Below are 61,781 nucleotides of genomic sequence, written 5' to 3'. Positions count from 1 at the left end.
TGAAGCAGAAGATCAGAGGAAGTACATTAATAGTTTTATAGATAACATTTTTTTGTACTCGTACGTTTTCAACAATTTCTCTTATTTTTATGTATGTCTGCAAAAAGAAGAAGAAAAAAACTTATAAAACAATATACGAAAACAAGTGAGAGAGGAAATGCATAATATTTTTAAAAAATATTATGCGAATATTTAAATATAATAAGTTACAGAGTATTTGATAAGCAATTTATATACAAATATAATAGGAGTTCCGTAAGAATAAAATAATAAGGATAAAATTTTACAATCATCGTCAATTATACATCATATTCATTCTCACATAACATATATGATTTAAATAGTCATATTTAATACATGAAATTGAGAGTGATATTCTTTATAGGATATATTATATTGATGAATATATAGTTGTTGGTGTTATTTGTTATTGAAATGCATGACTATATGTAATAGTCATATTTATAATTTACAGGAATGAGATTAATTCAATTGAGTGTGAATTATCTAATATTCAAAATAGAATATTAATTTTAACTAAAAATATATTGCTATTTTAACTATAAAAAAATTAATAACATATTTTTTTTTCTTTAATTAGAAATAGAATTTTTAATTTCAGATTAAGTTCAAAATTAAATTATCGATTATACGTATGTGGGTTTGATTTCTAATTTGATTAATATACAGTTTTGTGGTAGAAGAATTTGCCTTTTTAGATTTTTGTTATTTTTGTGCATTTATAACTTATATTTTTTATATTCACTTTGACACTCAAAAGTTTCTTGTTCAAGTGGTGTCACATTGCATATACCAAACAATTTTTATGGTATGATTACGAGGGGCCCCATTATTTTAGTTGGTCTGAAGCACAAAAAATTCCAGAGTTGATATATTCTTATTATATTAATAAATAAATTGAATGAAATATCATATGAACGAGTGAGTGATTGAACGATAAAAATAAATGTTTCAATTTATATAATTATGAGGAGTGCTAGCAACACACTCTTTAACAAACACACTCTAACACACTTTTTTTCTATTGGTTAAAATTTATATGGGTCCCATAAAAGTTATATGGGTCCACATTTTTTATGGGACCCATGTGAATTTCAACCAATAAAAGAGAGTGTGTTGGAGTGTGTTTGTTAAAGAGTGTGTTGCTAGCATTATTCTATAATTATAGTGTGGGTGTGTTACTGGTTGATAATTGGCCACTATTAAAAACATATTTTGATCACTTGGACAGCTGTGACATATCATCGGCCAATGACATGCATGTAGAATTGTATAAATTAATTTTTTATTTTTATTTTTCAACCACTCACTCATAATAAATTCTATTAAAAATAATTTTATGAGTGAAAGAATTATTCACATTTTAACTTGTGAACATTATTTCATTCAAAATATATTCATGAGGTTGAGGGAAGAATGAAGGGATAAAATTGAAAAAACATAGGGCACAAGACAAGGACAAAGACAAGATGCGCAAAAAGTAATTCCCTTTTGTGGCACGCTGACAACTAATTATGAGCCCTTTTATTTTCGTTGGGGTAGATAAAGCCTCGTTTTCATGCTTTAAGATTATCCCCTCACCTCCTCTCCATCTATCTCGAATTAATCAGGCCCTAATAGAGTAAAATTACAATGAAGATGTAAATTTTGAAATATTATAAGAACATATAATGGCAGATTAGTAAATTTGGTGATAGTCAATTTTATTACATTAGTAGATTTGACAACTTTTTGTTAAAGAAAATTTTTGGTATTCTTTTCTGATAAAAAATTCAAATTTATTTATTTTGGAACTATTTTTCTGAAAAAAATATCCAAATATTTTTGGTATTTTTTTTGTTGGGAATTATTTTTTATGAAGAAAAGTTTGGAAATTTTGAGAACTTTTTTCTCTATAAAAAATTGGAAAATATAATTTGATAAATTTTGGGACTTGGTGCCAACAATTCTACGTGAAAGTGAACTCATTTAACTTGAAGCAACTTCAGCCCTCTTCATCTAGGGATGATGTCAAATAACTTGAACCATTGAAGTTGACACATTTTTTTCGTGTTAGAGTTCATGATAAAAAATATATTAGGCTAAAAAACACTTACAAAGTAGTATTCACATTTATCCCCTTTCAAAGATATTAACGTGATTCAAATCCATAACCTTTCAGATTGTAAGGTGAGAATTGTCTTCACTCTATAAACACATAGGACTCCTTAACATTGTGCACTTTTTAACATTTCTTCCAAATAAATTTTTAAAAAAATTAATTTTGTTGCAACTTGCGGATGAACTTAATACAGCCAAAGTAATTATCATAAATTGATGATTGGAGTGATGCAAATCATAGACAATATGGTATATCCAGTTTTCGGTTTGTGTCCTTGATTTGATTCTTTAACTTTTATTTTAAAAACACACAAGTTAAACAAATAAAACTAATCAAGCGTGTTTTTAATATGGTCGTCCAATTTGCACGACAAACTTGTCGTACCATATAGCATCGCATATTACAATGTTAAGGAGTCCTATGTGTTTATAGAGTGAAGACAATTCTCACCTTACAAATCGATTTTGTAAGGTGAGAATTGTCTTTATTTTATAAACATATATTTAGACTATCTCGCCACCAATGTAAGACTTGTTAACATTGATGTGTAACTCTTAACACTTAGGACAATTGTTAAAAAAAACTAATAGTATAAAAATAAGTTAAATATAATTTTAGGATTTATAATATTATAAGAACATCTCCGATAAAAATTCAGATTTTTTTAACATTAGATGAATTATTTATAAATTTTTATGTGTAAAAAATTTAAAAATCATATTTAATTCTTTTTCTTTTTTGATGAAATATTTAATTCATCTCCTGTAAAAAAAATTAATTTTTTGCAAGAGAGATTCATATAATGTACTAAATATGACTGCAATTTTTTTTAAAATTTTGAATGATATGCACAAATTGAATAAAAAATAACGCCAAAAAGCATGACAGAAAATACTTCAAGAAAAAAAAATGCAATAAAATAAAATAAAAATTTGGAAAACTATAGTGACAGTTAACTTATTTAATCCAATAAAATATTAATAAAATTCATATTGGCATCATAATCGTGGCAAAATGACAAAACAAGTATGAACAATGTTTGCTTCAAAAAAAAAAAACGTATGAACAATGTTAGTATTAAAGTTACTGTAAAAAAAATGTTAGTATTAAAGTGATGGGGCACTATGTATTAGTAAATTTGGTGAAATGAAATTTATAAAGGATAGAAAATATGTAGAGTAATTGACAAATTCTCTATTTCAACTTGTCGTGCGTTTAAGACGACCGAATTGTGTCGTACATACTAGCATTTTCCTATATATTATTTTACTATTAAACAAAACTTTTGGAATTGTCTTAAGTGCTATACTTAATTTCTTTTCTTTTTTATCAATTTTTTTCTCTACTTAAATTTTTGTTATTTAACTATTTTTTTAAGCAATTTAACTATTTTTTTAAAATCTCATTATTGTGGTAAAAAAACAATGAATTATTTATATAACAATAAATCTTTGAGACTTGACTTGAATATTAAAAAGACTGTATACAAATTATAGTTTAGCCGACAAAAATGTCTAAGTCGGACACTATGACTGATCATTTATTTTACATGTGTGATTTTTTAATGATTCATCATATCGTTTATTAACAACAAAAAAAAAAACCTTAAATATTTAGTTAAAATAAAAAATATTAAAAACTCAAAGATATAAAAAAAAAAAAATCAGAAAAAATATACGATCCATCCACTATAAATTATTGGGCCCAAATGGGCTTTCTCGCGTGTTACATAAAACAATCGATCTTCTCCACTCTCTCTCTTTAACTCTTCCTTGCTTTTCTTCTTCTTCAATTTTATTCAGAGATCTATCGCGCAACCTCACTCACAAAACCAACCAACCATGGTATTCATCGAATCCAATCCAGATCTCTATTTCGTTCCGCTTATGGTTTCTACTTTTTGATTTTTCACTTCGATGTTAATCTAAAGCTATAATCGCTTTTCAATTTGTTTTTGTAGGCTTCGGAGAATTTAGATGCGAAGATAGAGCAATTGCTGAACGTGGAGAAGCAGATGAGACTCGCCGGAGAAATCGCCGGCACCAGAAAAGCCGCAATTGATATTTTCCAACTCTGCTTTGAAGCGAAAGCCTGGAAAACCCTCAATGATCAGATTGTTGTGTTGTCTAAACGACGCGGTCAGCTTAAGCAGGTATTTGATGCAAATAGATGCGTTTTGTGTTAGGTTTTAGGAGGTTTAGGGTTTTGGTTTGTTTAGAATGTTAATTGTTCATTGTTGTTTACAATTTCAGATTGATTAGTAACTTAGGGTTTGAGTTGTTTTAGTCTTGGATGTTTCCGGTTTCACTATATCCTATCAGTATTTAAGGAACTTAAGCATATCAATTCACTATTGTTACAGTTTATGTGTATAATTTCACTGTTAGGAATTAGGATTCAGTCTAGACATCTTGTAGTTGTTGTATAATTGGTACAAATAAGCGAGAAGAGCGATGTTTTATGGTACTAATGAGGCTATTATATATGCACCCAGGCTGTAGTTGCTATGGTCCAGCAGGCTATGGAATATATTGATAAGACACCGGATATTGAAACTCGTGTTGAACTCATCAAAACACTGAACAGTGTATCTGCAAGGAAGGTTAGTTAGTTATGTTTGAATTCTTCGTTATATTTTATTATCTTTTTGCATAGAATTATTTATAAGATATATGTTTTGGTGATTTGTATGTTGTATTGTGTTTTTCTTAGATATACGTTGAGATTGAGAGAGCACGATTGGTCAAGAAACTTGCCAAGATTAAGGAAGAAGAGGGGCTTATTGCTGAGGCTGCTGATTTGATGCAAGAAATTGCGGTTGGTGCAAACTTGTTATGTTTTCATTACTTTTTTATATCTTTGGTTTTTGGATGATACTGATTAGTACATATTATTGTTTGGTTTACTTATGTAATTGGTAATCTTAACAGGTGGAAACTTTTGGTGCTATGGCAAAAACTGAGAAAATTGCATTTATTCTCGAACAAGTATGAGTCTTTTTTGTTTTGTTTGGCTATTAATTTTTTATGTTGCTTATAAGTTACTAATTTGGGCATAAACTGTTTAGGTTCGATTGTGCCTAGACCGTCAGGATTATGTTCGTGCACAAATACTCTCAAGAAAGATAAGTCCAAGAGTATTCGACATAGATGCATCTAAGGAAAAGAAAAAGCCCAAAGAAGGCGATAACATGGTTGAAGAAGCTCCTGCAGATATTCCCTCTCTACTGGAGTTGAAAAGGATTTATTACGAACTCATGATTAGGTAATTGATTTCCGACTTCCTGATTCCTTGTGGTGTTTCTTGATCTTTCATGTTTCTTTTAGTTTATCTAGGGATGTACAAAAAAAAAAACATAAACCTGAACAGAACTACCGTAAAAGACCAAACCATTGTGTACGGTTAACACACTGAACTGATAGTTTAAATATAATTCACACTGAACTGAATCGTGTTTAACATTTTTACAAACTGAACTCAGTTAGTATAAATTTTCAGAACTCAAATTTCGGTCACTTTCACATATTGTTATGAACCATCCAAAGTTTATATTATAAATAAAAAATCTTATATTGTTGAGACTTGAGAGAGTTACAGAGATGCTATGACGGCTATTTATGGTTCTTGCCATTTGCAAACTCTAACATTCACCTGAAACTTAGTTACATAGATGCTGCTGCTGTGCTTAAATACGGCGGAAAATGTGAAACTCAATAAAGATAATTTCCCTTGCTAGAGTTTACTTAAGTATAATTTCTAATATGATTGCATCTAAAGAAAGTGGGTATAAAGCACCTAACGATCTAAGTTTCTAAGGTAACTAGTACTGTATTAATGCATTGCTAGAGTTGGAGGAGGTTTCACATTAGGACAAGTGTAATTTCTTCTTTCTTTTCATACATCATGTACCGTGTTAAACATTTAAATGGCCACAACTGGACCTTTTGGTTTGGATCAAATTTACAATTCCAAATTTATCCTTTTCATCCCTGCTTTCTATTCTTGTTTGCCACATCCCAGTTCTTAATCATTTTGACATAAAGCACAATGTCTGACATCATCATTGACTGTTCTATGTTAAAATTTTGACATAATGCAAAGTTTATCCGCCATTTAAAATTTTATGAAATAGGATTATTAAAACGACGTGAAGTGGATGTATAAAATGAATTTGAACTTTAAAGTTGATAAAAACATGCTGGTTATAGTTATCCTTCCTAACATGTGGATCATTGTCTTTTACCATTGATACTGTTCAAAAAATAGTGAACATGTCGCTGTAAATTTGATCTTCAGAATGTCAATTCTTTTATTTTCATTGTAAATATTGCAATTTCTATCGATTGTCGTTTATATTTATATTTATGCTGCCTGGTTGTTGAGCCATGATCATTTGAATTATGTGTAAAGGGAGACCTTGTGCTACAAAGCTCCTGCCACGATGTGGTTTAAGGAAGGCTCAAAACCATTGTTTTGGGTCTACAGTAGGCAGCCTTCTCAATTACAAGATGTTTTCTCCCACAGTTTAAATAATTTTCAAATGCATAGTCCATTTGAATTTTGTTTCAAAATTATTGTGCGTTTGCGAAATGACTTGTAACACAGCAATAAAGTGTGTAGGGAATTGGTTGCAGTGCAGTATATGCACAGTAAATTTCACATAGCTTTCTAAATTTGGTGCCATGCTTCTATACCTTTTCACTAAATGTGGAATTGATATAGACGATTTATCTTTATGCTACATTATTAAGTACCTGGTCCATAATATTTCTTGCTGCTGATCCTGAAATCTTTTTTTTTTTTCCTTATGCTGCTTTTCTGTCTGTGATTTTAGGTATTATTCCCACAACAATGATTATCTTGAAATCTGCCGTTGCTATAAGGCAATATATGAGATTCCATCTCTTTCTTTATTTGCTATCGCTGTTACTGTGAGATTCTATTGCTAAACGATATTATATTATGATACAACTTATTTCCAAATACAATCTTTATATGCAGATCCTGAGGAAAATATCTTGGTGCTTGGTTCTTGCTCCTCATGATCCGCTTCAATCAAGTCTTCTGAATTCAACCATAGAGGATAAGAATCTATTTGAGATTCCAAACTTCAAGTATGTTATTTTATTTTGTATCTCACATACATTCTGGTCATGTTCAAATATTTTGTTTAGGATTCCTTGTCATTGGGTGTACCTGTTATATATTGTGTCCAGGCTTCTCTTAAAGCAACTGGTCACCATGGAAGTCATCCAATGGACGGCTCTTTGGGAGACATACAACGTCGAGTTTCTGAACGAGATTGTCTCTGGAAAGTTTTTGAGTGAAAAAGCTGGAGAAGATCTTAAAACAGAGAATTATTGAACATGTGATTGACTGATGCCCTTGCACTTCTTCTTTATGTTTAACATTTATTTATGTGAGTATTAACATGGAGTAATTTTGTTCATGTTTCTTTCAGAATATTCTCGTTGTATCAAAATACTATGCAAGAATTACTTTGAAGAGACTTGCCCAGCTTTTGTGTCTCAGCCAAGAGGTGTGTAAACTTAATTAATTTCAGAAAGAAATTTGTTTTTCAAAGGGATTTTCCTAATTAATTATCCTTGAAGAAATTTGTGTAAACTTAAACTTAAATAATTGTAAACTTGCAACTACCTATTTCCCTCCTATCTTAATTAATTTGTTTTTCAAAGGGATTTTCCTAATTAATTAATGCATTTTACCCATTTAATTTCTATTGTTCTTCGTGTTTATCGTTTCGTTTTGCTTCTCAAACTGTAATGTATTACTTCAGGATTGTGTTTGACCTACAAATTTTTCATACGAGCTACTAAATTTGTATTTATAAGTTGAATCTTGAGTTAGGAATAGAGTTAGGATTTAGTTTATGTCAAGCTATGTGTAGTATGTTGTTGAGGTGTCATAGGTGAATAAGAGGTGCTGTTGTGTTATATTGTGGAGTGTTTTTTGATGTTCGTATCGAGTATATTTGGGTATGGGCATCATGGATTGATTTGTCAGGTATATTGAATGGGGTATTGAGCCAATGGCCTTTCTGGTGTTTTGTATGTGAAGGAACTTGACTTCTTGACTTGTTACCAATTTGTGTTTTCCCCTCTTTTGAACCCTATTTGTTACCAATTTGGGGGTTTTCCCACTTGTTACCAATCTCTATTTTCAGAACAGTGTCCAATTTGTCTTTGGTTATCATTTGTCTTTGGTTATGTGAAATTGTGGATTTTTTAGAGAAATCTAGAAATAACTTAGAAATATGACTTTTGGTGTTATATTCTCTTGCTAATGATAGTGGCTTTAGTTTTGAATCCTGTTATATATAATGTTTCATGGTTTTTAGTTACAGATTTAGGTAAGTAGGGTATGGAAGTAATGTGTGTATTCTATGTCACTATCATATTGTTTTGATACTTGGTGTTAGTGTATGACTTTTGTACTACTATTTGTGAGGCTAACTTGGTATTGGTGTGTGACTTGCAAGTAAGTATAATAGTGTTCAATTTCTAAGAGGGTTGTTTTTGAAACACAAGATAATTAACTAGTACTAATAACAAAGTCCAATTTGATCGAGACCTTCTTTATGGGAAACACTATTCTACTAATTACTTGTCTGCTTCCCATTTTTTACTAATAACTTGTCATAATCTCTGCATAATTGTGTAGATATTTAAGTTAACTTTGTTTCCCAATAAATGAGATTGGAATAACCAGTTCCGCATAATTGAGTTATAGATTGGAATAACCTTTCTGGTATTGAGCCAATGGCCTTATGCCTTCATCATTGTTAATATAATTATCTTGGCTTTTTTCAAAAAAAAAAAAGTTGAATCTTTGATACGTTTGCATTTTGTTTACATTGACACTGTTTTGTAATTATTTCATGATTGAATTTAACCTAGAATTTTTCAATGGAAGTTTGTTATTTATTTATTTCCCATGATTTTATAAGGTGTTTTTTATTTCTAATGATTTCCTGTTCCTAAAGGCAATGACGCTTCCCGATTTGGATACAAAAATAATTTTGGAGATATTGCATAAGAAGCTTCCAAACCTGTTTCGTGTTCCGCCCTCCCTATTAGAACTGCAACCCGATCTCACCGTTGTACAGGTTCAAAAGGTAGTTGATTCCCATGCATTGATAAAGAAGGGGAAGGAAATATTAGATCATGCAAACAAGTTCAATGTTTTCCGGACAGTAGTAAACACAGCTACGGTACAAATATATGACCCTAAACTCGACCGTTTTGTGCTCAAGTATAAAAAATTAAAGATAGAAGGGGGAGAAGGGCCATGCCGTTTCAATTGGATTCAGCATAATCTTAGGTTGATTATAGGTTATTGACCAACAACCTTTTCCTCCCAAAAAGAGGATTCTACTACACAGATAAGAAGTTATTTAATGACGATCAGGTAATATTTTAATTTTATTTATACTAAAATTTAGGAGATAAGCATATCGCTAACCGCATCACTAAAATTTAGGAGTAATTTGTTTTTATATTGAACCGTGTGTAATTTGTTTTTACAGAGAAATTCAGATGGAGCAATTGAAGATATAGTCGTTATTGCTGAATTGTACTCGTGACTCCTTACCCGTGTATGCCAAACCGCGTGGTTCAGTAGTTGACGATTTACAATTCAATTACAATGGTAAGACTATAGACTACAGACATGCAGATAAACTTGGAGATCCAATTCCAATTCTTGTTGACAACATAACAGATATGGAGTCTACTACGACACTATTTATTTTGGTGGTAGAGAGCAACGTCACTCTCTCAGCCCTACACTCGGCCAAAGTTCAGGAGACATATCGGTGCATTATAGTAAGTGGATCCGGGGTACCCGACACGTCGACGAGGAAATTTTTAAGAAGAGTTAGTCTAACTTTAAAGCTGCCGGTTCTTGCTCTTACGGATGGCGACACCTACGGTTTTCTTATTCTACTCAACTATAACAAAGGGTCCAAACAGATGGCATATGATAGTGAGAACTTGACAACTCCCAACATGTATTGGTTGGGAGTTAGACCAGAGAATATAATACCAAATAACTCCCAACCAATACATATTTGGTATTATATTCTCTGGCCTAACTCCCAACCAATACATGTTGGGAGTTGCCAAGTTCTCACTGTCATATGCCATCTGTTTGGACCCTTTGTTATAGTTGAGTAGAATAAGAAAACCGTAGGTGTCGCCATCCGTAAGAGCAAGAACCGGCAGCTTTAAAGTTAGACTAACCCTTCTTAAAAATTTTCTCGTCGACGTGTCGGGTACCCCGGATCCACTTACTATAATGCACCGGTATGTCTCCTGAACTTTGGCCGAGTGTAGGGCTGAGAGAGTGACGTTGCTCTCTACCACCAAAATAAATAGTGCCGTAGTAGACTCCATATCTGTTATGTTGTCAACAAGAATTGGAATTGGATCTCCAAGTTTATCTGCATGTCTGTAGTCTATAGCCTTACCATTGTAATTGAATTGTAAATCGCCAACTACTGAACCACGCGGTTTGGCATACACGGGTAAGGAGTCACGAGTACAATTCAGCAATACGACTATATCTTCAATTGCCTCATCTGAATTTCTCTGTAAAAACAAATTACACACGGTTCAATATAAAAACAAATTACTCCTAAATTTTAGTGATGCGGTTAGCGATATGCTTATTTCCTAAATTTTAGTATAAATAAAATTGAAATATTACCTGATCGTTTAAATAACTTCTTATCTGTGTAGTAGAATCCTCTTTTTGGGAGGAAGAGGTTGTTAGTCAATAATAACCCTATAATCAACCTAAGATTATGCTGAATCCAATTGAAACGGCATGACCCTTCTCCCCCTTCTATCTTTAATTTTTTATACTTGAGCACAAAACGGTCGAGTTTAGGGTCATATATTTGTACCGTAGCTGTGTTTACTACTGTCCGGAAAACATTGAACTTGTTTGCATGATCTAATATTTCCTTCCCCTTCTTTATCAATGCATGGGATGCTGCTGCTGATGTTGATGCGGTAAAGAATGTTTTGGAAGGAATTATTCACTCACCTACATCAACAAAGAATATTTGTGGTGTTCATCGTCTTGATCAACAAATTCTAAACAAAGTCTTGGAGAATTTGAAGAATTCCATTACTCAAGAAACCTTGAATCAACTAACAAACAGTCTTCAGGTATAGTATAGTTCTATTCAAAATCACTTGTTTCATGTCAATTCATCCAACTGATTTTTGACTTATGTTTTGTTTTTACTTGTGACAACGGGATTCAAATTAGGATACCAATTGTTTGAAATTAGGATAGCTCTTACTAAATTAGCAAATGGATCCTTTTAGGATTGTGTTGTCCTTTCCTTACAATGAAACCAAGCAAATGGGACGTGCTTGTTGATGATATTTTCTAATCTGTATATGCAGTTGGCAGAGGAGGACAATGAAACGGCTTCACCAGTTCCCTTGCAAGCTCCACCACATGATAAAGTAAAGCATAATTCTTCTGTAATATGTTTGATTTTGCAATTTGCATCACATTTTTATTTTATATCATTTTTCTCACTAATTTTATGGATTGTGTTGCATCCATTTTAAATTCAAGGTGCAAGTCCATGAACACCAGGATGAGAGGAAAGGAAAATTAACCAGGTATACATGTGTTTTGTTTTATTTGTTCCTCATGGTTTCAGGAATTAACTAAATGATGGCTTCACTTGCTTTTTTCTTGGTATGACATAATATGATTCCTACTTTTGGCAGCTACATTCCTGCTGCTGCTGCTGCTGCTACAGCTACAGTAAACAATGTTTCGGAAGAAACGACTCAGTTACCTGCCTCAAAGAAGATTCGTTATGCGTATGATGATGATGATGATGGAAAGTCTCTGAAGAATTTGATTACTCAAGAAACTTCTATTAACTTGCAAAATGTTTCCGAGCAGGTAACTTTCAAAATCAGTTCTTATGGTCCTTTAATGTTCAACCTCGGGTAACTCAAACTGCAGTGAGAGAAAAAGTTCAACTTGTTTGTCATGTTAACATATCACATTTAATCAAAATCTACAACATTAGTTATTGCGGACCTAACGTAATAATACAGTATGTATTATGTAATTGGTAGCTTGAAGAGCTACAGGGTTAGCCTAAAAAGTTTCTACAAGACTTTAGTGACTTTCTATCTCTTGTCTTGTTCATGAAATTAGCAAATCGATCCTTAGGTAATGCCCTATAGGATTGTGTCGTCCTTTCCACCTTAAGGTGAATAAGTGGAGTGTCCGGGGTCCGGGGTTCGAACCCCGGCTCCTGCACATATGTCCATGCCAACTGAGCTAAGCTCACGGGGACGAGAAGAATAGTTTTTATTCAGCTCTTCAAATATGTTTTGGTTCCCTATTACATGATTGCTACAACCACTATGCAAAAACCATATCTCACCAGATTTTTTATCATTAATCATAGTAGAGAATAATTTATGTGCATCATCTTCTGCAGAAAAGTTAATCCCCTTCATTGTTTCATCACCTTCTTTCTTCTTATGCCAACAATCTCTATCAGAATGATTAGGAATTTTGCATCTAGTACATCTAAAACGACAATCTTTTGATTCATGTCCAGGTTTTTTGCAAATAAGGCAATATGAATTAGAATTACCTTGTCTCCTTTCTCCTCTGCCTCTGTTTCCAGAATGCTTTCCATGTCCTCTTGTTGCGGGTTAGAACTCCGGATATTCATCTTTGCTTGAAAAACATTCTCCAATGGTTGATTGTTGTATCTATTCATTCTCTGTTCACGAGCTTCTAAGGAACCCATGAGTTCATATTGTGCGAGTTTTGTAAGGTCCTTTGTTTCTTCAATGACACCAAATATTGGCCTTCTTAACATGCATCTTTGGCCTTCTTAACACCAAATATTGTAGGATAATTGGCTTTACTCACACCTTGCTGGATAAATCTCAGTGCTGTAGCATTTTTCTTCACATTCTCCTTGTATGCTTTTTCTTTATCATCAGTCCAGGAAGCGTTTTTCTGACTTGTTTCTATTTGAGAGTTCTAGTAATCATAGTGTTCACCATTGAAAACTGGAATCTGATTTGTTGTGTAGGAGAAAATAGAGTTTGAATTTGATGTTGCCATTCTCTCTCTCTCTCTCTCTCTCTTTTTTTTTTTTTTTTTTTAATAACATACTCCGCTCTGTTGCCAAAACTGTTGGAGACAGGAGATAATAAAGAAATGGAACTTGAGAATCACAGTTTTGAAGTAATGTTTCTTTTCAATGCAATGCCTTTTCAATACATAGAACCTCTATTTATATTGGTGCATAGAAAATTCTAGTAAATAAGTGAAAGCATCTAGTAGTATTAAATGACCCTCTCTAGGATTGTGTTTGTCGAACAAACGAAGCAAATGGGATGTGCTTGAATTTGTTGATGAGATTTTGTAATCTGTATATGCAGGTGGCAGACAATGAAACGGCTTTCCTTGCAAGATGTGGAAAGGTGATTCAGGCAAAAAGTTCTAGCACATAATAGAAAGTTCCAAAGATGTGATCAGAGGATATGGCCCCAATCTATCTTTAATTGCTTTGTTATTTGCATTTGCATTATGTAATTTACTTTTAATGGGTGCTTGAAGAGCTTCAGTGTTGGTCTCAAAAGTTTGTTATATATTTATTATGTAATGGGTAGCTTGAAGAGGTACAGTGTTAACCTAAAAAGTTTCAAAAAGACTTGGGCATGTCATAAACTTATCTCTTGTCTTGTTCATGACATTTTGTTACAATCGGGATTAAGTTCTTAAGTGCTTAGTGTGTCTTTGGATATTAGTTGAATTCAATGTGAATTTTCATGTCAATCCGTAAAGTCTAGTTCTATAATGGAAAGTTCCATATGGCCCCAATCTATCTATCTTTAATTGCTTTGCTTTGTTATTATCTAATCATTCATGCTCCTATCAGTATAATTCTATTCTCCTTTTGTCTCCAAGTGATTGTTGTCTTATGTTTTGTTTGTACTTGTGACAACGGGATTCAAATTATATCTTTTCTTTGAGTTAATATTTGAGAGCGACAGTTTGAAATTGGGATATAGCTCTTACTAAATTAGCAAATGTAGCCTTAGGTAATGCCCTCTAGGATTTGTGTTGTCCTCCTTACAATGAAAGTGGAAAATGGGAGTATGGATTCTCAATTTTTTTTTTCTCTTTTTCTTTTCTCTCTTCTCCCAAATCAATGACTCAAAAAAAAATTTACTCTAAAGTCACATGAGAGAACCCTCTCTCACAAAATGGGACGTTTTGTATAGGTGACGTTTAATAAAGTTCAAAGTAAGTACTTTAGAAATAAAGTTAAAGTTGTTTGGTTATTTTTTTTAAAAAAAAATTAAAATAAACTGTAACTTATAATTTCTTTGATAAACTATTTTATGAAAAGTTATGATAATATAATACACAAATATTAACATTTTGTGTGCAATATTTTATCTTAACTTTGTGTATCTATATACATCATTTGTTTTTGGTACATCTATATATAACATTTTAGCTAAATAGTATTTTATTAAATCTATTGTTTGATTAGATGTATAAATTATTTAGAACATCTATGTAAAAAACCTATACAAATCTAAAATAATTTGATATGTTATTAATGTTCATAAAAATTAAGAACGTTTAATAAAAATGTATAAATTTTTAATTTTAGTAGGTCTCAATAAAATATAGAATAATTTTAAATTTGTGTAAAATTTTATATAAATAATCTAAATGACATAAATTTTATAAAATTATATTTGTTAAAATGTTATTATGCAGAGTAACATTGTCAGTGCAATTTGTTTTTGTATTAATTAATAGTTCATTTTCTTTTAACTTTTTAAAAATAAAATTAATTTTCTCTATTGAAGTAGTATGCGTTGGCGTAACATGGTACTTCCTTCGGTCATTATTATAAGTAAAAAATTATTTTTTAGGTTTATTAAAAAATTGGTATATTTGATCTATATTATAAAGTATAAACTGATTTTGCAATAAACCTAAAAAGTGATTTTTTTTCTTATAATTGTAATTGGAGGGAGTACTAATTAATCTTTAATAGTACATTTTTTTATTTTTTTTAATTAAAAGTAATATGCACCTTTTTTTTTTTTTTTTTGACAAACATAAATAATATTCATTCATTCATATTGGTAGATAGTACATCAATCAAAATCATTACATATTCAAAATCGCTAAAAACTAAAAAGAATGAATTTGCGAACAATTTCACAGCATCAAAGTTAATAGCATAAAACAGCTTTATCTTTAAGCCTACAATTGATATGACGAAATACAAGTGTCCGGAATAGTCATGCTCCCAGATCTGCAACGTTGAAGACGCTAGAGTCATTGAATCTGTATTGGATCTAGATCGAAGTAAATATGCAAAAATGAACAAAACAAACACCGTACTAAGACGGGACAAACACCATACTAAGACGAGACTCAAAACAAACACCGTACTAAGATGAGACTCAAAACAAACACCAGACAAATAAATCACAAATATGAAAATCTCAAACGAACTCAAGAATATGTGAAAATCACTTATTTAAATAAAAACGTAATTATAAAAGAATCAAGAGGGGTGATTTTGGATCAAAATTGATCCTCAATCACCCCTCCCTAATTGATACACCAGAAAAAAGAGAACAAGAAGAAGTTTTTGCGGCGGCAGGAGAAAGAATTAGGGTATCAGAAGTAATATGCACCTTTATTGGGTCGGTGATGTGAAAATCAATTCTAGTGTATTTTTTTTTAAAAAAGAAATAATAATAACAGTGCATATGAAATGATATGAGGAGCTATACATAATTAAGTAATATATATATATATATATATATATATATATATATATATATATATATATATATATATATATGTGATGATTTGCATTTTCTGGGGATCGAAGAAGAGGCTAGTTGCCGAAAAAGTTGATTTGGCCTAAAAAAGGTTCCATATATTAACTTTGTCAAAAGCTCATTATTGTTGTATTTTACACATAAAAATTAAGCAACTTTTTTTTATTAAGTACTTTTGAAAAAACTGTTTGGCCTGACTTCTCTTTTTATGGGAAAAAAGTCAGGAATAAGTCGGGTCAACGGTACCTAGAATATACTTGCCAAACACGTGGACTAGTGGAGGTATGGTGAATTAACTGCCCTGGTAACAGTAAATCCTTCTCATTGTTTCTATCAATACTCCCCTCTTCAGCTGCAACCTTGTCCTCAAGGTTGAATTGTAGAAATAGGCTTTTTAGCATAACATAGTCCTCCCAAGTAGCATCTTCTAATGTTTTGCCTTTCCAATAAATAAGTAGCTGTTTCATTTCTTCACCTTGCTTCTGTACATTCCTAACAACCAGCACATCTTCAAGTTCAAAGACCTCATCCTGACCACCTGTCATAAGGTCTGGTAGCTCTTCACTTTCATGGTACTGCCGCACGGCCTTTTTTAACAGTGACACATGAAAAACTGGATGAACTCTGGAACTTGTTGGCAGTTTCAGTTTGTATGCTACATCTCCAATCCTTTCCATAATGGGATATGGACCATAGTATCTAGCAGCAAGTTTGACATTAATTCTTGTAACTACAGAATTCTGTCTATGTGCCCTCAATTTCATAAAGACCCATTCTCCTATTTCAAAGCTCATGTCACTCATCTTCTTATCTGCATGAGCCTTCATACGTTCTTGTGCTCTGTATAAATGGCTTCTCAATTGTCTAATAGCCTCATCTATCTCCATTAAGTCCCTTTGCACTGCCTCAACTCTTGTCTCTCCTTGGGCCCATCTAATCGTCACAGAAGGGGACCTTCCTTAAACTAGTTCAAAAGGAGTGTGCTCTATAGTGGAGTGAAAGGAAGTATTGAACCAATACTCAGCCCAATGTAACCACATCATCCACGTCTTAGGCTGGTCAGAGATGAAACACCTGAGGTATGTCTCCAAACACCGGAGGTATGTCTCCAAACACCGGTTTGGGTGATAGGCAGAACTCATCTTGAGTTGAGTGCCTTGTGGTTTGAACAGCTCTCTCCAGAAGTTGCTCATGAAAACGGGGTCTCGGTCACTTACTATTGACAAGGGAATACCATGCAACCTAACTATTTCCCTGCAAAAAGTCTCAGCCAAGCTCCTTGCTGTATATGGATATTTAAGAGGGATGAAATTGCAATATTTTGACAACCTATCCACCACTACAATTATAGCTTCATACCCTTTGGATTTTGGTAGGCAAGTGATGAAATCCATGGATATATCCTCCCAAATACGTTTAGGGATGGGTAAGGGCTGAAGCAAACCTCTTGGTGAAGAAGCCAAATACTTTTGCCGTTGGCAAACATCACAACTCCTCACAAACTCCTGCATTGTCCCCTTCATGCCTATCCAATATACATTTGCTGCTAACCTTCTGTATGTCTTATAGAACCCAGAATGCCCTCCTTGAGGTGTACTATGGAACTCTTTAAGTAATGTAGTGATCATGTTTGATTGTCTAGAAATAACCAACCTACCATCATACATCAATACTCCCTGTTTGTACATATAACCCGGTCTGGACACAGGATCTTGGGACAATTCAGCTATGATTTTCTGTAGCTCCTCATCATTCTGGATCTCTTCCACTACAAGAAAAACCGTTTTTACTGGTGAAATGACAAGTTATTTTAACTTATACACACAAGGTGGAGGGATTAATTGAAATTTTTAGGGATTAATTTAGGACAATCTTCTTCTATCCCTTTGGTATGAGCATCGCCGAACAAGTAAACACACAATCTCATGCTCCAAAATTTTTCCTCTTTCATTTCTAGATCTTAAACCTATTTCATTAAAAGTTCTTCACTTAGATTCATTTTAGGGTAAATAGGTCTTTACCCCCTGCAAAATAGGCGAATTTTGCGTTATCTCCTGCAATTTTTTTTGTAGAAATACCCCCTGCAATGTTTAAAAAAATTTTGGTAGTATATTTTACCCCCTGCCTTTTTTCCCCAACATAGGGGGGTAAAATACACTACCAAAAAAAAATTTAAACATTGCAGGGGGTATTCCTACAAAAAAAATTGCACGGGGTAAAAACTTATTTACCCTTCATTTTATTGGGTAAAAAGAGACTCATATTTCAACGGAATAAAGCGATAAATAAGGATTATGAAGCTTTGGGGTAAAAAATTGAAGAACTCAAAATTCTCACTTTTTTCATCAATTTTTTCTTTTATGATCAAATTAACAAGGTGAGTTACTTAAAATATGTTATGAATCTGTTAGTAGAAGTAGAATTATGAGAAATAGAAATTTCCATTGTGATTCTCATAAATAGTAGTGCAATTCTTAGAAGAATAAGAATCAATGTTTACAAAGATTGCTCAAATCTTTTACAGTAGTAGATTGATAGAATTATCGATGTTCCACCGGTTGTAATAAAATATGAAGAATAGGAATTATGTCTGAAGTTGTAATGTAGATACTATAGGCTATTGTGAACATCATTTTTTTACTTGGAATTGCAGATTTGGTCGTGATATGAAGAAGTTAAAGTTGAGAGATCCTTCGATTCTTCTTCAGCCGAGCATATCAACCATAGACCCCTCGACCATAGACTACCTCCCAACCATAAACTGCACTATAAATAAGCATAGAATAGGATATCGATATGCAATGCTGTCACAACCATTTAAACACTATATATGTTTAGTCACACTGACATATTTGAAAAAATTGGAACGAGAAAAGAATTAAATAAGAAATAGGTATATATACTTTAAATAATTTATTGATATGTGTTTTAATGTGTGTCCAAAAGATTGTGGCCTATTTTTTAGTTGATAAACGAAATCACATGTCATTTTAAACGTATACACATAAAAGCAGAGAGATCAAAGTTCGAACTACAATCATAGCATCCGACATAACATTTTTAATACTTTCACCGTATGAATTAGAATTTGTAGACATCACATATTAATTTTAATATTTCGATATCTCATGTTACTAGAAATTTGCATGGTACTCAAATTTTTACAACAATTTCTTAAGAATTTGTGTAAAACACATTAAATCTAATAAGAACTCACGACTATGAAGAGTCAACTTTGTACATTGCAATGCTTCCCAGAACAACCACCGGAACAACTTCCACCGAATTTGAACATCATACAATAATCTCAGCACTATCTATAATAGTTTTTACTATTCATCTAATGTAGACAAAATCTCTAAATTTTATGAAACTTAAAAGTTTTACCTCAAGTAATCATCAAGTAGAAAACTCTCCATAAGTGGATTACTTCATTTCTTAATATCTTTTTCAAGCTATATTCACAATGGTTTGTAGACAATTTTTATAAAATTAAAGAAGGTAAATTAAGGTTGATGAAGGAGGAATGGTGGAATAGAAGATAGAAGTGAAGACAAGAAGGAAGGAACTAGAAGTTGTTGTAAAAATGAAGAAAAAAAAATGTTAAGGAGGGTTAGTCGTAACATAATGATCCTCCCACCCCCCCCTTTTTTTTTTCCTTTCCTATAGTGTTATATTATAATTATTCATCATCAAATAATCCATTCATTACATTTATATATATATTTTTTTAATTCCTTAATATTTTTAAGGATTCTCTCAATTAACTACTATAATTGTTTTTTTCAAAATTTTGAGTTGTTACACATAGACTACCTCTCAATCATACTTACTTTGTTCACAATACTCTTTGATACATATGGTAAGGTACATATGGTAAGGGTTAAAAGACAACTCTTAAAATATTCGATATATGCATAGTAGAGAGTTACGTTAGAAATAAAAATAATTATTTAGAAGCTTAGAGAGCTAAACGGAATGACAAGGCGGAGGGATCGAAATTCGAACTGGCGTCCGATGCGTTATGTATATTATGTCTTTTGCAAAGTTAATATTTATTAGAATAATTAAAATGCAATTAATTAAGAAACATAATCAGTCAATTTAGTTCCTAAACTATCACTCTCTCACCAACTCAGTCCCTAAACTATTAAAACCAACTAAAAGGTCCCTAAACTATTTTCCATCCATCAATTAGGTCCCTAAACTAATTTTCATCCATCAATTTAGTCCTCCGTTATCTTTTCCGTTAACTGTTCTTTAAAACCCTAAAATCCAAAAGCTACCTTTACGCTTATCTCTCTCTTCTCGATCAACTCTCTCAACTCCATTAATTTAGTCCTCCGTCACCAACTCTTTTTTCTTCAACCGCCTTCAATTGCATCTTCTTATCTCTCTCTTCACGATCAACTCTCTCAAATCATCTCAATCTGAAAACCCTAGCGCCACCTATACGCTCCAATTCCGGTTGTCGTCGCTGTTTAGTTGATGGACTTGATGGATTATGGTTTAGTTGATTTATGTAATTAAGATTAAGGTTTATGGTTTAAATTATGGTTAAGTTTGTTTTTTGGTTTATGTTAATTTAACAGTAATGTTTCATTTGGTTTAAATTTGATTTAGCAGTAATGAATTTGTGTTGTTACTAGGTAGTGAACGAGACAAAGGATGATTTAGCAGTAATGAATTATGTTAAAAATGAATTTGATTTAACAGTATGGTTTAGGGACTATTTGTTTTAGCAGTAATTTGATTTAGTAGTATGATTTAGCAGTAATGATTTAGTAGTGTTGTTACTATTTTGTTGTTTTTTAAGATAGTTTAGGGACTAAATTAAAGTATTTTTTATAGTTTAGGGACTACTAACGGTCACTTAACGGAAAAATTAACCGAGGGACTAAATTGAAGGATGTGAATATAGTTTAGGGACCTTTTAGTTGTTTTTAATAGTTTAGGGACTAAGTTGGTGAGAGAGTAATAGTTTAGGGACTAAATTGACCGATTCCTCTATATATATAAAGTAGAGAGTAGTAGAAATGAATTGAAAAGTCAGCACACACATAACATAAGCATAGAAAGAGGTAGCTAGCGCGGATTAAAACACAATCAAAATACCATTACACCATCAAAATGCAGTAAGTCTCAAGGGTACCAATCATCATAACACTCAAAACATAATAAATAGTAGCATACCACAAATTAATTAACATGAGACAAAATAGTCACTCTCAAAACATAACAAAAGTTTTAGGAAACGAAATACTAGGAAAAGAACTGGTTTGTAGAAGCTAGAAATCCCACATCTCCAATGAACTTAGTAGAGACCAAGCATTTCAGTATCCTCCTTAACAAGCTGTTGAGAAAACAAAAACAATAATTAATAAAATTAGAGGGTACAATTGGGGGAAAACAAAAAACAATTAATAAAATTTGTCAACAAAAACCTTATAAAGCTTAATCATTTCCTTCTTGAAATATTTGAACTCCACCAACAGCTTCTCAATTAAAATTTTCACCTCGTCAAAAATCTCTTGTATTGCTTTGGAATGAACATCAGAGGCTAGTCGAGAGACTCTCATGGCGCCGATTCTATCGGCGTCTTCAAGGAGATCGTTAGCAATTTTGCTAGCCTCTTTCAGATTTCGGTCAACCTCCCTATAAATATATATTGATGTTGAGATTTTGAAAATTTAACATAGAAAAAATATTTTGGACAAGAGTATTAGAAAGTGAAAGACTCACACAGCATGCTGAAGCAGAGCATATTTTGAAACAAAACCGTGAAAGAACTTGGCCAAGCATTCATGAAAACCTTCAGTTTTGAAAACATGTTCCTTACACATAATGGAGAGTATTGTATTGTATCTAGAGGTGTCAATTTAGGGGGCCTAGTAAAATTGGGTCCAACCTCAATATAAAGGGGGCCTAAATATGCTAAGCATAAATGGACCCCCTATTATATAGGCCCTATTTATACTAAGCCCCCCAAGGCCCCAAGCCCCAAAATAAGCCCCAAAATCTCAATTTTATTTTTAGAATAATGCTAGCAACACACTCTTTAACAAACACACTCTAACACACTCTTATTTTTATTCAAGAAAATTTGAGAGTTAATTTTTTATGGAGAATTTTTCCAAAAAATTTCAAAAACTTTCGGAGTGCAATAATATCTTATTATCTTTGAATACAATCAGTGTCAATATTTCAAGAATTTTCGGATTCGAGAATTCTCGAAATCGAGAATTCCAAAAAAATTCGGAAACTTTCAGAGTGCAATGATATCTTATTATCTTTGAATACAATCAGTGTCGATATTTCAAGAATTCTCGGAATCGATAATTCTCGAAATCGAGAATTCCAAAGAATTTCAAAAACTTTCAGAGTGCAATGATATCTTATTATCTTTGAATACAATCAGTGTCAGTATTTCAAGAATTTTTGGATTCGAGAATTTCGAGAATTCTCGAAATCGAGAATCTCGAGAATTTTTGAAATCGAGAATTTCAAAAAATTTCGAAAACTTTCAGAGTGCAATGATATCTTATTATCTTTGAATACAATCAGTGTCAATATTTTAAGAATTTTTGGAATCGAGAATTTCGAGAATTCTCGGAATCGAGTATCTCGAGAATTCCAAAAAATTTCGGAAACTTTCAAAGTGCAATGATATCTTATTTCGGAAATTTTCGGAAACTTTCTCGGGTCCTTCTTTTTTAATTTTTTGGCCTATAATAAGGCCCCAATAGGGGGCCAATAATAAATAAAAACAACATGGGCTAGGCCTAAAATAATACATTTAAATTTTTTTGAAAAGGAGCTTGATAAAAAGGGGCCTGATAATTGGATCCTTTAATTTAGGGCCTAATTGACACCTCTAATTGTATCATCATTCTACAATAAGGAAAAAAAAATAAACAAGTTAAGAATATTAAAACAGAGCATATACACAAATTAGACAGAGAAAGGAGTATGAACCTCATCCTCCTCGGTGGTCAACTTGACTAAGTGGGTATGATAGTCGCTCCTTGTTATCTGGGCCACTTGAAATTCTGCAGCTTGCTAAGAGAAATCACACAACACAACAACAGATTCAAGTTAGTGAAAAATCAAAAAATGAAACAACAAGAAGCAAAAACCAAGAGAATAACAAACACATTGCAACAAAAACGAAAAATAAAGCTAACAGAAATCACACAACAGATTCTAAGTTAGGGAAAAAATAAGAAGAACCAAAAACTCACCGTAATGGTTGGAATTTCAGGAAGAACCAAAGCATCTTCATCTTCTCTTATCATCTATAGAAACAAACAAGAACTTGGTTAAAATTGACAAAAACAAAAAACAGAGAAAAACTGTTGTAACTGAAAGAATTTGTTGTAACCAACTCTATTGTTTCTCATTGATTAGCAAAAGTGATTACAAGTGATTACAAAGCTTGGCTTATATAGCTTGGCACACAAGCAACACAAATGGGCTTGACACATACTAGGCCCAATGCAAGCTAAGCCCAAAGACACATATACAACTATCAACATACCCTCCCTTAAACTGATTTCTACAAACACAAATACTAAAAATCAGTTTATACACAAAATACTAAACATCAGGTTAAGCACACAAGATCTGCCATTCCCATTTTGCTTCTAAGCTCACAGAATGTATCAAGCTTCAATGGTTTTGTCATAATGTCAGCTAGCTGGTCTTGAGTTCTGCAGTGAACCAGCTCAATGATGCCATCCTTTGCAAGATCTCTAAGGAAGTGAAATCTGACATCAATATGTTTACATCTGCCATGTAAAATAGGGTTTTTTGAAAGCTTGATTGAAGAACTGTTATCACAGTTGATGATGGTTGTATTCTTCTGACTTATCCTTAGATGCTTCAACACATTACCAAGTCAAACACACTGGCATGAGCAGGAGGCTGCTGCAACAAATTCTGCTTCAGTAGTGGATAGAGTTACTATAGGCTGCTTTCTTGAAGACCAAGAAATAGCACCACTTCCAAGCATAAACAAATATCCAGATGTACTCTTCCTATCATCTAGATCTCCAGCATAGTCTGAGTCAGTCCAAGCACTTAACTGCAGTTCATCACTAGTTTTCTTGTACAACACTCCATAACCAGCTGTGCCTTTAACATATCTCAGGATTCTTTTCAATGCAGCTTCATGAATCTCTGTTGGTCTATCCATAAATCTAGCTACAAGACACACTGAGAAGGCCAAATCAGGTCTTGTTGCTAGCAAATACATCAGGCTACCAACTATCTGCTTGTATCTTTTCTCATCACTTGCTTTTCCTGTTTCATTTTTCACTAACTTGCAACCAGGCACAATTGGACTACTTACTGCATTACAGTTCTCCATGCCAAACTTGCTTAGTATCTCAGAAGCATATTTCATCTGATGGATGAAAATTCCATCATCAGTTTGACAAACCTCCACTCCTAAAAAGTACTTCATTTTTCCCAAATCTGACATTGCAAATCTATTCATCATTGATTGCTTGAAGGTATTGATGTGAACTAGATTGTTACCAGTGACAATCAGATCATCTACATATATACTAACAATGAGAATACCATCATTGTTATCTACCTTCTTGACAAACAAAGTGTGTTCAACAGGACACTTTTCAAATTTTTCACTTAAAAATTGAGCTTCAATCTTGCTATACCAGGCTCTAGGGGCTTGTTTAAGTCCATACAAAGCTTTTCTCAACTTATACACCTGCTTACTGTCACCCTTTAGATAACCTGCTGGTTGTTCTACATAGATGTCTTCAGTCAACTCACCATGTAAGAATGCACTCTTTACATCTAGCTGATAGACACACCATCCCTTGCTTGCAGCCAAAGCTAGCACTGTTCTAATGGTTTCCCATCTGGCAACAGGTGCAAAGACCTCACTATAGTCTATACCATACTTATAAGTGTAGCCTTTAGCTACTAATCTTGCCTTGTGTTTGTCAATTTGGCCCATTTCATTATACTTTGTTTTATAAATCCATTTCACTCCAATTGCTTTCATCCCTTCAGGTAAGACTGACAACTCCCAAGTGTTATTGTCTTCTATAGCTTTTATCTCAGCATCCATAGTATCTTTCCACACTTGATGCTTACAAGCCTCATCATAAGTGCATGGATCTTCACTACTGCTATAGACAGCCAAATTCTGCAATTCTTGCTCATTGTCAATCTCTGCACCCATCACAAAGTCTTTGAAGTGACTTGGAAGCTTCCTTACTCTAGGCTCCAGTTGATTACCATTTTCATCTGAACTTTCATCTTCTGCATCTGTACTCTCATATCCAATGTCCATATCTGAGCTGGACAAGGGAGGATCATGAGTAACCTGAGGCTCAACAGGTTCATTAATAGTAGCTGTGATTTCATCAGAGTCAACTAGGACTTCATTTCCATCACTTTCTTTCAGCTTATTGTCCCAATTCCATGCTTTTGATTCATCAAATACAACATCTCTGCTTATTATTACCTTTTTATCAACTGGATTGTACAGCTTGTAGGCCTTTGATTCATCACTTATGCCTAAATGAACACATTTGATGCTTTTGTTGTCCAATTTCTTCCTTTGACTGTCTGGTACATGAGCAAAAGCAATGCATCCAAATACCCTGAAATGTGCAACAGATGGTTTAATACCACTCCAACATTCTTCAGGAGTCATATTCTTGACTGACACAGTTGGGCTTCTATTCATAATATGTGTACTCCATTTTACTGCTTCAGGCCAAAACCTTTTTGGTACATTTCTACTAGCTAGCATGCTTCTAACAATGTTCAAGAGTGTTCTATTTTTTCTTTCAGACACTCCATTTTGCTGTGGAGTGTAGGCTGCAGTGAGTTGTCTTTTAATGCCATGAGAGGTGCAAAATTCATCAAAAGCATTGGAGGTATATTCACCTCCTCTGTCAGTCCTCAAGCATTGTATCTTGTTACCACTCTCATTTTCAACTAATGCTTTAAAATTTTTGAAATTTTCAAAAGCTTCTGATTTTTCTTTCAGCAAATAAACCCAAGTCTTTCTACTATAATCATCTGTAAAGGTTATAAAGTACCTTTTTCCTCCATTAGAGCTTGGATTTATAGGTCCACAGATATCAGAATGTATCAGTTGAAGTTTTTCAGTGGCTCTCCATTTTGCCTACTTTGGAATTGCTTCTCTTTGTTGCTTGCCTGACAAGCAATCCGTGCATCTTCCTTCCATATCTTCTAATTCAGGCAAACCATTGACCATTTCAAGTTTTGTTAGTAATTTCAGGCCATTCACACTCAAATGTCCATATCTATTGTGCCACAACTGAGTTCTTTCTTGTTTGGAGAATTGCATACACATTGGCATTATGACTGGTGCTGAAATTAGAAACATTCTATTTGCAGTCATTTGAGTAGAGAATATCAAACCATTTTCATCATGATAACCTTTGCACATATTATCTTTGAACACAACAGTTACTTTCTTTTCTTGCAGTTGCCCAACACTTAGCAGATTTGTAGTGAGGCCTGGGAGATAGTATACATTGGTAATTACATGAATCTTTCCATTGATAAAAAGTTTCACATTACCCTTTCCCATGACAGACATCTTGGTATCATTACCTAATTTCACTGAATCTTTGAATGAAGAATCAAAATCATATAACCAGTCTTTTTGACCAATCATATGGTTGCTGCAGCCTGAGTCTAAGTACCAAATTTCTTCTCTAATCTCATGATCTTTATCAGTTCTTGCCATTAATAAGGTTTCTTTTTCTTCATAGAATTCAGTGTAGTTGACATTGTCTTCCCAATCTGGACAAGAATTTTGATAATGACCTAGTTTATGACTTTTGAAGCATTCAACAGTCTCCAAATTTTGCCTACCTCTGCCACCTCTCCCTCTACCTCGACCTCTACCTCTTCCATTACCAGCACCTCTTCCACCATTGGAAATTTTAAGTGCTTGTTCAACACTACTTTCTTGTTGACCACACATTCTTTGTTCTTGTACCAAAAGGCTACTCTGCAGTTCCTCAACTGATAGCTCAGCCACATTGGTAGATTGCTCAATAGAGCACACAACATAATTGAATCTTGGAGCTAAAGATCTTAGTATCTTTTCCACTATGGTGACTTGCTGCACAGTTTCACCACTAGCTGTCATGCGATTTGCTATTGTTAGTGTTCTTGAAAAGTACTCATCCACAGATTCACTTTCTTTCATCTCTAGTAGCTCAAATTCACGCCTAATTACTTGCAACTGAGCCCTCTTCACCTTCGTTGTACCTTGATACTTTCTTTTCATAGCTTCCCAAATATCCTTTGCAGTTTCACGATTGAGTATAGTCTCCATTATTGTGCGATCAATGGATTGGAAGAGATAATTCTTTACCTTGAGATCATTGAGTTTGCTTTCATTCGCAAGACGCACTTGTTCTGCAGTTGCGTTTGCTGGTGCTATGCTAACACCATTCTCAATTAACGGCCAAAACTCCTTTGATCGAAGCAAATTCTCCATGAGCATTGACCAATGCTCGTAATATCCATCAAATTTGGGAACGGTAGGCTGCAGATAGTGCGATTGTTCTGCCATTGTTGAATCAAGAAGCTGAAGAAAAGAAAGAAATTGCAGATAAAGCGATGCTTCGCCGGAGAAGGAAGAAAAGAACAGCCGTTACGGTGGTGAAAAACAGTTACAACTCCAAAACTGCGGTTCTTGGAGCTAGGCCCTATTGAAAGGCTCTAGATACCACTTGTTGTAACTGAAAGAATTTGTTGTAACCAACTCTATTGTTTCTCATTGATTAACAAAAGTGATTACAAGTGATTACAAAGCATGGCTTATATAGCTTGGCACACAAGCAACACAAATGGGCTTGACACATACTAGGCCCAATGCAAGCTAAGCCCAAAGACACATATACAACTATCAACAAAAACTAAAAGAGAGAAAAGAAACAAAAAAAATTAAACCTTTTCAATGAATTTCTTGAATCTACGTTTCCTCTCTTCCTCTGCAGTTTCACCAAATGTAACATCAAGTTCTTCCAATTTACTAACAACTTTTCCAACAAAACATGGATTCAACAATGCTTCAGAAACCATTTCAACAATGGTTGATACAACTTTGTTACTTTGCTCCATTATCAAGTTCTTCTTCTCTCAGCAAAGCAAATGGTGTGTGTGTGTTTTTTTAAAAAGGGAACGTGCGTGTGTAGTGAGGTACTTAAATCAATCCATCATCATCATCAAATGTTTTGGCACTGCCACGTGTCTCTCTTCTCTCTTTTAGTGTCACGCATCATCACATCATATTGGTGGAGGAGTATCTAATTTTGTGGGAGATTTTGTACCAATTTTATCACGTTAATTAGAGACAATTTTAGGATCTTATGACTATACAAATTCAACATAGTACTATTATCTTATCCATTTTACTAATTCACAAGATTGGACTGAAATTCATACTACTATAATTAACTTTTCTAATAATCTGGTTATGGTGCATAATTGCTATGCGCGCCCCCCATATTGCTACGCGCGCCCTCCAACTGCTACGCCCTCCCTCCAATTGCTACGCGCCCCCCCCATTTTCTAGCCCCCCAATTTCTAGTGCACCCCCCAGGTTTTTTTTTTTTTTTTAGATTTCTAGCGCACCCCTCAGATTTTTTTTATCACGCTTTTAATTTTGATTGATTGAATTTTATTTTATTTTATTGATTAGGGATAAATTTCAGAGTATTATGTATGGTTAATTATTTTAGTAGTTAGTTTTAAACTAAAATCATGCCAAAACCATTTCTGCTGTAGAATGGTTTCAAAGATGTGTACTCCAAAATCATTTGTGTTGTGGAATGGTTTCAGAGATCTGTACTCCAAAACTATTTAATGTACTTAATTATGTCAAAATCATTTTAATTTAAAATGATTTTAACCGAAACCATAAGTATAACTTAATGGTGTCACTATTGTTGTATCTGAAAACCAAAGTAGCTCTTTTATGGTTTCAAATAAAACATTTATATTTAATTTAAAATAAATATTATAACTGAAACCATAAGTGTGACTTAATGGTTTCATTAGTTTTGTATCTGAAACCAAAATAGCCCTCTTATGGTTTCTAATAAAATATCCATATTTAATTTAAAATAAATATTTTAACCGAAACCATAAGTATAACTTAATGGTGTCACTAGTGTTGTATCTGAAAACCAAAGTAGCTCTCTTATGGTTTCAAATAAAATATTTATATTTAATTTAAAATAAATATTATAACTAAAACCATATTTTATTCATATTTTATTCATAATGATTTTCAAAATAACATTGCATAAATAACCAATGATTTTGTAACAAAATTAGGGGAGAAAAAGAATAAAATCTAGGGGTGTAAAACTGGGTAAACAACAAAACCAACAAAAAAACAAAAAAGGAACTGGGCTTTCAGGCCTAGTAGGCTAAAAATAAAAACAAAACGTGTGCATCAGCAGAAAGGGGGTGGGGGATAGCGAGCCTTTGGGGGGGCTGGGGGGCGCGTGCGAGAAACTTCTGGGGGGCACGCGATTAATTCTGGGCTTATGCACCATGCATAAACATCCCCCTTATGCATAATAGTTACATCTATTGTTGATGTAGTAAGTATGATAATGAGAAAAAAGAATATGTAATAATAGTGTAATTTTTTTTTTTGTACAATAGTGTAAAATAATTTTACATTATGAATCAATAACAACCATATTTTTTGCTTCCATAAAAAATAACTATATTTTTCGTCACATCACTCTATTTTCTTGATATGATATGACAAATTGATGGCTCTATACGATAATGACAATAATAATGAAAATAAAATACCATACAATAGGTAGCACTGACTGACCGTTGTTTGTCTCATTGTAATTGCTTTTCTCTTATTTATGAACATATATTATATATATACATGTCACGCATTAAAAAACATTATCCTAGTCTCTTCAATTGCCTTCCCCTGCAAGAATCCGAGTTTGGAAGTTTTCAATTTTCCATTAGTGAAAGAAGTTATTATCAAATTGTAGGAAGACTCTCCCTCAGTAGTTGCTTTCTTCCATTATTCACAAGGCAACTTTATAGGGCACCACCACCTACATAATTGAACCATTCTATACGAGTGATCTGTATTTTTTTGTTGTGTATATCTTCTCTATGGGTCCACAAAACCAATCACAACCAAGTCTCTACACTATTTGGCATTTTCTATTATTTGATGTTGTCTGTCAAAAGATTGAATTCAAAGCTATATAGACAAAACAGAAATGAACAGTATAAAAATTGACCAACCAAATGAGAACAAGAATTGAACTATAATGCATAAAACTTACTTAAATTAAAATCAAACAGAACAGGAACGGAATGGAAAGTAACATTTGCAGAAAAGAAAACATGTATGAACAACGTGGAGAAGACAAGAGCAGGGAAAGAAATTGAAGAGGAAAAAAAATGGCAAAAAAATTTGGACCATTTCTCGATTTGTGCGTGTCATCCTTGCGCAGGGGCCATGCTAATCTTCTCTGTATCGTTCCAATTTTATCAGATGTCCCCGAAGGGACAAACCATGTTGTTCACTTGCGTTATATAAACACTGAAGATGCGAAAGATGTAAGCGATGTGGGACTAATATTATAAAGTAAACATAACATGAACATGTCATTGCCAATACTTCTCAACCTTCCTTCGCATAAGCAAACAAGATACATTTCCCTCTTGGTGAGTTTTGTTTCACAAAGGGTCCATCTATTTTGACAAAAGCATATATATAGCTAGCGACAGAGTAGAGTTGACAACTTTGTTGTGTTACTTTCAACTTCATGTTATGTTATTAGGAGTTAATTAAGGAGTGAGTTTGAAATACTTATGTTAGGAGTGTTAGGAGGCAACAGTGAACCTTCATCAAAGGATTGGTTAGTAGTCAGAAGATAGCATTACATGTTTGAACCTACAAGTAGTAGAAATACTGTATCCTGAAAATTGAATTTTAATTTCACCATTTCTATATATTTTGTTTTGGATAATTGCAGTATTTTGAAGAAATTATAGAAACAACTGTTCTTCCCCCCCCCCCCACCCCCCCCCCACCCCCCCCCCACCCCACATATCTTTTCTCCCTTCTGAAATTCCTTTTCTGCCCTTGCGCAAAAACTTTGCAACTCAAATTTGAACTAGAAAAATTTCGAAAAACACATATTCAAGGGTAAAATTGGAATTTTTTCTTCCTATCTATATCAGATAAACTGAAGAAAGGTCTCACACTCAAAGTGCATGGTTTTCTTGAGCAGATTATGGATTTGGTTACATATTTTCATACCCTAACAAATGTTTGTGTAATGCTAAATCTGTTTTGTGGGTATTTAAATGGTAGGTAATAGGTATGTGGGACTACGTTGTTCGTCTTCAAAGGACACCTCCGGTTTCAATGCTAAATATAATCTATAGTTATGTTCTCAATTTGTCCATACACTAAAACGAGAGTGAGGAGAAGTTGATGTGTTTTTTTTACAATGGTGGAATGAGGGTCAAACACAGGACCTAATGCATAATATTCATATTCCTCACCACTAGATCAAACCTAATGGCTTAAGTTGATGTGTTGATATCTTAAATGTGAGTGTTACGCAATATGTGGTCAATTCCAAAGAATTATAAATTCTTATCCATGTTTGCTAAAGAATTATAAAGTCAATTCCACCAAGTTATATGGATGATGGATAAACAAAACTTTTGTGTCAAAGTAAAATAAGTGGGTCATTTTTGGAATAGGTTGTACTATATATATATATATATATATATATATATATATATATATATATATATATATATATATATATATTCTTAGAGAAATTTGTCAAAAAAATAAAAAAATCGTAGAGAAATAGATAATTATGATTTTTTTTTATAAAAAAATAGACAATTCTTGTGCTTGCCACAACTTGAATCTTTGAGAGAGAGCTGGTCTTGACATCATGATATTGAATTAGCCTCCACCTAAGGTTATAATAAATACTCCTTTCGTCTAAAATTGAGTGACACAGTTGATATTTTCACGCATGCCGATACATAGCTTTGACGATTAATATTTTTAATCTTATAATAGTAAAAATTATAAAAAGTTGATATTTTGAAAATAGTCATCGAGACAAATCCAACAACATCTTATAAGCTAATATTTATTTTTGTTTATTAATAAAAAAATATGATCAAAGCAATATCTGTGAATATTACACAACAGTCAACTGTGTCACTTAAATTGGGACAGAGGAGGGAGTAGTACTATAGGAACATTGCTATCTTCATTGACTTGTTAAAGTTTTTTAAACAACAATGAAAATATTTAATCAAGGCAGAGAACGTCTGATTTTGTAATCAAGGCAGAGAACGTCTGATTTTGTATTAACGTTTTTATGCAGACACTTTTTTTTATTCTTTTCTTTAGTTTTTTTTTTGACACAATTCTTTCTTAGTTTTTTTGGCGAAATAATAGTAAAATAATTTTGTAAAATTCTAATCAAGGGATGATAAATCAGAAAATGATTGCAGATTGTTCTATCCACGTCTTATAGGATTATATCAACAAGATTTGTTTTTATCATATTGGTGTAAATAAAAAATTATTATCCTCAAATATAGGGAACAAAAGATGATGAAAGATCATTGCGCACATCAATAATAATAGTACAACATGGAGCTTGCCTCTATCAATATATGTTTGATTGACAGTGCTTCACGCCTTCCCCGTCTAAATAATTTTCATTTTTCTTTAATGCCTACAAATATCAAAAGTTTGATTTTAGTCTGTGAAAAAATAGTTTTTTGTTTTATGTTTTTGCAAAATTGATTCATATTATAATTGATTCTTATAATATGTAAAATATTTAATTTTAATCGGTCAAAATAAAAACTAAGATGAATATTATATGAACTAATTTTAACAAAAATATATTTTGAAGGAGCAAAACTAAGCACCAAATATTAAAACAAAAGTTTGTATATTTACAAAGAATAAAAATAAAAATCAACGTATAGTGTGACACAAGTGATAAATACTTGAATTTTTTAATCATTTGATTTTGAATTCGATTCCCGGCTAATGCATATGAAAAAACATTTGTTGAGAGACATAACCCCTTAAATAATGGATCTACTTCGAAGAGATTAATTTCTGGCTTTCTGCGATACGTATTCAGACCACTTATTTAAGTATTCAAATCCTTTACTATGTACCCAAAAAAAAATCCTTTACCTTAAAAGGACTAATTAATTATTGATAAAAAAATCAATAAATTTCAAAAGTGGTTAGTTTAGTCGGTAGAAATACCGCATTATTATATAATATGCATGAGTTAAAATTCAAATCTTAGACACTTGACTTATTCACAATTAAGGTGAAATTTTTAAGAACTGGATTCTTAATTTATTTTTTTTAAGACCTTAACTTAAAATATTAAATGAATGGATGTACCAAAAAAAATACATAGTAAATGAATTTAATTAATATGTGTTGACCAACTATAATTTACACCATCAATTAACCATAATCGTTGGATCATTCAACATATTTAATTTTAATTAACCTCAGTCATACAAATAATAATTGCTGTTCAAAAAAAAAGCCATGACTTAACAAGCTTTACGAGTCAGAACATTAATCTCTACATATATATGATGGTCGTATAGAAGAAAATTCTTCAAAAGTAGTTAGGATGAAAAAGTCCATAATATCTTAAAGAACAAGTCAGAATATACCAAAATATTCTTCCTTCAGTTAAGTAGAATTAGAACATTGTTACATTAACATCGTTTTAATAACAATTTCCAATCTGTCACAAATACTCTATTTAGTATAAATCCTATAATTAGTATACTCACTCATTTGAACCTTCAAATTCACCCCAACTTTCAGTTACTATGTGTTCTGAAATATCTTCACCTCGTTTCTATTTCTCCAATGATGTTTCGACAATGAAAAATAGTAGAGAAACATTGCTTCTTGAATCAAATTCTGATTTTGAATTCATTACTAGCACAAGTATTGAATTTGAAACATCTTCAGCTGATGAACTTTTCTCTAATGGAGTCATACTTCCATTGCAGATACAAGACAACAAGAAAAACATCACTACATCTTATAAGGAACAATCTCCACCATATACGAATCTTCGTCCGCCTCGACCATTTTCGACTAAAACAAAGAAAGAAAACATCATAAGAGAAGTTCAAGAAACAAATAGTACTGAAACAAGTTCTTTTTGGGGATCCAAAAGAAGTAGAAGTCTCAACTGTGAAACAAATAAAATTTTTGTAAGTTCTTCGACTCCTTTGCCGCGAAGCCATTCGACCGGTTCAGCTCCGAATTTAAAGAGAACGAGTTCGAATAGACAACAATCGTCATATTCTACGTTAAATAATTTGTATCCTATGCAAAAGTCTTCTTCAGGTAAAAGTTATGGAAATGGTTTTAGGATTAGTCCTGTTTTAAATGTACCTACTAATTGTTTTTCTAAAGGAGGTTTGAGTTTCTTTGGGTTTGGTTCATTTTTGCGTGTTGGAAAGGCTAAGAAGAAGATGAATAATTGATTTGTTCAAATAATATCATTGTTTTCTATATCTAGCTTGTGCAGTTGTATGGTATTCGATATCGACAAATATAGTTACATTTAATTATTTTTAGTGTTGTGTCTGGTGTTTGTGTTTGATAGATTTTGATGGATTAATGGTTAATTAATCATGGATTACACTAAAAGTCCCAATAAAAATATGAATGTAATTGTGGGCTCTAAAATAAGACTTAGAATCAAAATGCTCCCTATTGAGCATCATGAACTGTTTTTGCACTTCTGTTGTAGCCATAAATGAAAGTGATCAATGATCATCAAGTGACAACGCACCAGAGAAAAAGATTGTTCTTGATTAATTTTATTAAAAAAAAAAAAACTATGATTTATAAATAATCTTGTATATTTTTACAAAAAAAAAAATCATTATGATTTATAAATATAAATTAGCATAAATAATGTTACCATGTTAGTATGTTACTAAATGAAACAAAAAAGTAGACAATATTTGACTTTTTTTAGTCAAAAATTACCGCAATTAGGACTTTTGACACACACACCAATGCCTTTACAAAAATTCGTTGGGTCTCTCGGCTAATATTTACATTAATGTTTAGGACACAACTTAAAACTCTTCGTCCTTCCTCAAAAATATGTGGACCAAATCGCGACCCACCACGGAACCTCAATGACTATATTATTTAATTTGATTAAAATTCTATTTATAAACAAAATAAAATAAAACTAAACCAATTTGCAGTTGACAAGGATAATTTGCAGTTAAATCCTATTGATGCATGTGTATCTAACTTTTATATACACACACATTTCATGAAAACCAAACTCCTCCAAATTTACCAATATGTAACTATGTAAGAAGTAAAAAGTGTTTTTTCAAACATTATGGGGTGAGGAAAGAAACTTTCTAATTCTTAACGCAAGCCCAATCTACTACCTTTTGAACAGAGTCCGGCCCAATACTATTCACGAAAATAAAATAAAATAAAAATTAATTTGAAAAAAATAAATAATAAAACCCTAAATCAACAAATTGTATCAGAAACAACAAGAAGTGAAGAAGAGTCGCATTAAACTCAACTCGCCGGAGAACCCCACCGGAGTTTGTCGCCGGCCACCGCCACAACCAGTCAGAAAGTCCATATTTTCCGCCATATCAGCAACCTTCAGAAACGTGAGTGATTCCAAAACATTTTTCTTTGCTTACAGCGTCTTCTACTACCAATTTCTTTCTTCTCTATTCATAGATAACCATTTCATCAATTTGCTGCAAATTTTAGGGTTTAAGGTTTAGTAGTAGTGATTTTCTTACTCATTTCCATTATAGTGTATTGGATTTGTGTTGAGTTGCAACTATGCAGATTTTGGTTCTGTATCATGTATTAACACACCATGTGTTTGATTTATTGTTCTCTTGCAATCAAAGTATCCTAATTTAGTAGCAAAGTTTGAAATTTCGTTTGGATACTGAAATTGTGATTTGTGGATGCAATGTCAAGGTTTTGGGAACATCTGTGATTGTGTTTCGATCACATTTGCAGCTGCATCAACAGCCTTTGTGTGCAATTTTCAGCATTTTCAAAGATCTCTTAGTTTAAAAACCTTGTTTATTACCTCCATTTAGTGTATAAAGTATTATGTTTTTTATTAGGATTTTGGCATCCATTTATTGAATTATTATGTTTTTAATTAGGATTGGAATCCGTCATTCATTAATCCATGGAGACGCCGCAATCAGATGAAGCTATTAACAATATTAAAGATATAAGACAACAACTTGAAGCTCGCATAGAAACCCAACATAAGTCACATATGGACATGCTTTCTTCTGTACAATCCATTATACCTAATATCGTTTCTTCTCTTGACCTTTCTCTCAAAGTTCTCTCTTCTTTTAACCATCGTCCTTTTGCTCCTACACCCCCTCTCCCTCCTCCTCTTCCCAGTTTCAACCCTCCCAAATCATCACTCCAACAACTACCTCAAAACCCTTCTAGTAATAGTAATAATAATCCTCAAAACCCCAAAACATCTCATGTAACTACAAATCCAGAATCAGAGAAAATTAGTCCTTTAACCATTGTTCGATCAATGGTTGCTGTTTGTCTTTTAGGTCGAGTACCTTTTTCGCCAATTGACTCTTCCACTGTTTTGAGGAAATTGGAGAATGATCAAACAGTTACGCCCCAAGACAAAGCTGCACTTCAGGAGCTTGGTGGAGATTCAGGTGGGCCAACGCTTGCGGTCGAGATAGCTTTGAGGTCAATGGCAGACGATAATGGTGCTGTTGAATTGGAGGAGTTTGTTGTCAGTGGAAAAGCAAGAATTATGGTTTGTAATATAGATAGGACCCGTCTCTTGAGAGAATTGCCAGAAACTGCACTGCATCAGCAGCAAAATGAATCTAGTTTCAGTGATGCGAACACGAATCAAAATCAGCAGCAAATTAATACCGGTAGCGCGAATGTGAATGGTGTTATGATTGGAAGGCCAGTTTTGAGGCCAATTTCTGATATGTGGATGTCTCAAGGTGACCCTCACATGTCAGGGCTACCGCCAATGCTTTCTGGTGGTGGACCAAGAGGAGCACCAAGACTAATGGGAATGATGGCTGCACATAGAGGTATTGGTATGCCGTCGATGCATAGACTCCCTTTGGGGCCAAATGCATCAGGGAGTAGTGTTAATGCAATACCACAGAAACCAAAAACCTATGATGATGATTTGAAGGATGTTGAGGCTATATTGAATAAGAAATCGTTTAGGGAGATGCAAACATGTAAAACTGGCGAGGAGCTTTTGGATTTGATTCATCGACCGACTGCAAGGGAGACTGCTGAAGCTGCAAGGGTGACTATTCTCAGCTTTTAGTATACTCTATCATTTTGTACAGTTTAATCTAATTCAGTTTTTGTTTAAATGTATTATTTTTCAGTTCAAAACCGTAGGTGGTTCTAGGGTGAAGGAATATTGTGACTTATTGACAAAAGAAGATTGTCGACGCCGGACCGGTTCCTTTGTAGCTTGTGATAAGGTTAATTACAAGAACACAATTTTATTACTAATTATTTTGCTTCTCTGGTTTCATTTCTAACATATTCGCTATCTATTGGTTTGGTCTGGTATACTAAGACATGTGGTTTTCAACTAATCAAACCTTGAAAATTTCTTTATATGCATTTGCTATCGGTGTCTGATAAGTATCCGATACCAATGCGCGCTGAAACTTACATTAATTTGAGAGATTGTTAATTTGTGATCCTTTTCTCGGCAGGTTCATTTTAGACGAATCATTGCTCTTCATACTGACATTAATTTGGGAGACTGTTCGTTTCTTGATACTTGCCGGCACATGAAGGCATGGTTTCTACCTCTGAATTCTTATGTTGATCTCTCTCTCCATTTTAGTTATGTTTGTCACATGTTTGAATTGTGTTCTTTATTTTTTGTCCTTTGATAGACATGTAAGTATGTTCACTATGAGTATGACCCTACACCTGATGTGCCTCCAACAATGATGGGTGTTCCTCCTCCTTCCAAACCACTAAAGCAGCAGCGTGCTGAGTATTGTTCTGAAGTGGAACTTGGGGAACCACAATGGATCAACTGTGATATACGTAACTTTAGAATGGACATATTAGGTAAGTTTGGAGTAATAATGGCTGATCCACCGTGGGACATTCACATGGAGCTGCCTTATGGAACAATGGCTGATGATGAAATGCGCACTCTTAATGTCCCTGCTCTGCAAACTCATGGGCTTATTTTTCTATGGGTCACTGGGCGTGCGATGGAACTTGGACGAGAATGGTATTTGCACTTGTGTTTGGTCATATGCTAATTTTCATTTTTATTAAAAAAATTATATTATCTGATTAGCATGACAAAAAAAACATTGAGGCTTCTTTTTACTAATAATCTGTATTTGGCTTGCACGTATTGTGCTCTGTAGCCTAGAACTTTGGGGATATAAACGTGTTGAGGAGATCATTTGGGTGAAAACAAATCAACTTCAGCGAATAATTAGAACTGGACGTACGGGCCATTGGCTCAATCACAGCAAGGAACATTGTCTTGTTGGAATAAAGGGTAGCCCTGAAGTAAACCGAAACATTGATACTGATGTTATTGTTGCTGAAGTCCGGGAAACTAGCCGAAAGCCAGACGAGGTTTGTATGATATTCAACCAAGTTATATAGTTAACTAGGCACTTCAATATTTTGACTGACACCATTCCAAAAAAAAAAAAACTTTGACTGACTTTATAAACGGGGTCAATAGTAGTCATTGATTTTGTATCTAAAATTTTCTGTTTTTAAGGTTTTCATGTTCTCTATCATCAAATTTCATCTTTATCTGAAAAAAAGGTTTTACATTATAATAAGCTTGGCCGTAACAATAAGAACTTACTAAAATTCCTTATTCATGATATGTTTTTTCACTTTTCCTCTCCACATTCTTGATTGTTAAGCTTGCACATTCCATCTTGTAAATAGTTTAACTATGCCTGGTAATAATGTTATTCTACCATTTGAGTATTTGAATTCAAATCTTTCACATGTTTAACAATTTCAAAATTGTCAAAATTTATTCCCACAGATGTATCCTTTGTTGGAGAGGATAAGTCCAAGAACAAGAAAGCTGGAGTTGTTTGCTCGCATGCACAATACTCATGCAGGGTAGGTTTTCAATTTTCTTGACTGGTATTTTTTTTTTGTTGAGTTCTTCCAAATAAATCTTAAGTTGTTATAATATTATCCGTTGTTCCATCAGGTGGATGTCTCTTGGTAATCAATTGAGTGGTGTAAGGTTAGTTGATCAAGGGCTGCGGGCGAGGTTTAAGGCAGCTTATCCAGATGTGGAGGTCCAGCCAGCATCACCTCCCAGAGCTTCTGCTATGGAGGTAGACAATAGTGTTGCGGCTCAAACAAGGAGTCCATTTGTTGGCACAGAATCAAAGTCCACTGCTGATCCTGCAGCTCCAGCAACTACCTATGCTTCGGAGGAGAAGCCAATGGCCATGGATGTGGACACTAAGTAAGTTTCTATCAAATCAATTGTATGATTTTGTTAGGCGGAAATCCTTTATAAAAGCTTAAGGGGGGAAAAAGCAGTATTCTCACCTTTGTACCATTATTAGTTTTTAGTCTTTTCTCGTTTTTCTTTCCTCTTGTGGAAAGATAAGTTTTTGGAATACCCAATTTAGGCGAGGATGGTAATGTAAATTAAATAATGTTGTAATAGTTGTTAGTTGTGAGGGGTTTCTGTAATTGTTGTACTTTATTTATTTTTATTTTAATGTTTTAGCATTGGTGATCACTTATTAGTATTGCATGATGTGATTTATGTTTTGATTTAAAACAAGGGCGCTATAGCGCACAAGGAGATAAGTCTTGTATCATGTACAAGTTTGTTTTTACTATTGGATCAATAAGTTGCATCACATCTCATTTGAATTTGATCCAATAATAAGGCTTATTGATTCAATGGTGAAAATAAATTTGTGTTTAGTGCAAGACTTATTTCACTAGTGCATATTAGACAAAATCTTGAAACAAACATTAACAAAATCGATATAAATTGTTGTGTATATTTTAGTACCAATCATTTCTAAAATCTTGATTTGTTTCGATGAATCACTTGGCCATATATCACCATTACAATTTTATTGTAGGAATCTTTATTTACAATAGTATCTTTCAATTTAAAGAGATTTGATTGACAATTGAAAAAGTTGGTTTGTCGATTTGTGATTTTTGGGGGGTTTAAGAGCAACACGGGGGGACTAAAAAGAAAATTTCTTATGAGGGTCAGAACATCAATATTGAAAAAGACACGAGACCTAAATTTTTGATAAAAAATATGTAAGTTTCTGACCAGGTTACCACATATATGTAAGTTAGATCCTTTAATACTTTGTTTGGGGAGGGGTTTGTCTCCAGTCACTTTTTCTATAAGTGAAATCATGATCATCCATGTGTACAATGAACAGTAACTTATATTATAAAACAATTATATTAAGGGTGGATAATAGCACTGCACTCCCTGCAGTGAATTTTGCACGGGAGATAATCTTTTCCCCTTTGTTTGACCTAGTTTTTCTTTGAAAAAAAAAAGAAAACTGTTGCATTGATACTCTTCTAGGTTAAAGGATCTATTTATTATCTAAAAAAATTTAGGATTTAATTATTATAAACGTGAAATTTAAAGACTTTTAAATGCATTTAGCCGAATTTATTTATCTGAATTCTTTTACTATTTATCCGGATTTTTTTACCGTCTATTGTTGTCTTGTTTGACATGTATGGATTACTTAGTTTATTTACACAAAAAATAAAAAGGGTGCAGGTTAACTTCTAAAGATTTAATCAAGTCTTGGCTAATTATAGACAAATATCCTGTCCTTTATATAGTTTAGTGATTAGAGACAAACGGAAAGCTAAAATACACTATTGTCAACAAAAAAAAAAAAGAAGCTAAAATACACTAAAGTTTATTTACCTTAGTGCTCTTTTAATGGTTATCAAGGTAACATAAAAATATGGTGTAAATATCAACTAAAATATGTAATTTCAAGGGGATAAAAGAAACTTGGGGAGGAGAGAATTTTTCGTGACAATGATTATCATGATAATAATGGGTCACTAATAAGGTAATTATTCTTCTAAGTCAAAAAAAAAAAAAAGGTAATTGTTCTTTGCTCTCTTTGCATGTGAGTAACATAGGAGGGGAGAATAGCAATCACCCACTCATAATAGATGGCAAGATTGGTCATTTAAACTTCATTCACTCACGCAGCATTAGATTTTATCAGATTTTGGAAATTAAACTGATTTCATTCTTCAATTTTTTTTGAATTTTATATTTAAAAAAATTGGAGAAAAAAATATATATTAATAACGGTGATATTAATAAGGCAAATGTTAACATGTGCATCTAAGGCACATGTTAAGAATATAAATATAGAAATATTTTCTCGAAACATGTGTATTATATCTTTTAAGCATTAAATTTATTTGTAATATTAAATGCAAATGTCTAATTATAGATACATTAACATATACTATGTATGCACAGGTTAACAGCACCCTATTAATAATCATTTTATAGAATCTGTCTCCTTTGTGGTATTGCTAATACTCTTTATTCTTACTTACATGGCAACCATAAACTAGTCACTCCAAAATAAGAATTTCAATGTACTTACTATATTGAAACACTCCTGACTCAAGTTTTGGATATTCTTACTTGCATGCCAACCATAAACACAACCATCAATGTCGGTAGACTAAATTAGTATGTAAAGTTTCATTTCCTAACACGACATACGGACCAGGTAGGGACCATCTCTTTTTCATTCTCGAATATGCTACACAAACTAGAACCTTCATAAAAATTTGTCAAGAATTAAAATGACAATTACGTAAGTGAAAGTGTAGCAGAGATTAGAAAACAACTACCAAAAAAAAGTTTAAAATGCTGTTTTGTATACGAGAACATACTGCAAATTGAAGCATTTAAGGAAACAGATTAAAATTCCATGTGTTCTTCTCAGGTCTAGAGGTTAACCAATCATCGGTGTTACTAATTGGAGTTCTGTCCAGGGTTCAATCTAGTAATACTAACGAAGATTCTCAGACCATCTCAAATGGTGTATTACCTATTAGGTACTCATGCTACTTATTAGGTACTATCATTGGAGCACAACACATTTTAGTACTTAATAGGTATCAATTCTAATATAAGAACTCTCTCTCTTCTTTTTATGAGACCCACTTTATTTAATATATTCAAAAAATAAAAAAATCACAATTTTTAAATTGGCATAAAAATTTAATGTCAACCATATATAGACGTTGGTAGTCATTGTTTGTTTCTTTTTACCGTTGGAAAAAAAAAATACTCCTATCATATAAATCAAAACCAAATTGAAGGATTCTACTCCTCTCAAAATTACCATTTTATTAATTATTTTCAATTATTTTTTAATTATGTAATTCTTAAAATTTGGCAATATTATTTTAAATTAAATTTCGAATTTTAATTATTTTTTCGAATTATAAAAAAAATAGTCAATACTAATTTTGTAATTTTATCATTAATTCAATCAATTTATATTATAAAATAGATAATTAAATATATTGTAATGATGTGAAGTTATTGATGGGACTCATTTTAGAACTTTTTAAGAAATGCTCTATTGGAGGAGTTGAGTACCTATTAGGTACTATTATTAAAAAAATAATAAATTGATGATGTATCCATGTGGGACCATTTAAGTACTAAAAAATGGAGTGCTCCATTGTGGATGCTCTAAGTCACTCACATTTAAATCTTATGAAAATGAAATATGAATCTTCAATTTAACCAAAGGTTTGTCCAACACTAAGTTGAAAAAAAATATTACACAATTGGACTGAAATTATATAGAAGTAGGTTCAACCAATAAGGAAAACAAGGGAAGTTGGTGATAAGTTGCCCTCAGCATGATTAAAGGGCGGTCAGCACACTTGGATGAACCTTAAGATGAGAAGAAAGATACGGAAAGTGACGGAAAAATATATCCATTGCACAAATAAGAAGTTTGTTCTGAATAACAAACATTGATCTGTACATAATAATTGCTATAAAAACTGATTAGGTGTGCAATAAGAGGTGAGAGGTCTCTAATGGAAGTGATTCGCGCGTTCAAGTTAAAACGCGGACCAATAATTGGGCTCCTTGTTGGGAGAAAATTGAGATTCCTACACAATGTATTTACAGACTCTGTCTACCTCCCATCAAAATCACGCTAAGAGCTGCTGGAATGTGTCTCACGCTTGATCAGCCGAGTATTGTAAGAGCCACAAGATCCACATTTGTGATACAGCCAATGGAAGCGTGAGGTGCCCTTTCGATCACAGTCATTGCAAAGTATATCCTGCATTGCCCATTATATAAAACTGACAATGAATATACAATTTTTTTGCTGGCAGCCCAAAATGCCAGTCTCTCTCATAAAATCCACATTAGCTTTTAAAAGGAACGAAAGAAACATGCAAAGAGACACTGAAGTATTCACCTGATGACGGTTCCTATACTCTTCAGGGAGCTCCTCTGCAGCCAATAAGGCATCGAGCATACCAAAGTAAACCTAGGTAGATAGAGATAGAACAATATGAAAATCTCAAAATGTTACATCTAATATTTTGCCTCAACTTGAGAGCTCAATTACAATTTAAAAAGATAGTAGAGTTATATTAAACTAGTGGCTTTGTTTCTTTATCCGTTTCAACTTTTTGAGCATCTATAAACATTTTGTTTTATTAAGAATCATAAAGGACATTAAAGGTAGGGAGATTTAAAAAAATATTCTTACCGCCATATCTCCCAATGACTTGCTGCAGATTGGACATGTGTAGTGACTACTAGTGTATGCCTAACATATCATAAAAAAGTGTAAGATTGAATCCACAACCTGTTTCAATTTCTTTGAGGGGAATGAAATTTAAAATGGGTGTAACATTGACCTGAAAACAAGCAGAATGCATGTAGTGACCACAAGGCAGAGCTCTGACTGTAGCACTTGATGTGAATAAGTCGTCACAGCAAATTGGGCAGTTCATTTCTAAACCTTTCTCCAGGCATTTATGAGATGACGATTTAATCCCCAGGCAGCAATTGCATTTCATGCAATGAAAATAATCAATCCCAAGCCCTCGCCCAACACGGCATAAATTACAAAATGGGCAATGGTATACATTCCTAAACAAAAATAGTGTAAAGTTAAAATTAACAATCTTCTAAATAACTTTTTCAGGAGTATAAATTATGTACATCTGATAGAAGTCTCATAAGATTTTAATTCATACTTAAAAACAATAGAATATTAGTTAGAAAGTGATAGGTAAGGGCACTGTTAACCAGTCAGTCCATTACTGTTTAGTTTTCAATAAAATAGTTCCACTCTTTTGATTCTTTTTATCAATTTTCATCCAACATCTCTAAGTCCACAAAAGCCCACTTTGCCCTCAAGGTGGGGAATTTTCAATTGTTGTGAAATTCTCATACCTTGAGGGCAAAGTGGACTTTCGTGGGGGAATGCATTGTTAGGATGTGACAAAATAATGACAATTGTTCTTAGTCGATTAGTCCATTTAGTTAGTTATCTTAGAATTTGTGCTTGACCAAATGTAATCTCAAAAGGTAAAATAGTTATATTACTTTTATTCTTCTTATCAATTTCCCATTTCAATTGAGTTTCTATCTTAATGATCTGTTGGAGAATTTACACAAGATCTAACATGACCAACCATATGCCTATCTTTCTTTGAATTAGTTTACATACAAAAATACTTTCTCCCCTAAAATGGTGTATGGACCACCTTAAATTGTTCATAAATTGTCAATCTCAGTCCTACTGCAATGAAGTGTGTGAATCTCAAGATGATGAACAGTCCAAGGATTGACCCCATTTACCCCCCAAAAAAAGGAAGACAGTAGTAATTTCAACAACAAATTTTGAAGTGTGATGTAAAAAATAAAACGTACCTTTCATCATCAAAAAATTTGCATATACTGCAATAGTACTTTGCCATTGAAAGTGCATTACATGAAGGTGTCATGCATATAGGCCCAATTGGCTGTATATTCAGGCAGCGCATACACATCATTTCCGATGTTGCTTTTCTGTAATGAACAATCAGATGTTAGAAGTGCATTAATGGACAACCTAATACTACAAAGCTCCCGATATACCGGAGTCTAGGGATTAGAAGTATACACTAATATAAAATATAAGAAATCCCAACAGAAGTCTACCTATCCATTGAGTGATCGCTCACAATGTCATGACAAAATCTGCAAGTAAATAACTTGCCACAACATGCAGCTCGAAGCTTGCAATTTCTCTTATAGTGCTCACACCCAAATACAAGTTTCCCTGGGTCCCGAAATGATGGTGAGTGTCCTTCTATTTCGACACCATTAGATGATCCTTCAGATGAAGCTTTAGGTGATTTCTGCTGGGCAGCTATCCAACGACTAAAATACACAAAGAACTAATCAACAATTGGAGCTTTGACCACAATAGGTAAAATCCTATCAAATAAATATGTAGTTAATTATGTCCCTATCCAATAAAATCAGAGAATTCTGGAAACCGGAAACAACCTTGTCAAAAGATTTTGCACAAGATAAGCCTTTCTCCTTGGATCAAGAGTTGAGTCACGATAAACCTTCCGGATCTCAGACTCAAGTTCATTCTGATTCATCCGGAAAATGTCTTTCCAACCTGGCTTGAACATTTGATCATTGAGGTTCAAGCATTCCTGATACTCAGATCCTGGAAAAGAATAAAACACACCATAATATTAATTATCCATCCCAGTATCCCACAAAGTCCACAAAAATGAAAGAAACTATATGCAATTAGAAACCTTTATGAGAAGTGCTACGATGTGATGTTTCTGTCGGTGCTATAGATACTGGACTCTCTTTCCAGCATTCATTAAGCCATTCATTGAACATAGTATTCTTAGTTGCCTGCTTCCATGTATCCATCATTTTATTCTGTTCATCCTGAGTAAGTGCAGAAGTTACCCACGGTAACATTGACTGGAGAACTTCAGCACCAGTAGTTCCAATTATCCGGCCTACTATCTTATCTTGTTCTTCCACAGTGAAATGTTTTCCAAACAATGGCCACAGTTCACGCTCTTCCCTGAAAATATGCTGATCCAGGGTCACTCTTATGGATTTGCACATCCCCTGAAGCTTTGTTGCAAGTTCGTTATACTTCTTGACATCATCACTGTCATTGGTATCAGAGGTTCCAAAATTACTATCACTCAAATCCTCTGCCATATGGGTCAACTGCAAGGCTTCATGAAGGACAGAAAACTCAGAAAGAACGCAAGAAATATCTTCAAACAATTGTTCTTCCTGCTTATGGTCCAACATGTATGAATGGCTCACATTGTGAAGGGCCTCTTTGGATTCTAATGCTGGAAATACTATATCATCTTCTGCATTACTATGAGCTCTATATAAACCCCACAAAAGACGAAATCTTCCACTAAATTGCCGAATAATTGTCTCGTCACTATCACTCAGCTTTCCAGACTCAACATCTAGATACTCTAAGTCTTTACGTATAGCTTTATGGAATTTAAATATGGTATCAATTGGTCTTTCTGCAGAGCCAACGTCACATGAGCTGTTCTCTGTTTCCCATATGAAAAGACTGGAATTAAGATATGGAGCAGAAGAGCTGAAAGACAAGGAGCGTAGAGACTTGGCTGTAGAAATTGAACCAAGCCCCAAATTGTTACTGTTTACTCCTAAACCTGGCACACAACAGGACCGAGGACTACAGCACTGTTTCTGGGTACTTTCGGTCTCTGAAGTTTTAGGTACATCTCCATTGTTCAACTTCAAAGTGTTTCGCTTGACTGGTCTTTTGTTGCCATCTGACTCAAATATTACTGAGCAATGTCTGTCAGATGATGCTGTGATACAAACACAGGATGGCTGATCAATATTTTCTTCAATATCAGAAAGTCTTTGAGCAGGGCAGCAAACTGATGTGCCCGAAGACAAACACAGGCCTTCATTACGAGCCTTGCATGCCCAGCCACTGAAGAGTGTGACGAGAGCAGAATCTGTTGCTGGAGCTGAAAAAGATTAAGTTGTCAAACATAGATTAACAAACAAATCTCGGAAACACGGTTTCTTTAGAAGGAAAGGAAATAAAAAATAGACAAAGGAACCTGCAAATTGCATGTTTCTCAGAAACATCTTTGCTTCTTCTTCAGTTAAAGATCCTACCAACCATGGTAGGACTCTCTCAATCAATTTCAGAGGCATCATGCATAAGCTTTGATACAGAAGTTCACATTGTTTTCTAAAGCTAAAGTGCATTCTTGCAAGTGGAAGAACCTGTAGATGAGAGTGATTATGTACACATTAGATATATTAAAAGAGAATATTAAAAGAGTTTATTTGCTAATATCTTATAAAGAAATTTTCAAGCCATACTTCTCTTCTAATAGAAGTAAGTTAATCAACAAACGGATACAACAGTTGTTGATATTTATCAACTTCTACAAATATGGATCCTCAAATCTCATCATTTGATTGATCTTCCTGATGTAATTAACATAACACACTTGCATCTTATGCTAGTCACTCTAAACTTTCACCACATGAGCAATGATGCCTCACCTGAACTTCTTCATTATGGAAATGCCTCTGTATGGTTTCCATTATATGATCAGCATGTGAGCATAACTTGGAATAAAATTCAACTTCTGAATTAGATGATGCTCCTTCGCTTAGAATACTTTCAATCAAACACCGAAAGTCATTAAATTGGCTTTCTTCTTCAGCATGCTCCTGAAAGAAAGAAAATTCTCCATCTACCGCTGGAAAAATAACCTTGTCCTCAGCAATACTGCATTCAAAGAGAAAAGAATATCAGTAATGAAGGTTGGTGTTTGCCATAAATTACAGTATATGGAATTGTTTAACTGAAGAAATATATGATACTTTAACTAAAAGGATATTGTTAATACAAAATTAACGCAGTACCTATGAAATATGCAAACGTCAGCAATGAATTGCAGTCTGTCATTAAAGGCTGATATGTCGGTAAAATCTCCAGAGTGTTGTATTCTTCTGGTCTCCACTGCTATCTCACTTAACTCTTTTTTTATTGCATTATGCCAGAGCAATATCTCATCTATAGGATGTGTCCTGGTGGCATCAGAAACATCTAGCATAGATCCAGAATGTTTCCTTTTTCCAGTTGTTGTGGACTCGCATACACAATTTACTCTTCCAACCTGATGGGTTAATGGGCTAGAATAACATTGAACTTGAGAATGAATTGCACTACTTTGAATTGTACTAACACTACTTCTCCCTTCCATCCAGGTGAAAACAACCTTCAATCAGCAAGCATAAAATGAGAGATAATACGGTTACAATTCAAACTACATAAATAATATGACTGGACCGGAATATGAGACACACAAGCAATCCTTATTGTGCGAACAATCAGTACCTTACAATAGTACCAATACGTCAAGAACACAAGTAGTACAGAGAAGGATCTCTCTCTCTCTTTCTCAAAACAATTGACGCCCCCCCCCCCCCCCCCCCCCCCTCCAATTATTCTCACTAACTGCGTTACAACTACTCCCTTTGCACAGTAACCAACAAAACAGTTACTATGGTTTTTCTGTTATGTCTATTGATAAAATCTTCTGCTTATATTAATAGTGCCATTGGGCTCTGATTAATTTCCTAGACTCCCTCTTATTCTTCCTAATGTAGACTCTGTTTATTGAAGATCTGCTTATACTACCTCAAAATCTCAAAATATATGACCCTCTTTAGATTTTTCTTTATCCCTTTTTATACTACCACTTTCTAATTTCCAACTGCATTAATTATTTCGTTATCAACATACCCATAATTATGTTACATCTTTTTCTACAACCTGTAATAAATACTATGATAAAAACATAAACTAATTTTTTCTCCTGAAAGGTAAATTTGTAAAACAATATCAAATATTGTCGACTAATTCAATACTGCTATCAATTTTCTTAATTCTTGCGATTTAAACAACGGGGTCCTATATTTAGGGATGGAGGTGGTAATAAAGTGAACCATCAGCTTTAACACATAAAGTAACGTTATTAACATAGAAAATGGAACAACAATGCTCTAAAGCAGCATTTGAAAACCACACCTTTTGAAGAAGCCTTTCCTCTGGCACAATTTTGATTAAGAAATCTCGTAAATCCTGAGATTCATCAGCTGATATAGATGTTGAAAGCCAGGGAAGAAATTCTGCCATCATATTCACAGGAATACTGCAAAGAAACTGCCAAACTAAGGATGCTTGTTCCTCAAGAGAGAACTTCTCAATAAGCAGAGGAAATACCTAACATAGCCCAACAAACAAAAAAATTAGACACATCCCCCGAACAAATTAGATTATTTATCCATTTAAACTACACGGCTATGAGAAAAAGTTACGATGAATACTTGAGGATACCATATTAGTAAACAGATATCTGTATTGTGCAAACTTTCCTAAGGTAGACTGAGAGTGAAACTTGACTGTGTTATCCATCTGGCATATCAAACCATTACAAAAAACTAGAGGGAAGCAATTGGAAATACGTGGGTTTTTTATTTTTTTTGTCGGGGTGGGAAATTGGGAATAAACTGGAGGGAAGCAAGAACAAAGTGCTTTGAAGATTTCATATAGTGTAGATATTCATCACCAAAAAATAATAAATGTCATCTCGTGTACATTAATAAAGGAATTTACAATTTGTTTAAAATAATAATCTTTAACAAATAAAACCTGAACGAACTTAATTGATTGTTGCAGGTTTTACACTTGATTAATCTTGCTGAATCACCAAATGAAGCCCATATGGTTGCGCTAAAAGCAATAGTGTCTACAAGAACATTTAATCCATCAATTAAGCAAGGCACAAATAAATAGTATACGTCAAAAGGTGATAATGATGTTATAGCTTTACCACATTAGCCTATTTGGGACAGAGCCACTTATAATAGTTATTAATAGCAGTTCTTTTCATGATAGGGAGGATCCTTTATCCTCCAAACTCCTAATTATCTTTTGTTCATCTTGTTTTTAAATCAATAATAATAACAGTAATTCTAGCTTGTAGGAGAAATAAATGAAAAATTGCGTGATATTTATCTATCTCCATCATTAGAGTCCAAGTGGAATACTAAATAAAAGCTATTAAATAACCTTGTACCTGTTCCTCTTCCTTTGCCAAGTGTTGACTAACAGATGTCTGTAAAGCTCCAGTGCAAGATGCTAATTCTCTTGGAAAACTCTCATCATTCTTGATGGAAGAATTTAACAGCTCAAATAGATGATCAAAAAGATTGCTTTCACCCTTGTGCTCAAGAGAATATGTCTGTGCTACATTCTTCACACGTCTGTCTAGAGCTGGAAAAATCACCTACATTCCGGAACACATTTCCCTTAGAACATTTGAAACATAGCAAAAGAGATAATGACTGATAAAATTCCAAATTAATACAATAATGCTACGTTGAAAGAACGAAAATCCACACAAAAAGCATATAGCCTTATCATTGTAAAAAAATTCAATCAAACTCTATCAAGACATTTGTACAGAATTCAATCAGTTTAACAGAAAAAGCTATCTGTGAATTTTATTATCAATTCATCTTATCAAATGAAAAAAAAAATCACAAAAACTATCTACTTGAATGTTAAATGCCACTATGATGAAGGAAAATGGATTCCCTAGCTTTACAATTTGATTCTTCCCCAAAACTAAAGTGCTATATATAATAGAATTATCTTTTTCACCGTCTCTTTCCATGAATAGTAACAGAAGATTAAATTAAATAAGATTAACAAAGATTCAATTGATTCTGTACATGTAAAAACAAAATTCAAAATAGCTTCGCTAAACTTAGACCTAAATTTACAAAAACGAAAAGCAAAAGACATAGAGAATAAAGAAACAAAAGCTTAAATTAATTTCATGAACTAAGAAAATGTTGAGTTAGTTTCTACAATCTACACCATTTCTCTTATGCATAGAGTTGAAGAATAAAAAAGCTAGAGAATCGAATTATGGAATTAAAATAAATAAATAAAAAGTTAAAGCGAGATTTGAAATGAACCTCATCTTCAGCATTGGAGTGATGTCTATAAATAGAGCTGAGAAAATGGTAACGGTCGAAGAGTGGCTGAATATCGGAGCGATTACCGGTGGCGAATGCCATGGCTAATCGGTGTAAAGTATCAAGTTCATTCCGAATCGCTTTATGAAAGAACAAGAAGATCAAAATTGGCGAGTCGAGTTTGGAGCACTTTAAAGAAGCATTGAGAGAAGAAGATGAATCGACTTTGTTTGTTGAATTGGAGAGAAAAGCGAAACCTCCTCCTACGCAATCCAATGGCGTCGCCATCTCGGAATTTTGTACTAGCAGGTTGTTGTTGTTATTTTCCGAGAAAATAGTTAGTTAGAATTTTCCATGAGGAGAAAATAGTTTGTTAGAATACTTTCTTTCTATGCGGTTGCAATGATGAGAGTTTCAGAGAGAGAGAGAGAGTGTGTGTTTCTCTCTCTAAAAATGGTTTGGTGGTGATAAGCGGAGATGAAGGGAGGAAAAGATGTGTTTGGTTTTTGGTTAGGCTGCTGATAAGAAAAGAAAAGAAAGAGACCCTACTATACCACTACTACTACTTGTAGCGCCAGAGAGTGCGAGGGAGGGACAAATTTATATATATTGGGACCCATTTCCACGTGCCACATTTTCCCACGTTGGATCTTAATTTTTTTTTTAAAAAATCAAAGATATCTCTAAGCACAACTGCAAAAACTAACTGAAATTTATTTAAAGAATTGACATCTCTTAACAAATGCTTCTCTGTACGCACCAACCGTGGATTAAACACAGGAGACCATCATGAAAATGATCATCATAGTATTATTCATGATCATCTCTCTCCCTTTAATTTTCCGGGCATCTCAGTCAAAATCAAAATTAATGCAAATTACAGATTCTATTTACATTTATTATTTCCACCAGAGTATCCGTATCCGTATATACTAATAAGTGAAAAAATTTACTAAGTTGTTTTTTAGGAAACTTTGAGGGGAAGATTTAGTACTAGTAAAAAGATGGACAGTGACTTGTGTAGTTTTGTTTTTTAATAAATGAAATGGTAGTAAATTCATCATAAATTTATATAATTTATATAGATAAGTGACAAAATTAAGGTTTGAATTTTGGTCATGATTTTTCACTTAATAATTTTGGAGTTGAGATTTTCTCGGTTGTTTATTATTTTCATTTCTTTTATTATTAAATATTTTAAATGTTTTGTGGTGTATAAAATAGTAAATTTAGACTTAGTATTTTTCTATGATTTTACATAAATAACTTGTGTATATGAATGAAATAAGTCTAAATCAAGTTAAAGTAAGAATAATGTACCATTAAATAAGTCCATAAAAGCATTTTTTTTTAGTGAGCTTTAATCAATGTATATTTTTTTTTTACTTGATTTTACTTTAATTTGAGTTGCTCAAGAATTAGCTCAGACATCTCGCTTTCATGCTAGTCCCCAAAGTTTTTAATCAATATCCACCATGTAATGAACATATTATGAATGAAATGCACTAGATTTGTTTTTGTCAGAAAAAATATATTTTTTTAAAGTTACTATATCATTTTCTATATTTTTTGAACTCAAAGGCACTCATTGAATGAACCGAATCTTTTTTGTACTAGACAAAAGAATGACCAACATATAAATGCACACTTCAAAACGTGAAATATTCATTTTCATCAAAACTTTATGGTGGTAGTCGCGACCAACAACCATCAATTGTCTGCTTGTTGGTAAGGCGAGAGTTTCAAGCACATTTTCAGGTTTAGGTAGCACACCCCCACACAAGCACTGCCCAACAAAGGGGAATGGGGAAAGCCTTCCAAAACCTTTGATCCATGTTTCTTAAGAGGTACCCTAAGTACCCCAATCTCGTCCTATCGTTGATGCTAATTCTCGTCAGGGTTAAACCAAAGTTTTTGGTGTATTCTTTTTTGCAACTGACTACTTCATATTTATAACTTATTTTAGGGAATTTAGTGATAAATTTAAAAATTAATTAAAATTAAAAATATATATTAACAGACCAATGAAAAATTAAAAATATTATGCAATCACCACATACTTTTTTTGGTGGACTCACCACATAGTTAACTAGTAGCGAAAATAGAAAACTTTCTTAAACTACTTGTCACATGACTCACATCGCATTTATCAAAAACCACATCCAATCTGTTCATTATCAAAAATAACTCTTATGTCATTGCAATCTTGTGAACAAAAGGTGTTTTTTCAATATATATATTTAATAATAAGAGAAACAAAACTGGGGGTTCTTTAATTGATTACTGTTTTGAGTTATTTTAAAAAAATTATATAGTACGTAGTTTGGTGATTCGAAATTTCATCTTAATTGTGAATAAGTGAAGTGTCTGAAGTTTAAACTCCGTTTCCTGCATAATATATGTGATATCCCTATCAACCGAGTTAAACTCATGGGAACTTAATAAAATTCCAGTTATTCTTCAATCACTAGTCAAATAACAATCTTTAGGAATTAGGACCATATTATTGTAAAAAATAAAAATGAAAGGAATTAGGACCATATATATAAGCCACCTGGTTGGTTGCTTATGTAGTAATTAATCTGACTTTTCAATTAGGTGAGAAACTAGTTTGAATATCTCCTCCTCCAAATATTGAATGGGGTATTTTTTACAGTAAATATGAAAGAGCTTTTTAGGGTTTAGTCTATGATATTTCATATTTGTACCCAAAAAAAGTCTATGGTATATATTTTAGATTTTAAAACGTAAAAAATTAACATAATAGGTGCATGATCGTATATAATTTTAATTACACTTAATTATTTTTTAAATTAAGTAGTACTCCTTTAATATGAAAAAGAAAAGCAGGTATATATTAGTCCTCTCATTCATAAGATATAGGGACATGAATATGCAAGGTTATTTTAAATGGTTTCCCATCACTTTTTTAGATTGAAACATGCATGAGATTGAAGTGCTCAGTAGAAATTAATAAAAAAATAAACCTTGTAACAAAATGAGAATAAATATATTTTTTGACGAAAATAAATACTTGTTTGTGCTTGAAATTGTAGGAGTGTATGAACTATAAAATAGACATTCTGGACTGAGCCTAGATCCATGTTTAGTGTGGTGCTCAGCCTAAAACCTAGGACTTACTCCCATTTTGGTTGTATGCCTCTCTGCCAGGTCACGGCAGACATGAACATTACCCGCGTATAATGTTTGAACTACAAATAAAGGCCTTTATGACTAATCAAAACATTGATGTTTGTTGATTCCCTTCCACACCATTGACGATCATCCAATCAATGGTGTTGGCTCTCTGCACGGTCTATATATACTCCTTCCTTTGTAGTACAACATTATATTTCTCACTTCATACTTTTTATTAACTTGAATGTCAAATACTTGTAGATACCTGCACTGCCAACAACTTCAACCTTAATCTGACGTACTCGACACTGGCCACTTTAAATATGATCAATAGTCCAAGTTATTTTTACATATTTCTCATTGTATGTATTTGATTTCCTACCGATGAAATGAAATAAGACCATTTTACCTAAAAAAAAAACTTTCTACCAAAGGAAAAAGAATCTTGTACTGCGTTGTGATGCCTCACTATTCCAATGTAAATACTAGTCTCAAATGATTTTTTCTTATGTCATATGCAGTTCTATTTTTCTAATAAAATGAAAAGAAACGTAACTATCACCTTTAGATCTCCTTTACATATGCATGTGTTAGACACAACTATGGCACACATTTTTTCATTAAAATATTGACCTGTCCTTTTACTAATGGATCCACTTATAAGGTTATGTTTCAACTTTTTAGTTTGTTCTTACTTTAGTTGGAGATTCCTTATCCGTTCATTCAATAATCAATACGAAATTATGTAACTTTACCGTGGTATGCATTTATAGATATATTTTTTAGGCCATTTTCATCCTAGCCCTCCTCCCCCACTATCAAACTTTAGACCATTGTTAATATTAAATTATTTTAGTTTAGACTTTAATTAGATCACTAATATATAGTATTAGAAATAACCAACATTGTAAATGACTAAATGGTATTGGTTACTCCACTGAAAAGAACAAAAATATTGCATCTTATGAAATTCTCAGCGTGCATTTGCATGCCTTGTACCATGATCAATATGCCAACTCAATATAGGAAAAAAAAATCAATTATATTCAAGAAGATATAAATATGTAAAAATCAACTCTACATCTTTTTATTCAATTTTAAGTGCTCCTAAACTAGAACCAAATATACACTAAAGTATACAAGAAAAATGTAACGTGATAAGTGGAAATTGAGTAGACTTTTACTACCATTCGAGTGGACAATTATGATATGAAGAAGAGAAACCAACACCTGGTTCTAATGATGAAAATGATAAGCAATTTGATTACAATGTCAATCATATGTCGATAAATAGAGAAGTTCATATTGGTAAATGTTCTTTGAATAAAATATGTTAAATGCCAGGAATATCCAAAATGAATATTTTAAGTTTTGTTGTTAAGTAGTAAGTACTACTAGTGGAATGTAATGGTTATGAAGTTTTTCAAACTTATATTTCATTATATCAATGAGAGGGAGACTTTAGGAGTTTATAGTGGTCATATATTAGCCATTTTTTTTTTCCAGTATTAACTCTCTTGTTCAAAGAAAAGAGACCTTGATATTTCAGAGTTCGGCCGCGACATATATTAGGCCGATGCCTTTGATTTTCTACATTTTTTTTTTGCTTTTTATTACTATACAACAAGTGTCGGGTACTAGCCACACATACATGCATTAATGCGATTAGCCTCCACTTATGTGATCCAAAGTGAGGGCATCTTATCACATAGTATACCCTTGTTTTCACCAAGTAAATACTGCATAAAAGTGTCGTCAACTTGAATATGATGACCCAAATATATATCTTTTGGCACAACATATAGGGTGCTTTAGCGTGCAAAGATAGATTTCATTTGGTATCGACAAATCTTTAATGGTGAAAAGAAAAGGGTTAGAAAGTGTGCAAAAAACAAACTCAAGTGCTTGGCTATCAAATCTCCCAATGTAATGGTGGTCAAATCGTTACTTAAATAAGTTATTCACTAATTGACTCTACATAATAAAGAAAAAAAAAACAAAGAGAAGAAAACAACTTCTTTGGTGGTCTATCTAGAAAGTTGGCTACGACAGTATCTTAGTGTGTGTTTGATTAAGCTGGGAAGAACATCACATAATATGAGTTTCTAAAATTTTTTTCATTGTAATTTTTTGAAATTTTAGAGTTAAACAAAGAGAAGAAAACGTCTTCAGTTGTCTAGCTAGAAAGTTGGCTGCGATAGTATCTTAGTGTGTGTTTGATTAAGCGTGTGAAAAATCATCACATAATATGAGTTACAAATAGGGATGGTTGGTAGAACAGTGCTTTTTCAATTTTGCAAAAAGTTAAAAACCAGTCTTTTCATTCTTGTTAGTTGAAACATATCATGAAACCATATACGCAATAATGCAAGCATTGGTGCGCCAGAATAGTTTTTTTTCCATCAAATATTCTATTTGAAATTATGTTTGTAATTTATTGTCTAAACATCTGATTATTTTTAACCAAAAAAAAGTGCAAATGCTTGCTGGTGGTGGTACGAATGTTCTCCATCTCATATCATGTTCAAGTCTTGTTGGAAAATAAAATGTTTATACTAAGGACTACAAATGAAAACGCATAAAAGATGCACCAAAAAATGGTAAACATACAAATATTATGAAATTCATCCCCTTAATGATGTCTACTGAAATGTCATTTAGATACACAGTATAAGTGATCAACTGTACATGCTTTTTCACTAATGCACATCGACTTGGATGTCTCAAATGATCAAAATGATAAAAAGAGAGGTTAAGGTGCGGTAGAGAAGAAAAAAATGAGGTAACATTTTGATTGGCCACGTGCACATTATTGTATGCTAACAGGAATGCCTATGTAACTTTCATTATTCAAGTCAACACTTATCTGATACCATGTTGACGATGATAGGGACTAAATGTGGACATCTTAAAAGAAATTCTCAATTATCAAAAGATAAATATCATTTTCAAACTACAATATATGATTATCTAATACAATCCACAATGATAAAATAAATTTGGCATGAATTTCTCGCGCACCCATTTTTACTCATTCGTTACTTAAACAACGGGTGATTAAAAATGAAAAGTTTGAAAGAAAAAAAATCATCCGCTACTTAAATCGCATATGGATTGAGAAACTAATAGGGCGCCAAAAGAAATTACAATAAATAAATTGGTAAGCATTGATTTATGTTTCTTTTTTAAGGATGATTTAGGCATATTACAGTTTGGCCCCAAAAATGAGCCCAGTGGCAATAAGAATACCTACTTAAATTATGTGAAATTTATACAGAATGCCCACGATAACAGACTCGTTTCAGCTCAAAAAACAGCTAACAATTCTTCTAGTTAGTTACATAATCTAACTACTTTGGTATTGTTCCATCAATGACTGAATTCAGAAACTGTATCAATTTCTCTATCTCTTAGCACACGCCCTGTTACAGCATTACATCATAAACACCTAGAGCATTACCCTTAATATTAAAAAACATTCAACATTTTGATCTTTAATTGATACAGAATAATAAAAAGATGCATTTATCCACTAGTTTTCTCCAAATAAAACAGCTTATACCAAGACCATGAGAATTTCAGGAAGCAAGGCTAAAATGCAATGGCAAATGTTTCAATAACAAGACCTTCATATATCTAGAAAAACAGAGGGCAGCTAGCTACAACATCCAACTTGATAATTCACACTTCTTGAATATGCTCATTCTATAACATGTACAGAAAACAGACAACGGAAGAAAACAATACCAAGATATGAAAACCAATGACAAAAAAATTATATGAACAAATAATCTACAGTACTCAAGGGCTCAACTCTAAAAATACAGGTAAACAGCCTCAATCAATAACAACAGATGATGATATATCAAAAACAAAATCCTATTACTGCTACAAAAGAAAATCAGGAATTACTGGTGCTTGGGAAACCACATTTAAGGGTGAATTGGCCCTTTGATGAGTTTTATGCCTTCCATGTCGGTGGCTACTCTTTTTCTTTCCCCTCTGCTCAGGTTCTTCCCCTTCAACGATCTTCTCTTTACCTCTTCGTCTTCTCTCTTTACTTTTGCTACTCGGATTGGGATTTTCAGGATCAGGCTTTTCTGCATCACCTAGATTTTCTTTCATTTCAGATGGAAGATTTGTGCCCAGTTTCTTCTTCCCTTTCCGCTTAGTTGATGACTTATCAAGAGGATTACTTCGAGACACACTTAGGTTGGCTTCACTTCCTAGAACATCTTTTATGGCACCAGAAAGAGAATCATTTATTGGCTCTGGCCTTTTGTCTGGAATTGGTGCTGCATCTCCATCATCCAATTTCACTACTACAGGCCTGGGCTTCATTTGATTTGTCCTTTTCTTCAAAAGAAGTGATTGCTCAGTCAACTTGGCTAGCGCATCAGCTTCATCATTTATATTACTGTTTGCCTTGGGGTCATTTGCTGGAGGATAATCATTTGGAACAGTTTCACTCTTATCTGAAGCAAGGTAATATAATCCATGCCGCTTACGGTGTTCAAGCAAGGATGTAGATTCATTTGATGGCCCTGACTCATCATTTTTCAGAAGATTAGACAAAGAAGCGTCCGAAGCAGTGCCAAATTGAGGACCTCCTGTGTAAAACGAACTTGATGAAGGTAGCTCAATATCACCACATATTGCTTTTAAGTCATCAAGATTCTCGTTAAGAACTAAGCCATCTGGTACAGCAACTCTTCCCTGTGCACTTATTGAGACTGGACCAAGTTCCATGGAAAAAGCATCGCGGATCGATTTGATAACAGCTGAAACTTGAGTATATTTCTTGTCCACATTCTGACCTGAGTTATCAATTATTTCTGCTTTAACCAACTGTACAAAGGCAAATATGTTTCGTGCTCTCTCTAGTACTTCAACATCCTGATTTGCTGTTAGTGAACTAAAAATTAATTCAATTCGATTTAATAAACTTACAACAGATTCATGTGTGAAATTCTTCATCGACAAAAGAGTGCCAACTCTATCTGTATCGTTTTCATCAGACAGATCATCAGAAGATTCAATGGTTGTATTCCTTGGGTTAAAGCCCTCATCTTGTTCATAATTTGAACCTTCACGTGTTGTTGCCACTAATTCAGGAGCTTCAGTGTGTGTTTTTACAAGAAACATTTCTGACTGTCCACCAGCCAAATTGCCACAATATGAGGACGCAGTACCTTCATCTTGATCAAGGTAACAGTCCAGGCAAAAACATAAAACTTTAAGAACAGAATTGATATAAACTGCTCGTATTGACGGCGGCAAGAGATTGGTCCGAGGCTGTACGAGAGCATCAATGAGTTCAAGTGGATTTCTCACAAGCTGTACATACTCTCCAGCCACCCAAGCAGCGGCACACAATATCCTATGCAAGTACACATTACCCAACAATGCAGGATCAATCAACAAATCACGAGCAACCCGAACAAGCTGCAATCTAGCATCCTTAACTCTCATGCCAATATCAATAAGCTGATTCTCAATTTCTTCATCCTTTTGGCAATGAGGAATCGTTGCCATTTCTCCCAAAAGAGATACATACCAATCAAAATCAACAATGATCTCATAATCATTCCTACCACACGTGGTTAAAACAGAACCCAAAATCTCATTGCAAAATTCTGGATCAGATTTCAATGCATAATTAAGCAACACCCTAGATATCTCCACCACATTGCTCTCAGAGACCATGGCCATCAACAACCGCAAGGACTCAATTTTAATATTTGAATCTTCATCATCCAAAGATTTAATCACAGCATCCTTATTCTCCAAAACCGCCCACAAATGCTTCGGTGCAGCAACGGAAAGCGCGTGCAGACCAAGATACCTAAGATTAGGATCCTGATCAACCAACAACTCCCGAATTTTCGAAACTGCCAACTTAACAGCAGACTCATGATCACTCAAACTAGTAATCACAATCCTTACACACTCAAAAACAAGCGATTTCGCTCCAGATCTTCTAATATGCTCACAAATAGGTTCAACAATCTTCTTCCCTAACCTAGGTTCCAAAGGAGCCAACCTAGCAAAAATCTTCAAAACCTTAATCAGAATCCAATTATTCTTAGAATTAACCAAAATCCTATGAAATTCCGGCGCCAACTGAAGATACGGTCTCGGATCCTTAGAACTAAGTTCACAGAAAACTCCAATAACAGCAGTAACAACATGAGGATCAGAACTTTCTAAATTCTCAACCAAACGCTTAAAGCAAACCCTAACAGCATCAGGATACTTATCAAAAACCCTCAAAACAACAGCAATAGCTTTATTCCTAATAAAAACCCTAGAAGACGATAACAAATTGAAAAGATCGGGAGTGAGATCACGCGAGAGGTCAAGAGTAGCAATAGTTGATAAACAATGAAGCGCAAGTGAAGCATGAAAATGATTCGTTGATGAAAGATCTTTACGAAGCTGATTAGTGATAAGGAGAAGAACCGGAGTTGAATCGTGAAATGAAATTGATGCGGCATGGTAACCGATTCGTTTGTGAGAGAAGAGAGAAGATGACATTACCTCAACGACGTGGAAGGAAGCCCATGACATATCGACGCCGTGGATGGCGGAGAGGTAGGTTAGTTTTTGAAGTGCGGTGGATTTAGTTTGTGGATCGGTGGATTTGATTTCGCGACGAATATCTTCAATTGATTTAGAAATGAAAGTTGATTCGTTGAGAAGTTGAAGACGCATGGATTTGATGAGATCGTCGAGGGTTCGTTGGAAGAGATTGTCCATGATTGAAGATGAAGAACCCGCCATTAGGGTCTAACGAACCAGAACAACAAAGAACAAGAACAAGAAATTTTTTTCAATTACTAGTTTGGTTTGGGAGGGTGGTGAATCGATTGTTCGGACCGGTGAACCGGTGAGCCGGAGAATTTTCATTTTAGAATGGGCTCAATTCAATTACTTATTTGGGCCCAAATAAACTACTAATTTAACTGTACTGTCAAAAAAAAAAAACTACTAATTTAACTGGATCATTTCTCTCCCGACCCCCCTCATTTTTTTTCTACTCCTGAATTTCCGTTTTTGCCCTTGGGGGTACTTCGATTTATACGAACCGAAGGAATTTGACATACTGATAAACTTCGGTAACCACTTACCGAAATTTGGGACATTTCGGTTCGCAGGTACCGAAATAATTATTTCGGTAAACTTCTGCCGAAAATAGCCTAATTTCAGCGACCCAATGAAATTTTCGATAACAACGTACCAAAATCTAGGACATTTCGGTTCGCAAGTACCGAACAAGCTGAAGTCCGGTTTCTGTGTACCAAAAATGCTGATGTTCAG

General features: G+C 33.4%; 6 protein-coding genes, 1 non-coding gene and 1 pseudogene across 8 annotated transcripts; 3 read left to right on the top strand and 5 right to left on the bottom strand.

The window, feature by feature from the left end:
• The first annotated feature begins 3,832 nt into the window (after window positions 1-3,832).
• LOC123914086 lies at window positions 3,833-14,029 on the top strand (annotated as a pseudogene).
• Window positions 14,030-21,121: 7,092 nt separating this feature from the next.
• Window positions 21,122-21,904, bottom strand: LOC123917085. The gene is made up of 3 exons (XM_045968707.1): window positions 21,769-21,904; window positions 21,471-21,681; window positions 21,122-21,379 (listed from the first exon to the last, which is right to left on the bottom strand). Exons 1-3 carry the CDS (start codon window positions 21,867-21,869, stop codon window positions 21,341-21,343), a joined length of 351 nt encoding a protein of 116 aa, XP_045824663.1. The 5' UTR covers window positions 21,870-21,904; the 3' UTR covers window positions 21,122-21,340.
• Window positions 21,905-22,562: 658 nt separating this feature from the next.
• Window positions 22,563-28,357, bottom strand: LOC123916584. Its single transcript, XM_045968063.1, has 4 exons — window positions 28,000-28,357; window positions 23,268-23,321; window positions 23,002-23,085; window positions 22,563-22,917 (listed from the first exon to the last, which is right to left on the bottom strand). Exons 1-4 carry the CDS (start codon window positions 28,168-28,170, stop codon window positions 22,888-22,890), a joined length of 339 nt encoding a protein of 112 aa, XP_045824019.1. The 5' UTR covers window positions 28,171-28,357; the 3' UTR covers window positions 22,563-22,887.
• Window positions 28,358-30,508: 2,151 nt separating this feature from the next.
• On the bottom strand, window positions 30,509-30,611 carry LOC123919163. The gene has a single exon (XR_006813078.1). It is a non-coding gene; the product is annotated as a U6 spliceosomal RNA (small nuclear RNA).
• A 3,352-nt stretch (window positions 30,612-33,963) lies between these two features.
• Window positions 33,964-34,632, top strand: LOC123913594. Its single transcript, XM_045964383.1, has one exon. It carries the CDS (start codon window positions 33,964-33,966, stop codon window positions 34,630-34,632), a length of 669 nt encoding a protein of 222 aa, XP_045820339.1.
• Window positions 34,633-35,644: 1,012 nt separating this feature from the next.
• Window positions 35,645-39,947, top strand: LOC123916667 (putative N6-adenosine-methyltransferase MT-A70-like). The gene is made up of 8 exons (XM_045968187.1): window positions 35,645-35,802; window positions 36,322-37,478; window positions 37,564-37,662; window positions 37,903-37,986; window positions 38,089-38,438; window positions 38,581-38,797; window positions 39,228-39,307; window positions 39,402-39,947. Exons 2-8 carry the CDS (start codon window positions 36,348-36,350, stop codon window positions 39,667-39,669), a joined length of 2,229 nt encoding a protein of 742 aa, XP_045824143.1. The 5' UTR covers window positions 35,645-35,802; window positions 36,322-36,347; the 3' UTR covers window positions 39,670-39,947.
• A 3,229-nt stretch (window positions 39,948-43,176) lies between these two features.
• LOC123916666 (zinc finger protein BRUTUS-like) lies at window positions 43,177-51,900 on the bottom strand. 2 transcript variants are annotated; one of them, XM_045968184.1, is made up of 14 exons: window positions 51,324-51,900; window positions 50,417-50,626; window positions 49,366-49,560; window positions 48,198-48,553; window positions 47,832-48,060; window positions 47,378-47,546; window positions 46,046-47,281; window positions 45,780-45,951; window positions 45,429-45,650; window positions 45,159-45,296; window positions 44,138-44,372; window positions 43,987-44,046; window positions 43,690-43,761; window positions 43,177-43,548 (listed from the first exon to the last, which is right to left on the bottom strand). In XM_045968184.1, exons 1-14 carry the CDS (start codon window positions 51,609-51,611, stop codon window positions 43,420-43,422), a joined length of 3,711 nt encoding a protein of 1,236 aa, XP_045824140.1. In that variant the 5' UTR covers window positions 51,612-51,900; the 3' UTR covers window positions 43,177-43,419. The 2 variants fall into 2 exon arrangements, with proteins under 2 accessions (XP_045824140.1, XP_045824141.1); XM_045968185.1 differs by lacking the exon at window positions 51,324-51,900 and adding an exon at window positions 49,990-50,086 and having other exon boundaries at window positions 50,417-50,552.
• Window positions 51,901-58,134: 6,234 nt separating this feature from the next.
• Window positions 58,135-61,362, bottom strand: LOC123914091 (AP-3 complex subunit delta). Its single transcript, XM_045965085.1, has one exon. The coding sequence runs from the start codon at window positions 61,242-61,244 to the stop codon at window positions 58,350-58,352; it is 2,895 nt and encodes a 964-aa protein (XP_045821041.1). The 5' UTR covers window positions 61,245-61,362; the 3' UTR covers window positions 58,135-58,349.
• Between the last annotated feature and the right edge of the window lie 419 nt (window positions 61,363-61,781).

The sequence above is a fragment of the Trifolium pratense genome, linkage group LG3 (assembly GCF_020283565.1).
Source record: "Trifolium pratense cultivar HEN17-A07 linkage group LG3, ARS_RC_1.1, whole genome shotgun sequence".
NCBI lineage: Eukaryota > Viridiplantae > Streptophyta > Magnoliopsida > Fabales > Fabaceae > Trifolium > Trifolium pratense.
Note: the sequence above shows the minus strand (reverse complement) of the source record. Positions and strands in the feature narration are given on the sequence as shown.

Bases quoted from the DNA above. Each gene is read 5' to 3' on its own strand.
- LOC123917085 (XM_045968707.1), bottom strand. From the start codon at position 21,869: ATGTGTAAGGAACATGTTTTCAAAACTGAAGGTTTTCATGAATGCTTG. The intron at 21,682-21,768 runs GTGAGTCTTTCA...ATATATTTATAG, and splicing joins GCTCTGCTTCAGCATGCTGT to GGAGGTTGACCGAAATCTGA. The intron at 21,380-21,470 runs GTTTTTGTTGAC...TTTTCTCAACAG, and splicing joins AAATGATTAAGCTTTATAAG to CTTGTTAAGGAGGATACTGA.
- LOC123913594 (XM_045964383.1), top strand. From the start codon at position 33,964: ATGTGTTCTGAAATATCTTCACCTCGTTTCTATTTCTCCAATGATGTT.
- LOC123916667 (XM_045968187.1), top strand. From the start codon at position 36,348: ATGGAGACGCCGCAATCAGATGAAGCTATTAACAATATTAAAGATATA. The intron at 37,479-37,563 runs GTGACTATTCTC...ATTATTTTTCAG, and splicing joins AGACTGCTGAAGCTGCAAGG to TTCAAAACCGTAGGTGGTTC. The intron at 39,308-39,401 runs GTAGGTTTTCAA...TTGTTCCATCAG, and splicing joins ATGCACAATACTCATGCAGG to GTGGATGTCTCTTGGTAATC.
- LOC123916584 (XM_045968063.1), bottom strand. From the start codon at position 28,170: ATGGAGCAAAGTAACAAAGTTGTATCAACCATTGTTGAAATGGTTTCT. The intron at 23,086-23,267 runs GTGAGTTTTTGG...GATTTCTCTTAG, and splicing joins CTGAAATTCCAACCATTACG to CAAGCTGCAGAATTTCAAGT. The intron at 22,918-23,001 runs GTTCATACTCCT...TCCTTATTGTAG, and splicing joins TGACCACCGAGGAGGATGAG to AATGATGATACAATTAGAGG.
- LOC123916666 (XM_045968184.1), bottom strand. From the start codon at position 51,611: ATGGCGACGCCATTGGATTGCGTAGGAGGAGGTTTCGCTTTTCTCTCC. The intron at 45,952-46,045 runs GTTTCTAATTGC...ATTCTTTTCCAG, and splicing joins TCGTAGCACTTCTCATAAAG to GATCTGAGTATCAGGAATGC. The intron at 45,297-45,428 runs GTAGACTTCTGT...TGTTCATTACAG, and splicing joins AGCGATCACTCAATGGATAG to AAAAGCAACATCGGAAATGA.
- LOC123914091 (XM_045965085.1), bottom strand. From the start codon at position 61,244: ATGGCGGGTTCTTCATCTTCAATCATGGACAATCTCTTCCAACGAACC.